Below are 72,089 nucleotides of genomic sequence, written 5' to 3' on the forward strand. Positions count from 1 at the left end.
TCATTTTTGTGAATATTACTCTTTTGTGTCCTCTATTGAGCCATATAGGGTGGAGGATGCACTAAGAGATTCGGACTGGGTGCTGACAATGCAAGAGGAACTCAACAACTTCACGAGGAATGATGTATGGCATTTAGTTCCACGTCCTAACCAAAATGTTGTAGGTACCAAATGGGTATTCCGCAACAAGCAAGATGAGCATGATGTGGTGACAAGGAACAAAGCTCAACTTGTGGCCAAAGGATATTCACAAGTCAAAGGTTTGGATTTCGGTGAAACCTATGCACCCATAGGTAGGCTTGAGTCAATTCGTATATTACTTGCCTATGCTACTTAGTACTTACCATGGCTTTAAGCTTTATCAAATGGACATGAAAAGTGCCTTCCTCAATGGACCAATCAAGGAAGAGGTCTATGTTGAGCAACCTCCCAGCTTTGAAGATAGTGAGTACCCTAACCATGTGTATAAACTCTCAAAGGCGCTTTATGGGCTCAAGCAAGCCCCAAGAGCATGGTATGAATGCCTAAGAGATTTTCTTATCACTAATGGCTTCAAAGTCGGTAAAGTCGACCCTACTCTCTTTACTAAAACTATTGCAAAAGATTTGTTTGTATGCCAAATTTATGTTGATGATATCATATTTGGGTCTACTAACAAATCTACTTGTGAAGAGTTTAGTAGGATCATGATACAAAAATTTGAGATGTCTATGGTGGGGAAGTTGAAGTATTTCCTAGGATTTCAAGTCAAGCAACTCCAAGACGGCACCTTCACCAGCCAAACAAGGTACATTCAAGACATACTTAACAAGTTTGGAATGAAGGATGCCAAACCCATCAAGACACCCATGGGAACCAATGGGCATCTCGACCTCGACACGAGAGGTAAATCTGTAGATCAAAAGGTATATCAGTCGATAATAGGATCTTTGCTCTATTTATGTGCATCTCAACCGGATATTATGCTTTCCGTATGCATGTGTGCAAGGTTCCAAGCCGATCCTAAGGAAGTTCACCTTAGGGTCGTGAAAAGAATCATGAGATATTTAGTTTATACACCTAAGTTTGGTCTTTGGTACCCCAAGGGATCCACCTTTGATTTAATAGGATATTCCGATGCTGATTGGGTAGGGTGTAAAATTGGTAGGAAGAGCACATCAAGGACTTGTCAGTTTCTGGGGAGATCCCTGGTGTCTTGGGCTTCAAAGAAACAAAACTCAGTAGCTCTTTCTACCGCCGAAGCCGAGTATATTGCCGCAGGCCATTGTTGTGTGCAATTACTTTGGATGAGGCGAACTCTCAGGGACTATGGCTACAAATTGAGCAAAGTCCCTCTCCTATGTGATAATGAGAGTGCTATCCGCATGGCGGATAATCCCGTTGAACACAGCCGCACTAATCACATAGACATTCGATATCACTTTTTGAGGGATCACCAACAAAGGGGAGATATCGAGATTGCTTATGTTAGGACCAAAGAACAATTAGCCGATATCTTTACCAAGCCTTTAGATGAGAAAACCTTTAGCAAACTTAAGAATGAGCTAAATATTCTTAATTCTCGGAATTTTGGTTGAAACATTGCACACATAGCTCATTTATATACTTTTGATCATATCTCTTTCATGACTACGACTAATGTGTTTTCAAGTGTATTTCTATGCTAAGTTGTAGATTGAAAGGGAAATGGAGTTCTTCAGCGAAGACAAGGCTTCCACTCCACTCTATCGGTATCATTTACCCTTCGCTGTCACTCCACACCACTCTTCGATTGGTATAATCTTCACTCATATTTCATTTACCAATGGAGGAGAAAGTAATAAGGGCTCTCAAAAGTCTCTGTTTTTGGCGATTAATGCCAAAGGGGGAGAAATATTAAGCCCAAAGCAAAAGGACCGCACCACCAACTTAAATTTTTCTCGAAATGATGAGTTATGTTTGTCTTTTCAATTCGTATCTTATGATAGAAATTTCTTCAATTGATATGATATTTTCAATTGGTATATTTAAAGATAGAAGTTCAAAACTAGTATCTAAGTATAAGTTCCAATTGGTATCTATTAAAACCCTCTTGAAAACTAAGAGGAGAATTTTATTCAGGGGGAGTTTTGTTTAGTCAAAGGAAAAGCATTTGAAACAGGGGGAGAAATTTCAAATCTTGAAAATGCTTCTTACAATCTTATTCATATACCTTTGACTATTTGCAAAGGACTTTGAAAAAGAATTTCCAAAAAGATTTGCAAAAACAAAACAAGTGGTGCAAATGTGGTCCAAATTGTTAAAAGAAAGAAAGCAATCCATGCATATCTAGTGAAAGTATAAATTGGTTTAATTCCAAGCAACATATATACTTACCTTATGCAAACTAGTTCAATTCTGCACTTATATATTTGCTCTGGTTTGTGTTGGCATCAATCACCAAAAAGGGGGAGATTGAAAGGGAAATAGGGTTTAACCTTTTCCTATAAATATTTTTGGTGGTTGAATGCCCAACACAAATATTGGACTAACTAGTTTGCTCCAGATTATATATTCCACAGGTGCATAAAGGTTCAACACAAACCAATAAAAGATCAAAGTTAGGGTTCAAAAGCATAGGAGCAAAGGAACCAAGTGTGCCCTGGTCTGGCGCACCGGACTGTCCGGTGTGCTACCGGACAGTGTCCGGTGCACCAGAACCGTACAACTCCAAACTCGCCACCCTCGGGTTTCTCTGGGTGTGCTCCGCTAAAATTCACCGGACAGTCCGGTGTGCCACCGGACTGTCCGGTGCACCAGCGGAGCAACGACTCCTTCGCGCAACGGTCGACTGCAAAAGCTGAAGAATCAGATGAATAGTGCGCAATAGTGCGCGGCAGAGCAGAGCAGCCGTCAGAGGCGCACCGGACAATGAACAGTACCTGTCCGGTGCGGCACCGGACTATCCGGTGCCACTAGAAGACAAAGCTCCAACAGTCGACTGCGCCCGAATTCTAATGGTTGGGTGACGTGGCTGGCGCACCGGACTGTCCGGTGCGCCCATCGATAGCAGCCCAACCCCAACGGTTGTTTGGTGGTTGAGGGCTATAAATACCCCCAACCACCTCCACTCCAACCATCCAAGCATTCATCACTCTTCATTCAATATAAGAGCAAAGTGCAACACTCCAAGACACAAATCAAAGCCACCGATCCAATCAAAGTCCCCAATTCAATTCTAGTGCTTTAGGACTTGTGAGAGGATCGTTCTTGTGTTTCTTTGTTGCTCTTGTTGCTTGGTTGGTTGTCTTCTTTCTCTCATTCTTATTCTCAAAGCCTTGTAAGCGAAGCAAGAGACACCAATCGTGTGGTGGTCCTTGCGGGGTCTAAGTGACTCGAGAAATCAAGGAAGAAAGCTCACTCGGTCTAAGTGACTGTTTGAGAGAGGGAAAGGGTTGAAAGAGACCCGGTCTTTGTGACCACCTCAACAGGGACTAGGTTCTTTAGAACCGAACCTCGATAAAACAAATCATCGTGTTCATATCGTTTTACTTCTCGGTTGATTTGTTTTTCCTCTTGCCCTGACCTAATATTCGTTCTAACGCTAACCCCGGCTTGTAGTGTGTGTTTAAGTTTATAATTTTTAGATTCCGCCTATCCACCCCCCTCTAGGCGACTTTCAAATATAATATGATGAACATAAAGCAACATGTTACCACGACATGTATTGTACTCATGTAATGGAATGTGTTGTGCTAAGAAATCTAAATCTTCTTGCTTGTTGTTGCCATACATGATACATGGACCAAGTGATTTCTCAACTATCCAAGGAAGCAAAACCATAATTAACATTAAACAGGAGAGTAACTGGAATGTACAATCGGTGCTATCTGCAAAAGCACTAGCTATTGACGGAATCTAACTTTATAACATTAGTCAACTAATTGAGCGACCTTAACCTTTAGAACATGAGAATTACTAAGTTAGGTTGAACCTACAGTTGCCATGCTATTCCTACTTACCAACTCTGAAGCTATAATAAAGGCGGAGGTCAGTCCTCATTGTCATAGTCCTCGTCCTCATCCAACGTATGGTTTGTTTACAAAGCAAACTAGACAGGGTCCATCTCCATCGTGTTTCATGTCATCAGGCAGCTCCCAAGCACCAAGAAAGTCCTTGAGTTTTGCTCCTTCCTTCGGTCGTGGAACAGATGGTCTAGGTCCTGCAATGGCTACGGTGGAACTAGTTGCTGGAGCTGACAGTTGGGCTTGGGGTAGAACTATAACCTCATCATCTTCATCAGTTGGATCTAAATTCAAGTCAATGTTCCTTAAGGAATCCCTGGCATTGCTCACTGCTGTAGTAACCTATTTTGCTTCAGCTGCATTCCATGCCACCTCCACCTTTAGGCTGGCTAGCTTGCTAGACTGGTTCTTCTTGAATTGTTCACAAGCTGTGACAACCTCCTGCCAAGCTCCACATCCACCACGGTGACCTCTCCCACGACCCCTACCATGGCCTCTACCATTGCTTGAATGGCTTTCTATCGCCTGCACAAAATCAACTCATTCAGCAAAATGAGCTCAACAAGTTTTAAGGCTCAATAGGAAATGAGATTATCATATCTGATATTATGATGTAAAATCTGGAAGACACATAAACAATAGGAAATTAAGTTCTGGGTTGACATATACTTTAAATTAACATTGGTCAAAATAGACCAATTTCCCCATCCTTCGGATGTTCAAACCACCAATCTAGTCACTAGGCTCTCATTTTTTGCTCCAATGTATCCTTACTCCGACATGGCATGCCTAGTCAGTGCTAGTCATCTCTTTTACGTTTTGCGACATTACTAAAGGAATGTATGGTATAATCTCCAACCATTGACTAATCCACTCCCATGGCAAGTATAAAAGGTTGAATACGGATATATTATGTGACAAGTGAGAGTACGATTAACAGTAATCAACCAAGGAAAGAATGGCAATTAAGGAGACAGTCAAATAACATATTGGTAAAGAAACAAAAAGCCTTGGTAAAAAATAGTTAAGGATGCTCATAGTCGACTGGACTGGGATATTGTTGCATCCATTCCCTTGGTAAGTGATCATAACAAGAGAAAAATAGACATTTCATGTGTGATGGAACAACAACAGATGTCCATGGATGAAAAGGCATGCAATGCAATGTGGCATGCAATATGGGAGCAAGGACAGGCTTGAGGCCCCAAAAGAGAGAGATATGGAATTGAAATAGCCAATTTGCAAGTTCAGGGACAAAATTGAGCCTCTCATGTAGATTGAGGGGTGAAATTGGTTATTTCACCAAAGTTTCTGAAAGATGTATGAGATCTGTGAAAAATATGCAAATTCTAGAGTTATGAATAATTGTGACTTACATTTCTTGTCCTCTTCAATTCCCCCTCACTTCCATCTTTTTCAGCTTACCTGATGAAAATTCAACATTTATTAACACTTTCCAGAAGTGATCGGGACATGTAAGTGTTGGGGGCTTTCCTCTTTCGAAGGTCCTAAAAAACATGACTAATATGTTTTTAGTGTAACATAGACTGTTACAGGAGGCTTCGGCTTTGGGATGAAGGTATGTGTAATATGGAGATACAACCCGAAGGCAGAATGAACGGACGCCGAGGCTGTGACAGAAGGAGCTTCGGCTTAGTATAATGACGAAGGTGGAAGATGAAACCGACCTAAAGGGGAAATGACTACTTAGCCCTTGATAGTTTGCTTTATGATTAAGAGTAAATGTCAGGACATGGATGTAATTTTGTCCAGGCTGCGTCCCGTGCCTATAAATAGATGAACAGTAACATCGTACTATTCACACTGGATTATAATCACTCTCGCATTCTCACCTTTTGGCAAGCCGAAGGTATCAATGTAATATAAATATTATGGATATTTATTCATGTGTATGAAATAAGAATATAAATAATCTAATGATTCGTAATGATTATTCATACTCTTTTGTGTTTCATGTATCTTTACCTATTCATTCATTGAGATGATGAAGGTATGCCCTTCATGACCTTCATCTAAAGATCATTATATCCCAAAAGAGATAATGCTTCGAAGGACGAAGGTCTTTAATTGTTAACAATTGTGTTGCTTTGTTCTTGATGTATAGCATTCGAGAACAAGGACAAACATTAGCGCCCACCTCTGGTGAACTCATTGGACCACCTTCGGCAAGCATCGACTTTCGCAATGCCGCCGAAGAAGACAATGGTGCCAGGGGCTGCCCTGCAGCCACTGGACATTAATCAGGAGACGCTCTGATAAGCTAGGAGCCAGAAGAGGAAGGCTACTAGCCCGACACCTCAGGAGGAGGAGCTGGATCAAGAAATAAGGGATTTGGAGGCTATCCACCAACAAGTGCAAAGGGAGAGGGAAAAGATGCTTCGGTTCGCCGACCTTCAGAAGAAGATCGACGAAGCTGCTGAAGAAATGTGTCACCTCACTCAGGATGACCAAGACCGAAGGCCCCAACACAGGGAGCTTCGCCAAGAAAGCCTATTTAATGATGATGAATGGTACAGTGACTTTCATCAGGGCAATTTTGCTTTTGACGAAGCTTCTTCCTTGGCAGCAGAATTGCAGGCTACCCCGTGGCCACCGTCATACAAGCCACCTCAGCTCCCCATGTATGACAGGCACTCAGACCCGAAGCAATTCCTGATGAGCTACGAAGCAGCCATATCCTCATATGGGGGCAATACTGCAGTCATGGCGAAGTCCTTCGTCATGGCAGTCAAAAGCGTAGCTCAAACTTGGTACTCCTCTCTTCGGCCAGGGACAATTACGTCATGGCAAAAGCAAAAGGATATGTTAGTGACCAGCTTTCAGGGTTTTCAAACGAAGCCGGTCACTGCCCAGGCTCTCTTTCAGTGTACGCAGGACCAGGAGGAGTATTTGCAGGCGTATGTCCGAAGGTTCTTATGGCTGTGAGCTCAAGCACCTACAGTGCCTAATGAGATCATCATTGGGGCCATGATGAAGGGGCTCCGGCCAGGACCTACGGTGCAATACTTTACAAGGAAGCCACCGCAAACTTTGGAGAAGATTCTCCAGAAAATGGATGAGTACATCAGAGCCGACAATGATTTTCGGCAAAGAAGGGAAGAAGCCTACAGATACTCTGAAATGGTCAGGGGCTTCTAATAGTCGTCTAGAGGGGGGGGTGAATAGGGCGAAACTGAAATTCTCAAGAATAATCACAACTACAAGCCGGGTTAGCGTTAGAAATACAATCAAGTCTGCGAGAGAGGGTGCAAAACAAATCTCAAGCAAATAAGGAGTGTGACACAAGGATTTGTTTTACCGAGGTTCGGTTCTCGTAAACCTACTCCCCGTTGAGGTGGTCACAAAGACCGGGTCTCTTTCAACCCTTTCCCTCTCTCAAACGGTCCCTCCGACCGAGTGAGCTTCTCTTCTCAAATCAAAACCGGGGAACAAAACTTCCCCGCAAGGGCCACCACACAATTGGTCCCTCTTGCCTTGATTGCAATGGAGTTTTGATCACAAGAACAAGTGAGAAAGAAAAGAAGCAATCCAAGCGCAAGAGCTCAAAAGAACACGGCAAATCTCTCTCGCTAATCACTAAAGCCTTGTGTGAAATTGGAGAGGATTTGATCACTTGGGTGTGTCTAGAATTGAATGCCTAGCTCTTGTAAGTGGTTGAGAAGTGGAAAACTTGGGTGCCATGTATGGTGGGTGGTTGGGGGTATTTATAGCCCCAACCACCAAACTAGCCGTTTGGTGGGGCTCCGTCTGGTGGGGCTGACTGTCGTATGGTGCACCGGACAGTCCGGTGCACACCGGACATGTCCGGTGCGCCAGCCACGTCACCAAAGCCGTTGGGATTCGACCGTTGGAGCACTGTCTTCTGGGCCCGCCTGGATGTCCGGTGGCGCACCGGACATGTACTGTAGAGTGTCCGGTGCGCCAGTATGGGCGTGCCTGACGTCTGCGCGCACTGGCGCGCATTAATTGCTGTTGCAGGCGACCGTTGGCGCGAAGTAGCTGTTGCTTCGATGTCACATCGGACAGTCCGGTGTACACCGGACATGTCCGGTGAATTATAGCGGAGCAGCCGTCGCGAATTCCCGAGGCTGCCAAGTTCCAGAGCCGCGTCCTCTTGGAGCACCGGACAGTCCGGTGAATTATAGCGCGCCGGCTCTGAAAATTCCCGAGGCTGAGGAGTTCAGCGCGAAGTCCCCTGGTGCACCGGACACTGTCCGGTGGCACACCGGACAGTCCGGTGCGCCAGACCAGGGAGCCTTTCGGGATGCCTTTAGCTCTCTATTTTGAACCCAACATTGGTCTTTTTAATTGGCTTGTTGTCAACCTTTGGCACCTGTATAACTTATACACTAGAGCAAACTAGTTAGTCCAATTATTTGTGTTGGGCAATTCAACCACCAAAATTATTTAGGAACTAGGTGTAAGCCTAATTCCCATCCAATCTCCCCCTTTTTGGTGATTGATGCCAACACAAACCAAAGCAAATATAGAAGTGCATAATTGAACTAGTTTGCATAATGTAAGTGCAAAGGTTGCTTGGAATTGAGCCACTATAAATACTTACAAGATATGCATGGATTGTTTCTTCATTTTTAACATTTTGGACCACGCTTGCACCACAGATTTTGTTTTTGCAAATTCTTTTGTAAATCCTTTTCAAAGTTCTTTTGCAAATAGTCAAAGGTAAATGAATAAGATTTTACGAAGCATTTTCAAGATTTAAAATTTTCTCCCCATGTTTCAAAAGCTCTTCCTTTGACTAAACAAAACTCTCCCTAAATGAGATCCTCTTCTTAGTGTTCAAGAGGGTTTTGATATATCATTTTTGAAATACTACTTTCTCCCCCTTTTGAACACAATAAGATACCAATTTGAAATTTACCAATTGAAAATCTCCAATTTTTAAAATTAGGTGGTGGTGCGGTCCTTTTGCTTTGGGCAAATATTTTCTCCCCCTTTGGCATGAATCGCCAAAAACGGAGTCATTAGAGCCCTTGAAGTACTTTCTTCCCCTTTGGTCATGAATAAATGAGTGAAGATTGTACCAAAGACGAAGTCTTTTTGCTTTGAACTCTCCCCAAAAAGATGGAGAGATACGCGGAGCGACGACGAAGTATGAGTTACGGAGTGGAAGCCTTTGTCTTCGCCGAAGACTCCAATTTCCTTTCAATACACTTATGACTTGGTTTGAAATAGACTTGAAAAACACATTAGTCATAGCATATGAAAGAGACATGATCAAAAGTATACAAATGAGCTATGTGTGCAATTTAGCAAAAGAAATTGCGTGAATCAAGAAATTGAGCTCATGCCTAAGTTTGTTAAAAGTTTGTTCATCAAGAGGCTTGGTAAAGATATCGGCTAATTGATCTTTAGTGTTAATGTAAGAAATCTCGATATCTCCCTTTTGTTGGTGATCCCTAAGAAAATGATACCGAATGGCTATGTGTTTAGTGTGGCTATGCTCGACGGGATTATCCGCCATCTTGATGGCACTCTCATTATCACATAGCAAAGGGACTTTGGTTAATTTGTAACCGTAGTCCCGCAGGGTTTGCCTCATCCAAAGCAATTGCGCGCAACAATGGCCTGCGGCAATGTACTCGGCTTCGGCGGTGGAAAGAGCAACCGAATTTTGCTTCTTTGAAGCCCAAGACACCAAGGATCTTCCCAAGAACTGGCAAGTCCCCGATGTGCTCTTCCTATTGATTTTACACCCCGCCCAATCGGCATCCGAATAACCAATCAAATCAAATGTGGATCCCCTAGGATACCAAAGCCCAAACTTAGGAGTGTAAGCCAAATATCTCAAGATTCGTTTTACGGCCGTAAGGTGAGCTTCCTTAGGGTCGGCTTGGAATCTTGCACACATGCATACGGAAAGCATAATATCCGGTCGAGATGCACATAAATAGAGTAAAGAACCTATCATCGACCGATATACCTTTTGATCCACGGACTTACCTCCCTTGTCGAGGTCGAGATGCACATTGGTTCCCATGGGTGTCTTGATAGGTTTGTCATCCTTTATTCCAAACTTGCTTAGAATGTCTTGAGTATACTTCGTTTGGCTAAGGAAGGTGCCCTCTTGGAGTTGCTTCACTTGAAGTCCTAAGAAATACTTCAACTCCCCCATCATAGACATCTCGAACTTTTGTGTCATGATCCTACTAAATTCTTCACATGTAGACTCGTTAGTAGACCCAAATATAATATCATCAACATAAATTTGGCATACAAACAAGTCATTTTCAAGAGTTTTAGTGAATAAAGTAGGATCGGCCTTTCCGACTTTGAAGCCATTAGCGATAAGGAAATCTCTAAGGCATTCATACCATGCTCTTGGGGCTTGCTTGAGCCCATAAAGCGCCTTAGAGAGTTTATAGACATGGTGAGGATACTCACTATCTTCAAAGCCGGGAGGTTGCTCAACATAGACCTCTTCCTTGATTGGTCCATTGAGGAAGGCACTTTTCACGTCCATTTGATAAAGCTTAAAGCCATGGTAAGTAGCATAGGCCAATAATATACGAATTGACTCAAGCCTAGCTACGGGTGCATAGGTTTCACCGAAATCCAAACCTTCGACTTGGGAGTATCCCTTGGCCACAAGTCGAGCTTTGTTCCTTGTCACCACACCATGTTCATCTTGCTTGTTGCGGAAGACCCATTTGGTTCCTACAACATTTTGATTAGGACGTGGAACTAAATGCCATACCTCATTCCTAGTGAAGTTGTTGAGCTCCTCTTGCATTGCCACCACCCAATCCGAATCTTGGAGTGCTTCCTCTACCCTGTGTGGCTCAATAGAGGAAACAAAAGAGTAATGCTCACAAAAATGTGCAACACGAGATCTAGTAGTTACCCCCTTATGAATGTCGCCGAGGATGGTGTCGACAGGGTGATCTCGTTGGATTGCTTGGTGGACTCTTGGGTGTGGCGGTCTTTGCTCTTCATCCTCCTTGTCTTGATCATTTGTATCTCCCCCTTGATCATTGCCATCATCTTGAGGTGGCTCTTTTGCTTGATCTTCTACTTCATCAACTTGAGCTTCATCCTCATTTTGAGTTGGTGGAGATGCTTGCGTGGAGGTGGACGGTTGATCTTGTGCATTTGGAGGTTCTTCGGATTCCTTTGGACACACATCCCCAATGGACATGTTCCTTAGCGCGATGCATGGAGCCTCTTCATTACCTATCTCATCAAGATCAACTTGCTCTACTTGAGAGCCGTTAGTCTCATCAAACACAACGTCACAAGAAACTTCAACTTGTCCAGTGGACTTGTTAAAGACTCTATATGCCCTTGTGTTTGAATCATATCCTAGTAAAAAGCCTTCTACAGTCTTAGGAGCAAATTTAGATTTTCTACCTCTTTTAACAAGAATAAAACATTTGCTACCAAAGACTCTAAAATATGAAATATTGGGCTTTTTACCGGTTAGGAGTTCATAAGATGTCTTCTTGAGGATTCGGTGTAGATATAACCGGTTGATGGCGTAGCAGGCGGTGTTGACCGCCTCGGCCCAAAACTGATCCGAAGTCTTGTACTCATCAAGCATGGTCCTTGCCATGTCCAATAGAGTTCGATTCTTCCTCTCCACTACACCATTTTGTTGTGGCGTGTAGGGAGAAGAGAACTCATGCTTGATGCCCTCCTCCTCAAGGAAGCCTTCGATTTGAGAGTTCTTGAACTCCGTTCCGTTGTCGCTTCTAATTTTCTTGATCCTTAAGCCGAACTCGTTTTGAGCTCGTCTCAAGAATCCCTTTAAGGTTTCTTGGGTTTGAGATTTTTCCTGCAAAAAGAACACCCAAGTGAAGCGAGAATAATCATCCACTATTACAAGACAATACTTACTCCCGCTGATGCTTATGTAAGCAATCGGGCCGAATAGATGCATGTGGAGTAGCTCAAGCGGTCTGTCGGTCGTCATGATGTTCTTGTGTGGATGATGGGCTCCAACTTGCTTTCCTGCCTGGCATGCGCTACAAATCCTGTCTTTCTCAAAATGAACATTTGTTAGTCCTAAAATGTGTTCTCCCTTTAGAAGCTTATGAAGATTCTTCATCCCAACATGGGCTAGTCGGCGGTGCCAGAGCCAACCCATGTTAGTCTTAGCAATTAAGCATGTGTCGAGTTCACTTTATCAAAATCTACTAAGTATAGCTGACCTTCTAACACACCCTTAAATGCTATTGAATCATCACTTCTTCTAAAGACAGTGACACCTACATCAGTAAAGAGACAGTTGTAGCCCATTTTGCATAATTGAGATACAGAAAGCAAATTGTAATCTAATGAATCTACGAGAAAAACATTGGAAATAGAATGGTCAGGAGTTATAGCAATTTTACCCAATCCTTTGACCAAACCTTGATTTCCATCCCCGAATGTGATCGCTCGTTGGGGATCTTGATTTTTCTCATAGGAGGAGAACATCTTCTTCTCCCCTGTCATGTGGTTTGTGCACCTGCTATCGATGATCCAACTTGAGCCCCCGGATGCATAAACCTACAAAACAAGTTTAGTTCTTGACTTTAGGTACCCAAACGGTTTTGGGTCCTTTGGCATTAGAAACAAGAACTTTGGGAACCCAAACACAAGTTTTCGAGCTCTTGTGTTTGCCCCCAACATACTTGGCAACGACCTTGCCGGATTTGTTAGTCAAAACATATGATGCATCAAAAGTTTTGAATGAAATGTCATGATCATTTGATGCATTAGGAGTTCTCTTTTTAGGCAACTTAGCACGGGTTGGTTGCCTAGAACTAGATGTCTCACCCTTATACATAAAAGCATGATTTGGGCCAGAGTGAGACTTCCTAGAGTGAATTCTCCTAATCTTGCTCTCGGGATAACCGACAGGGTACAAAATGTAACCCTCGTTATCCTGAGGCATGGGAGCCTTGCCCTTAACAAAATTAGACAATTTTTTAGGAGGGGCATTAAGTTTGACATTGTCTCCCCTTTGGAAGCCAATGCCATCCTTGATGCCTAGGCGTCTCCCATTATAAAGCATACTACGAGCAAATTTAAATTTTTCATTCTCTAAGTTATGCTCGGCAATTTTAGCATCTAATTTTGCTATATGATCATTTTGTTGTTTAATTAAGGCCATGTGATCATGAATAGCATTAACATCAACATCTCTACATCTAGTACAAATAGAAGTGTGCTCAACGGTAGATGTAGAGGTTTTGCAAGATTTTAATTCTACAACCTTAGCATGCAATATATCATTCTTAGTTCTAAGGTCGGAAATAGTAGCATTGCAAACATCAAAATCTTTAGCCTTAGCAAGCAATTTTTCATTCTCAATTCTAAGGCTAGCAAGAGAAACATTCAACTCATCAATCCTAGCAAGTAAATCAACATTATCATCTCTAGGATTGGAAGTTGAAACATTACAAATATGAGAATCAACCTTAGCAATTAATTTGGCATTTTCATTTCTAAGGTTGGTAATAGTGAAATGGCATGTGCTTAGCTCACTAGATAATTTCTCACATTTTTCTATTTCTAGAGCATAAGCATTTTTAACCTTAACATGTTTCTTATTTTCCTTAATTAGGAAGTCCTCTTGGGAATCCAAAAGGTCATCCTTTTCATGAATAGCACTAATTAATTCATTTAATTTTTCCTTTTGTTCCATGTTAAGGTTGGCAAAAAGGGTACGCAAGTTATCCTCCTCATCACTAGCATTATCATCACTAGAAGACTCATATTTAGTGGATGATTTGGATTTAACCTTCTTCCTCTTGCCGTCCTTTGCCATGAGACACTTGTGGCCGACGTTGGGGAAGAGGAGTCCCTTGGTGACGGCGATGTTTGCGGCGTCCTCGTCGTCGGAGGAGTCGGTGGAGCTCTCGTCAGAGTCCCACTCGCGGCACACGTGGGCATCGCCGCCCCTCTTCTTGTGGTACCTCTTCTTTTCTCTCCTCTTGCCCTTCTTGTCGTTATCCCTGTCACTGTCACTTGATAATGGACATTTAGCAATAAAGTGACCGGGCTTACCACACTTGTAGCAAACCTTCTTGGAACGGGATTTGTAATCCTTCCCCTTTCGTTGCTTGAGGATTTGGCGAAAGCTTTTGATGATTAAAGCCATCTCCTCGTTGTCGAGCTTTGAAGCATCGATTGGTTGTCTACCTGGTGTAGACTCCTCCTTCTTCTCCTCCGTCGCCTTGAACGCCACCGGTTGTGCTTCGGATGTGGAGGGATCATCAAGCTCGTTGATCTTCTTTGAGCCCTTGATCATACATTCAAAGCTCACAAAATTTCCGATAACTTCCTCGGGAGTCATTAGTGTGTATCTAGGATTACCACGAATTAATTGAACTTGAGTGGGGTTAAGGAAGATGAGTGATCTAAGAATAACCTTAACCACCTCGTGGTCATCCCATTTCTTGCTCCCGAGGTTGCGCACTTGGTTCACCAAGGTTTTGAGCCGGTTGTACATATCTTGTGGCTCCTCCCCTTGGCGAAGACGGAAGCGACCGAGCTCCCCCTCGATCGTTTCCCGCTTGGTGATCTTGGTGAGTTCATCACCCTCGTGCGCGGTCTTGAGTAGATCCCAAATCTCCTTCGCATTCTTCAACCCTTGCACCTTGTTATATTCCTCTCTACTTAGAGAGGCGAGGAGTATGGTTGTGGCTTGGGAGTTGAAGTGCTCGATTTGGGCTACTTCATCCTCATCATAGTTTTCATCCCCTACGGATGGTACTTGTGCACCAAACTCAACAACATCCCATATACTTTTGTGGAGCGAGGTTAGATGAAATCGCATTAAATCACTCCACCTAGCGTAATCTTCACCATCAAAAGTTGGTGGTTTGCCTAATGGGACGGAAAGTAAAGGTGTATGTTTAGAAATGCGAGGGTAGCGTAGGGGAATCTTACTATACTTCTTACGCTCTTGGCGCTTAGAAGTGACGGATGTCGCGTCGGAGCCGGAGGTGGATGCCGATGAAGAATCTGTCTCGTAGTAGACCACCTTCCTCATCCTCTTTTTCTTGTCCCCACTCCGATGCGGCTTGTGGGAAGAGGATTTCTCCTTCTTCTCTTTGTGGTGTGAAGAAGATCTCTTCTCCTTCCCTTTGGAGGAGTCCTTCTTCTCCTTCCTCTTGGTGCGGGACTCTTCCGATGAAGTGCTCCCGTGGCTTGTAGTGGGCTTTTCGCCGGTCTCCATCTCCTTCTTGGCGTGATCTCCCGACATCACTTCGAGCGGTTAGGCTCTAATGAAGCACCAGGCTCTGATACCAATTGATAGTCGCCTAGAAGGGGGGTGAATAGGGCGAAACTAAAATTCTCAAGAATAATCACAACTACAAGCCGGGTTAGCGTTAGAAATACAATCAAGTCTGCGAGAGAGGGTGCAAAACAAATCTCAAGCAAATAAGGAGTGTGACACGAGGATTTGTTTTACCGAGGTTCGGTTCTCGTAAACCTACTCCCCGTTGAGGTGGTCACAAAGACCGGATCTCTTTCAACCCTTTCCCTCTCTCAAACGGTCCTTCCGACCGAGTGAGCTTCTCTTCTCAAATCAAAACCGGGAACAAAACTTCCCCGCAAGGGCCACCACACAATTGGTCCCTCTTGCCTTGATTACAATGGAGTTTTGATCACAAGAACAAGTGAGAAAGAAAAGAAGCAATCCAAGCGCAAGAGCTCAAAAGAACACGACAAATCTCTCTCGCTAATCACTAAAGCCTTGTGTGGAATTGGAGAGGATTTGATCACTTGGGTGTGTCTAGAATTGAATGCCTAGCTCTTGTAAGTGGTTGAGAAGTGGAAAACTTGGGTGCCATGAATGGTGGGTGGTTGGGGTATTTATAGCCCCAACCACCAAACTAGCCGTTTGGTGGGGCTGACTGTCGTATGGTGCACCGGACAGTCCGGTGCACACCGGACATGTCCGGTGCGCCAGCCACGTCACCAAAGCCGTTGGGATTCAACCGTTGGAGCACTGTCTTCTGGGCCCGCCTGGATGTCCGGTGGCGCACCGGACATGTACTGTAGAGTGTCTGGTGCGCCAGCATGGGCGTGCCTGACGTCTGCGCGCACTGGCGCGCATTAATTGCTGTTGCAGGCGACCGTTGGCGCGAAGTAGCCGTTGCTTCGATGTCACACCGGACAGTCCGGTGTACACCGGACATGTCCGGTGAATTATAGCGGAGCAGCCGTCGCGAATTCCCGAGGCTGCCAAGTTCCAGAGCCGTGTCCTCTTGGAGCACCGGACACTGTCCGGTGTACACCGGACAGTCCGGTGAATTATAGCGCGCCGGCTCTGAAAATTCCCGAGGCTGAGGAGTTCAGCGCGAAGTCCCCTGGTGCACCGGACACTGTCTGGTGGCACACCGGACAGTCCGGTGCGCCAGACCAGGGAGCCTTTCGGGATGCCTTTAGCTCTCTATTTTGAACCCAACATTGGTCTTTTTAATTGGCTTGTTGTCAACCTTTGGCACCTGTATAACTTATACACTAGAGCAAACTAGTTAGTCCAATTATTTGTGTTGGGCAATTCAACCACCAAAATTATTTAGGAACTAGGTGTAAGCCTAATTCCCTTTCAGCTTCGGAGGGAGATTCCACCCCAGGCATGTCAGGTCAATCCATAATGCTAGCTCAAGTGATGATAGGGGAAACCAAACCCAAGGCAGCAGCACAACTCCCAATCATCAGGGGCATAACAAAGTTCTTTCAGGCCACCAGCTCCAAGAGGCAGAGGGGGAAGAAGCTTCGGAGGAAGATATGGAGATCAGCCCAGGAAGCTGTTTTGTTTGTTCTGAGGTGAAGACAAAGGGCATACCACAAGGACGTGCCAAGTTATGATTCAGAAATAGAAAGAAATTGCTGAAGCTGAAGCACAGCAGAACCAGCCAAAGAAGGTCCTGCATACCGCTTCGTGCTATTCTCCTTATATCCCAGAATATGTAGGCAATCAACAGCCTACGGACTCTGTCGCTTCGCCAAACCATTCTCAAGCTTCCTGGGCCTAGTTTCCACCACCACCACCACCGCTATCACCTTCCATGCTTCACGGTCAACAGCCAGAAGGGCATCACCACGCTCAGCAACAGCGCGACCTTCGGGAGGAGTCCGAAGCTCGCACAGTCAGCAGCACTATGCCTGAGTCGAAGCACATTTATTAAAGGTGCCACGGTGATTCGATTAAAGATTATCCTACCCTGGTGTATCTTAGTTCTTTCCACCATTTTATTTTCTTGTATGAAAAATAATTCACGAAGGATTAAATTCCAATTCGATGTAATAATATCGTGGTCACACCATCGAGTGTGGGGCGCATCCCCTTAACAAAACTTCCGAAGCTCCAAAAAGTCGTTCTTAAGGGAGAGCAGAGTAAGTTCCAAAGCTACAAAAGTCGTTCCTAAGGGAGCGCAGAGTAAGTTTCGAAGCTACAAAGTCGTTCCTAAGAGAGCGCAGAGTAAGTTCTGAAGCTCAAAAGTCGTTCCTAAGGGAATGCAAAGCTAAGATGACACCGAAATAAAAGGTGAAGAAGCTCAAAAGTTGTTCCTAAGGGGATGCAGAGCTTAAATGCCACTGAAATAGAAGGTGAAGAAGCTCAAAAGTCGTTCCTAAGGGGATACAGAGCTTAAATGCCACCGAAATAGAAGGTGAAGAGACTCAAAAATCGTTCCTAAGGGGATGCAGAGTCTGGGTGTGTTTTCGTGTGGGCGTGTGTCTTCTGCATAAACATCATGTTGCATCATATCATCACATCATTTTTCATATCATTACATCATACATCAATCGCATCAGCAACAAAGCTGTGAAGGTGGAACAAATGCTCTTACCAAAGTGTGCTCAAGCACAAAGCATGCCTTCGGCGGATATAATTTTTCACACTAAGAAAATCTTCATCGGCAACAATATTATACAACAACTTTGGTATAGAAGGGGACTCTTTCTTTACGAAGCATGAAAAGAAGGGAAGGTGTTTTTTTGCCGAAGGCTCAAAAATGGTATGTACGCAAATTTCATGTATCGCAAAGAAATATATTACATTAATATACACACAGATATTCAATATTTAACTCATATACGAATATTACATTTCTCAAATACTACATTTCTTAAGTACACAAGAATTCAGTCTTCTTTTAATATCTTCTCGTCAGCTTCATTCAGGAGTTTGTTCACAGCTTCGTCAACGGCTTCTTCGGCAATCCTTATTGTTTCTAATGCTGCTTTCATGGCTGGATTGGCCTCGGGGTCATATGGCTCAGTGGGTGGTGAAAGTTCAGCTGTAGAAAAGAACAAGTTGTTAATCCGAAGCCAAACATAAACACCGAAGCTAAAATTCAATGATAATACCTATACGTCTTGCACGCTCAGCAGCCTCTTCGGCTCACTTAGCTTCTTCTCGGGCGTCATGAGATTCTTTTTCATTTTTCTTTATAGCTTCTGAAGCGTCCCAGATCCTCTGGGACTCAAATGTGATACAATTACTAGTCCCAGGAGGCTATTAAACACATTTATACATCAGATGATTACAGATCTGCTTAAACGAGACAAACCTATAAAGGTGGCGATCAACTTTAAGAGTTGGTCCACAACTCGAGACAAATCATCAGAGTGGGGCTGAAGCAGCCTGATATACGCAGCGAAGCAAATCAGCGGTCCAACAGCCACAGGCAAGGTTGGGAACAAGCGTAACTCTTACCCGATCAGCGATCACCTTCTCTGAAAAACAACAAATAAGCAAGGGTGAGTACAAACGTACTCAGCAGCCCACCTTCACCCGCGGAATGGGGAAATCAGATATAATACATGGAATATGTGGAGCTCAGAATATTTTGCAGAAACAACAATATTTTATGCAGGGTTGTTTTGTAAAACATTTTGTATTTTTTAAAGCGCATCCTCTCCCAAAGGAGCAGGAAGTTTTTCAGTATAGAACAAAATCCCCTGGACTAAACCATCCAGGTATCTCAGTAGTTTCCCACTAGTTTTCATTTTCAAAAACAGCTACTGGACTTCTCGTCCACCATAGCTCACGGCTCAACCGCCAGACCTTTTAAAAACCACTTTTCAAAAGCACTTTTTTTGGAAAACAAAACACTAATTGTCATACCACACCAGACTCATCCATATCTATGGACGCGGACTATTCGAATAGGTTTGAACTCTATGCAGAGGGGTACACTTTACCCACTAGTCCGGTTCTGCGATCTCATGGCCAATGAGACCCGAATCTGAATCTCTTTCTTTCCTCGCACGTCCTTACCTCAACGGTTATACCGAAAGGAGTCAGGCCACAGCCATGTCCAAACCGGACAAAACATTCCCCCTCTTGGTGCTCCCCAGCCATCATAACCCTGGGGTTCGGACCGTACAAGTTCAGATTGAGTGACTGCCCATACAGTCTCGAGTGGTTGTACTTGTCATGAGTACATGTAGTGAAGGATGACAAACCGGTCCTTATATGAGAGGACAATCCTTCTACTCACACCTAACCCGGCTGAGCCATCACCTTAGGCCCTCCCCTAAACCAGGGAGTCCCTGATCATCCCTACTCAAAGGTGATAAGGGTGAAAACCCTTCATCATACACATTTTGAAAAACATTTTCTTTTCAAAACTCAAACCTTTTCTCAAATCATTTGTAACAAATATATCAAGGATTGATTGCGGTAAGCGGCTGGGTGGCCATAACTTGTCTCAAAATCATATCATGCATAAAATAACAGGCTGAGGGTTGTGGTTGAAAAATCATAGGTAATTTATGCATCAAAGGGATCCAGTGAGCTTGTCGTGCTTATCCGGCGAAGGGGGAAGAGCTCGCGGAACTGGCTTCTAGCTCCACTGCCTGGCGTAGACTTGCAGATCTGGCCTCCACGAGATGGCACAAACGCTCCGATAACTATGCAACATGAACAAGCAAGGATACAAACTAGCAAGCATATCAACAAATATTTAGTATAGTGGTCAGAATGGTGATATATGGATGGGTAGAGTCTTGAACAGAATCTGTGTCATGTGGTGTTGTGATATTACTGGTGGTGGAGCGGAGGTGCTTACCAGGAGGGTGGATTGGAGGCGAAGCGACACTATGCGCGTAGCCGGCAGAGCAGAGTAACTGAGTGGGTGGGGTGTTTGCCTTGGCTGAGGGTGTTGAGTATGTGTGGAGAGGGAGAGGGTAGCTGGGTGTATTTATAGCTAGGTGTATGTGGTGTAGCATAGTGAAGTTCACTGTTGGTGACAATAGTGACGAATGAATCGTCTGACTTACTATGAACAGGAGAGTTATAGGTAGAATATGGGACAAGAGTATTTTGGGAATTTTCTGGAACATGAACCATGCTTAAGGGATGACATGGTCGGATAGGGAATAGTTTGATAAGAATTTAGAAACAATAATTATTGGAATCGGAGTTTGGAAGCCTGGTTCGAAGGAATCTCAAAGTTAAGTGTGCTCAACTTGGAGAAACCTAGGATGGGTGACCAGATGGGAAGTTCCTTACTGGAAGGAAAATCACAGTCACCAGAGTTCGTATGACTGGAATATTGGTCTAGCAGGTCTTAGGTGGACTGGACAGCATGATGGATGAGTAGTTGAAATTTGAGGTGATCGGATGATCGATGAATAGTAATGATGAATAGTGATGGTGAATAGTCGTATGAACGAACGATGAACGATAAATAGTGACAATGAACGAACGATGAACGATGAATATGAACTATGAACGAACGAACGAACGATCGAATGATCGGACGAACGAACGATCGGAATTTCGGCAGCATAACGGCAGGACAAAGATTATATGGACGAACGATGACTAGGGACTATGAACAAACGACGAACGATGAATAGGAACTATGAACGAGCGATGAACGATTGAATGATCGAATGAACGAACGATCGGAATTTCGGTAGCATAACGGCAGGAAAAAGATTACTTGGACGAACGAACAGATGAACGATCGAACAAACGGACAAACGAACGAACAAACTAAGAACAGGTGGACGAACGATCGGACGAACGATCGAACGATCGGACGAACGATCGAACGATCGGACGAACGAACGAACAAACTAAGAACATGTGGACGAACGATCGAACGATCCTTGTGCTTGTGTGGGAGGTGGAGTGGGCGCGTGTGTGGGGGGGGGGAGGGAGAGTTGCCATGAAATGGCTTGGGGTGGCTTGAGAGGAGGCCCTTGCCCCTCTATTTATAGCCATGGTGGGGGGATTAGGGGGAGGGATGAGAGGATTAGTGGGAGGATGAGAGGATTTGTGGGAGATTAGCATGTATTTGTCTTGTATAAGTGAGATTAGCTTGTAGAGCTCACCATATGACACTGGAGGCGTACGTATACGTATGAGCATGAGGAAAGTTATGGAGAAAATATTGGTAGAGAATTGAAAAATGATTCTGAAGGTATTTCTGAGGAGGAAAATATTTGGAGAATTATCGGTGGAATATTTGGACAGTATTTCTGGAAAGAACTTGAAGGGGATCACTGGGGAAATATTTGTAGGATATTTTGAGGAGGATTTTGGAGCAAATATAGACCACTATATTTTATTTGTTAATATCAACTCGCAAACAAACATTTTGAAATAAAATATGAAATTCATTTTGAATTTAGAGCAAGTTTGAGAAAATTCCAAGATTTGAATTTTTGGGATGCTACAGCTTTGTCGGCTATCTCACGACCGCCCTTCGTCCAAACATCGGAATATAATTTTCCGCCTATCAAAGTAGCTTCGGCCGAAGGCTCCTTAGCGTTGTCTATGGAGAAGACATTTTCTGCCTGGGCTGCAGCTTTAACGTGTTCACAACCATTTTTCTCCAGAACCGCCGCAACCCCTCAAGCACCGGCAAAGGCGCAAAAATCTCCACGGTCGCTAAGAATTTCTTCAAAAGCTTCACCTTCTTCGCCGATCCATTCAATGACTCCTTCAAGATCGCCTCGAATAAACTTTTGCTCCGATGAGTATGCAACCACCTTTGCAAAGCTGTCTTTCAGTTTCCTGGCGCAATTCAACAATTTCTCATAACATCTTTCCTTGGATTCACGAAGCTCCTCCACATTCTTTTCTAGCCTCGCGCTTGTCCATTCACTTATCTCTTGCTTAGCTTTCGCAAGTTCAAAATTTTTATTCGCTTTTGCAAGCTTTTTCCGAAGGTCTTCAACTTTTGATTTATGAGCTTTGGATTGTCCATTAAGCTTTGCTTCATTGCTCTTCATCCTATCTACTAAGGAAAGCAATATTTTATCTTTTTCAAGCGCCTCGTTCCTTAGCGTGATAACTTCTGACCGAAGGTTCCTAAGGGCTATTTGGCAACTTTCGTCTTTAGCATTCTTTTGCACCCATAAAGCCTTGCTTAGGATTAAGCCCTACAAAAAATAAAGGATCAACACACAATAATAAGAAAAGACACAAAAAGTAATATGCTAAAACATCCTCACCTTCAGAGTGTTATATGCAAGGCTGTCTGCAAGGTCATCATTCATCATTGCAGACAGGCCAAGTTCTAGCTTCGGGAATCCTATATTTTTGCCATCTCCTGGCAAACAGATATCTCCTTATTGTCCGGAAGGTAGTACAGGAAGTCGTCTTTATCAGTGCCATTATACACCAAGGATCCTTTTGGATACTTCAAATCCCTGGCATAGTGCTTAGCTTCGGCAATTTGCTCTTCCGACAACTATTTACCCGAAGCATGTCGCATGATAAAATCTACCTCTTCAGTAGACGTTTCGGGGGTAGGAGATTTAACCTTCTTGGGTGCGCCTTCTTTTTCCAAGATCAGAGCGGCATCCGAAGGTCCTTGTTCAGTATCCTTTTCAACAGTTTCAACATGCCTTGTTTCTATGGGAACTGAGGGGCCAACTTCAGCTCCAACACGAGTTGTAACAGCTTTGCCGGTCTCCTTTATATTTTTCTCACTCATGCTGGACACTTCTGTAGAGGCAGGAGTTGGTACCTTTGTCGACTCCATGACAACGTCTAGTACGCTGGCCATTCTCCTCCTTTTTGGAGTTACTGCAGGAATTTTTGATACCTCTGCCGATTTCCTCAATTCTGGCTCTTCGGTCATTTTTGCCCTAGCTTCGGCAGGACACTTTGGCACATCGGCTATTTTGGCTTTTTGCTGCTCGGCTGCAGTCTTCGGAATTAGCACTTCGGCTGATCCCGATGTGGCTTCGTCTCCTGTATCATTCCTTTAGCTTGCGGAGGCCAGGTTGTAAAAACCAATTAATTGCTTTAGCAAAGAGTCTGGCTCGACTTCTTACCTTGAAATCTGGAAACTTCCATCTAGATCGTCGTGGCAACTCCACTTCCCCACTCTTTCCGCTTTGAAGCGTTTCTCTTAAAGACAAATGGGTTCTCTTTTTGTCTTCATATCCAGAAGCTAGAGATAGGTTCGGTAGTAGGGCATGGTTAAGTCCGTGTCAGAATGAAGTCAGGGTTTCCGGGTGCCTTGTGAGCGGGGAACTCTGGCTCAACAACGGAAGAAGGCCCCCAGCAAGCTTCGGCACCCTGGTCGTTTCAATATACCTGGGCCGGTGTGTCAAAACTTTATTCTTTTCCCCCTTCGATGTAGCAGAAATGGCCGAAGTAGCAGCTTTTCTTTTCTTTCCCTGCTTTCGCGAGGGATAACGATAGTCTGGGTATACAAAACCAATTACATCAAAAACTCTGTTTAATCTTCTCTTGCCTCGTCCTCCGAAGGCTAATGTCATGGCATCATCTTCGGACCTTGTATAGGCCCCAAGCAATTCGTCACTTGTTGCCTCAACACAATTCAACCAGTCATCGTTTGGCTCATCAAATTGATCTGTGTATCTGAAGGTGTATTTCAAATAAACCAAGCCGCCTTGACTGGACCCGACAGCAGCTTCCTTCGGCATCTCCCAGTCACTTACAAGAGGCCACACTCTATAAGCAATATGCTCTTGGACTAAGTCTCTTGTGCCATTAAAAGTGCATACAGTGTTAAAAGCCTTCTGGCATTCTTCAATTTCATTTCCAAGAGCAGCGGCTGGCCTTCTGTTGCCGAAGCGAGACCAAATAGGGCGTTGAATGATCCCCTTTGTATCTTCTCTTTCAACTAAGTTGTTCTTTACATAAAACCACTCTTCCATCCAGGCTCCTGGCCACCTCTTCCGAATCGTCGGGACTGGATAGCTCACATCAGAGCGAGGCACGAAGCCGTAACAACCAAAATTATTATGATATTGCTCTTTGACAGTAGCCTTCGTGTCATAGGACAGCTCATGCATGTTACAGAAGCATTTTGCACTCGACTCTAGTCCCTGGCTCCTCATGGCCCAAACGAAAATTCCCATTCTAATGACAGCTTCAGAGGTAATTTGATGAAGGTAAATCTCAAAAGTCTTCAGAACTTCAACTAAAAATTTACTCAAGGGAAACCGTAGCCCTGCCTTCATGAAGCTCCTATAGACAACAACTTCGTCTACTTCGGGCGCAGGGGCAGTGCTATCTCCTCCAGCCCTCACAATAGAAATATCGCGGAAGTATCTTCCTTTCATAGTTGATTTTCCGAAGATGGTATGACTCGGCCGCCAGGGCCGATCTTCAGCATCTTCATTTCCACTTTCCAAGTCGAAACTTTCACTGTCGCCAGAATCCTCAGATAACCCAGCCAACATTTCATTGGTGATTTTCTCGGTATTCGTCTTCTCCAAAGCTTCATAAAACCCAGCCAGTGCAGGGTCAACAATCTTCTTCTCTTCAGCCAGTTAGTCAACGGTTGCGCAAATGCCTAATCTTGCAGTTTAATCAAAACTCGGCAGAGCAAGAAAATTCAGAATAACAAAAATAGCGCAAGCAGCTGAAATGGCACAACAAATGCTATCAATGTGAATCCCTATATATATGCCCCGCGCCTCACAACTTGGTGGGCCCTACATGTTAGGGTCTTTCGCTATTCTAGCGAAGGGAAGATGTTTTTTCGGACCTTTTGCTAAAGGCCTTCGTTTACGTCGCAGTCTAAATTGTTACAAAGAAACAAATTTTTTTACTGCAAGGGGCTACTGTTGGAGGCCTTCCTCTTTCGAAGGTCCTCAAAAACGTGACTAATAGACTGTTACAGGAGGCTTCGGCTTTGGGATGAAGGTATGCGTAATATGGAGATACAACCCGAAGGCAGAATGAACAGACGCCGAGGCTGTGACTGAAGGAACTTCGGCTTAGTATAATGACAAAGGTGGAAGATGAAACCGACCTAATGGGGAAATGACTACTTAGCCCTTGATAGTTTGCTTTATGATTAAGAGTAAATGTCAGGGACATGGATGTAATTTTGTTCGGGCTGCGTCCCGTGTCTATAAAATACTAAAATAGATGAACAGTAACATCGTACTATTCACGCTGGATTGTAATCACTCGCGTCACTCTCGCATTCTCACCTTCTGGCAAGCCCAAGGTATCAATGTAATATAAATATTGTGGATATTTATTCATGTGTATGAAATAAGAATATAAATAATATAATGATTCGTAATGATTATTCATACTATTTTGTGTTTCATGTATCTTTACTTATATTCATTCATTAAGATTATGAAGGTATGCCCTTCATGACCTTCGTCTGAAGATCATTATATGCCAAAGGAGATAATGCTTCGAAGGATGAAGGTTTTTAATCGTTAACAATTGTGTTGCTTTGTTCTTGATGTATAGCATTCGAGAACAAGGACCAACAGTAAGAATCTTGCTTAACTACAAAATAGATAAATTACCTCCTTTTGCCAAGCTTATCATCTGCAATAACATCAGAAGAACCCATGTCTGGAACGTTGCTGACTACTTCCCTCAAGAAGTCATAGACATTGTATGTTTGTATGCACTGTTTCCTGAGCACATTAAGTAAAAAAACTTAATGAGTTAAAGAAATGATGAATTAATAAGATGCAAAAAATGATACTACAATTCAAAAAATAATTTCATTTTCTCTCCATACAATGACATAACACAACCTATACCCCAACCCCATGCCTTGCCAGCATCTGTCTACATTTTCTCCATCAATCAACAAGGCCATGCGACACACACTTATTTTTCTTTCTCAAGACTAGGATCATTATAAATATCTGCAAAGAAAGAATTTACAAGATTCGAACAAAACTAATGTCAATCCTAAACAACAGTAAGTACACTGGATCACCAGATAATAACTTAGAACAGATTAGCTTGAAAAGGAATGCCTGACAGAACCCATGCTCCTACCAAGACAAAGCAAGGCCTTCCTTGCCAATAACAATACATACTAAAGCTTGTTGGTTGCTTGTACAATAGCCTACATAAGACATGCAAAATCAACGCGCAACAAAGGAAAGACTAAAATGTAAAGCAGATAAACACTACTAAGATTTTTTATGATAATCAAGTAGGGCTATGCATCCAGATATTTTCTATAACTTGCTCCTCCCACTTACATCGATCAAATGAAAAACTATGCCCAAACTTCGTACGACAAGATGGGTCAAGTAAACTTACAAATGGGAAGAACCCACAGTCTTGACCCCATTTTGAATTGTAATATCATAAGTCCTATCACATAAATCTTGCAGAAATAGCTCCAATGCTTTGGCTATAAAACTAAGGACATTGATCATATATAACTTAAACAAAATGTGGACAATGCTCACAAAAACTAAATTGATATAGGAAACAGATTACAAAATATAATAAGCAAATGAAAATGGCCACGAAATATAATAAGCAAATGAAAATAGATTAAAAAAACTAAGGAAGTAGAACTTTTCATCTACAAATTGGGTGTCTATCTTTACCACACTATGAGGGGATTTTATCAAAACTTCTTCCTTCCACCTATACAACATACTGAAACCATCATCCCAATTGCCATAAATCTCTTTTAGAGCTTCTTCACATCATAACTGACTCTACAGTTGTAAGTGTTTTGCAACCTCTTTTGCAAAGCCTTAGCACCAAGTGAAGACTCATTTTTTAGTAAAGGCAAGGCATTATGTGCTACCCATGCTTGATTGGCATTCCCATGACTTATCTGGCTGCTTGAAGCACAATTATGCTCATTCACTAGGACGGTAACCTACAAAACAAAATAAAGAGGTAAGTAATACCAACTTTTATGAACACAACTATACAATTGGAGAGGAACAAAAGAAAGGTTAGTACCATAACACTAGAATCCGGTCTTCTAGAACCATTCAGTTTCCAAGGGCATGTGCATCATTCCCTTTGTTGTACGCACTATACCTACTTCTATCCGATTTTGTTATGCCAAGCTCAAACTCATCATTTATAGCATACTGCCTCACAGCTAGACTAAACTCTTTCATCGACGGATAGAGAGTACCCAACTTCAGATCAGGGTGATCAACATCATGTAATATATTCAACATTTCTGCATTTTCATCATCAACTGGCATGGCAGCATCTAGATCACTTGGATCAAAACTATTACTTTTCGATGAAAAATGAGATGTCTTAGTTACTTGGTTTCGAGTGGGTTCGATTCATCTCATCATCCTCATCTCCAAGTCCCAAGAACACATACATATCATCCTCGTCACAGATTCTAAACATATCATCAGTCTCCCCATTTTCCTTATTTTCAGCATTCTCAGTTATAAAGCTACTCCAATCAATAGACATGGTGTCATCATCATTACCATCCATGATGTCACCACCTATTTCTAGTGTTAGCACAAATAAATAGACATAATTATCAAACACAAGATAAGTAAGCATCGTACCACATAAAAAATATGAGTTTACACTTATGGATACCTGCAGATTATGTTTGGAATCTAAGCTAGGTCACAATCTAATCAATACCTGCATGGTAACATTGTCTAAGCGAGATGTAAGGACATGCTATGCTGACCAAAATACAGATCAAACAAAACTCATATCGTTCCACTGTTAACGGGTACCTGAATAGGGTTGAAAACGGACGGGTAAAATCCCGTCCCGACCCGTACCGGTTTCTACATTTGAGCCGACTGTTTCCGTATTTACGGAAAAATATGGAAATGGGACGAAAACAGGAGATGGTTTATTCCGTCCGTTTTTGCGGTCCCGTTTTTATCCGGATTGAACACGTATTTATTCCGCATTTGATAAATATGGGACAAGACTAATATGCATTAGTATATAAACTAAAGCCTCGTGTCTTTAGGTGACAAATCATAGCACAAGTGGCCATTACAACCATCAGCTCTTTTCAATGACAAGTGTTCTAAAGTGTTAAACAACATCAGATGTAGCTAAATGTACGCTATTAGCAACCAAACAACAATATAATGTTGTCTCTATATATCTATTTGTTTTATGTTATTGTTCTGCCAATCAATCACTAGTAAAACATCAATACCATTTCTATTTGCATTAAATTATGAGTTTTCGTTCGATTTTGCAATTCCGTTTATCCCGCTACCATTTCTGTTCCTGACTATTATGGACCCGATACCGTTTTCGATGATAAAATGCGAATACGGAAATGGGAGAGTAGTTTTTCCGTCCATTTTCGTCCATTTTCATCCCTATACCTGAAGCTGTCGCCAATGGTTCCGGTATTCTTGCCGAAGAAACGTACGCGCGACGAGTTCCTAGAGCTAAAGAATGGGACACTGGTGGTGCCGCAACGTCAACACTTTCAAATCAACCGGAGGCGGCAATAGATCTTGGGAGCCGCCATGATTGAGACAGACGAGAGGCACCGCGATGCTGCGACAGGGGAAGGGGAAAGGTGACTTATTCTGACGGGAGATGGAGGAGAGACGGCGTCGGTGAGACCGTAAGGGCATAAATGGTACAACGGGGCTATGGGCCCACCTGTCAGGTCTACCACAACATCTGTGACCTATTTTGATGAACGACACAGCTTGAGCGATTCCAACCAAGACGTCATTTGCCAAACTGCATCTCTATCACTTACTCATATGTCAAAAGCACGCATGGGCAAGCCAATCCAGCGCCTTGTTGTGCCGGCATCTCATTCCCATCCCACGGACCCATTTTTTAGGCAAAAAGGCGCACAGGTAGTGACATCCTCACGATCAGTGATGTCTGAGTAGAGAGACCTGAATAAGTAGCAACTTGCCGCCGTACGTACGTCGGCGTCGAGCAATGGTGATCAGTGCCTTGAGCGAAAGCTTTTCCTCCGGGACATAATTGCTCAGTAATGGAGTTCATTATTCGCGTATACGAAAGCGACGTTCGTTCTTGTTCTTCACATGCACGCTTACACCTCTCCCATCAGATTTGAGCTCCATCCATCGATTCCTTCGCTGGTTGTTGTTCGGATAATACCTAGAGAGAGAGACCGGTGGTTGAGCTGCCAACGCAAAGCGCTATTGTATGTTGCTGCAAGCGTCGTGCGAGAGTGGACTCGACGTGTAAAGGAGTTCAGCAGCCCTGCCAATGAAAAGTTGATCCGGCAGACGGGGGATGTGGGATCTGCATGCACTTGGACAGCTTATGCGGAGAAATGCTCGTGCACGCCGCCCGCACGGATCTAGCGGGTGCAGGGTTCTGCCTCTTGATGCAGCGTCCAATAATGGCAATGGTGAGTGGACGAGTGGATTTCTTTTCCACGCGAGGACATTCCTGATTGGGTTTTGTTTATCAGCAGCAGACCATTGTAGTTTTAGCTAGATAGGCATAGGCCTAGCGCTTATGATCTATTCTCCACAAGATCGTGCTGGATGGTGGTCGACTTGCTGATGATCCTCTCCTCATCATCCATGGAGTAGCACATTGCCTATTCTGTTACTCCATTTGAAAGCTTAAACGAACATGAGTAATAACAGGTTTTTCTCGAAAATTGCAGTGGACTCGTTATCAGGGGTGTTTGTTTAGGATTATAATTTAGTCAGATTATATAATCCAACAACTTTTGAACTGCATTAGTTCAAATGTTGTTGGATTATATAATTTGGCAGATTATAATGCCAAGCAAACACCATCTGAGTCGTCTTAAATTCTCACATGGATCTAAAGGATTTCCTCCACCTAAAATGAAGTGGATCCCTAGAAAAGCGAAACTTGGTGATGCATCATGTGACAAATAAAGAAGGTCTGAAGCGTGTTGTTAGAGAAGGAGCCAAGGAATAATGTCATAAAAAAGTTCATGTTCTAAAGGTATAGGTGAAGACTATATCTTGATTTCTTTTACCCTTTTTGTTGCTCGAAAAAAACTAAGCTTCTATGTTCTCTTACAAAAAATTAATTGTCCAGGCTCATCAATAGCCATTGACATTGGATATAAAATTCTGCATAGTTTGCGGTTACATCGGGCCTTAAACAATGCTGGTCTGATGCACCACTGAACCCTACCACGTTGACTGCCACATCATCTAGCCATTGGAACCGAAGCTGACCGTTGAATCCTGATAGGTGCAGTGCGCCAGTCGACCAAGTCCATTTAACACCCTCTCTGCAAACTCGGTCCGGTTCACTACCGAGAAGGTTCGGTGCGCCAGCTGGACGAAACCAAGTTTGCATCCTCTCTGCGTAGTAGGTCCGGAGCACCTCTGTACAGCTGAAATGTGGCAAACTTTGGCAAATACCTCCAACTTGATTTGGTTGTACTTTAGGGTGTTCCTATGACTGAGACAAATATATCTACATACTAGACAACTAGTCTAAATCATGGAATCTGGCCATTTTGATTTCTCTAATTCATATTCCAAATATAGCTCAACTTAGCCTAAAAAATGTCGAACTTTAATCATGAGTTTTTTAACCTCTCTAGTTAGTTCAAATAGGTTCATAGGGGTGTTTAGAACTTATCCAAAGTGTTAAACTACTGTTCTCCAAGTTTTACCCCTTTTAGCTAGAGTCAAGTTGTTTTCTAACTTAGAAACACAACTAGGTCCTAGTAGCACAATCTTCAATTTTAAATCCATGGCGACAACAGAAACATGTGCCTCAAATCATGTCTTAGGCCTAAAGGTAATAAGTGTTTTGGTCCCAAATCTAAACTATATCTAAGTATCGTTTTGTTGATACCCTTTAATTTTTTATTTAAAATAGGCCAATCACATTCTATATTCTCCTATTGGGCAAACCTAAGAGTTCTTAGTTCAGGACCCTAGTCGCTAGAGAATCCTTCTGACCTCATTTCTACTGAAACCAATCGAATCCCTTTCGTGGCCCAAAATCCTGACTTGGGCCAATGAGCCGACCAACCCAGGGCCTGACCTAGTCCTATAGACGAATGGATTACTTGGTACAATAGAGTATTCCAATCTGAAACCTCATCTTGGCAAACTATAGGGATAGTCGGCACCCTTTCTCTATCTTTATTCCCAATTGAAAAGCACAAGAACATTCTGAAAACCATCGGCTGTTTTTAGTCTGATGCATCGAACAGTTTCTTTTTTTTAACAATAGTGGTGTGAGCCGGTCAAATAGTAGCTTCGTTATCACAATGTTTTGAGTTGGCGTTGCATAGACATTTGTGAAGTGACTCTCATAATTACCTGCTTATTGCTTAAGCTTTATAGTTCGTAAAATGATACGTCTACTTTCCAAAATATAATACAAAAGGCAACGAAGTGGGATTTCTATTTGTTAGTGGCCGGAGTATATGTTCACCAAGAGGGGAGATTAAAAAAAGAGTTTAGGCCATGCATGCATGCATTTAACCTATACACTGTATAACAATGCTAGCAACATTGACTTTTTTTTGGGCGAGGTAGTAGTAGTGATATTTGGTTCTCGTCACTACCGAACACAACTCCTTTGCCGAGTGTCGCAGACACTCGGCAAAGGCTATTTTACACTCGGCAAAGGCTTTGCCGAGTGTAACACTCGGCAAAGAACGCTCGACGAACTGTACATCGGCAACAGCCTCTTTGTCGAGTACTTTTTATCGGGCACTCGACAAAGAATTTGCCGAGTGTCATTTGACACTCGGCAAAGAAAAGTCACCGTCACAGCGCCAAGTGACGGTGACGGATCCTTTGCCGAGTGTCTGTTGCCAAGGCACTTGGCAAAGACGGGTCCAGTGGGCCCCACCGCCAGTCTCTGTGCCGAGAGCTCTCATAGGCACTCGGCAAAGAAAGCTTCTTTGCCGAATGTCTAGTGGACTGGCACTCGGCAAAGAGTCCTCCAGTGGGCCCCTTTGCCAGTCACTTTGCCGAGTGCCTTGGCAACAACACTCGGCAAAGACGTCTTTGCCGAGTGCTAGCTGTAGAGCACTCGGCAAATATGTGCTCTACAAACTTTGCCAGTGCCAACGGACAGGCACTCGGCAAAGCCGTCTTTGTCGAGTGCTAACTGGACAGCACTCGACAAAGTATATTTTATTTTTTTTATTTTTGGCAACCAAACTTTTTGTGGTGTGTTCCTACACTATGTAGACCTACAAGTACCATTTTGGTACAATTATAAAAGTGTTTTTTATAACTATTAGATTTAGTTCGTTTATTTGAATTTCTTCGGAAAATTCAGATTTGAACTGCATGTCACTCGAAACTTGGAAAACCGTGCATGCAAAAATGATATTCATGTTACTTAGCATAAGTTACGACCGATTACAGGAGCGGACCGGAAACTTCGAGCAACATGCTCACTAAACATGGTCGTGAACTTGCCATCCACATGTTTAAAAATTGTATAAAACACAAATAAAGTCAGAAAATCATGAAACTTGTCCACGTGTCATGATATCATATGTACATGTTGTGATAAAAAATTGAGAATGTTTGGACAAAGTTGTGAGACACTATGTATAGAAAAATAAGAGAACTACACATGAAATCATAGAGTTTCAATGTGAATCTCTTAGGTTTGTACACATAGCGCGTCATAATTTTCTCGAAATTTTTTCAATTTTTTATCACAGCCTGTACATATGATATTATGACACGTGGACAAGTTTCATAATTTTCTGACTTTGTTTGTGTTTTATACAATTTTTAAACATGTGGATGGCAAGTTCACGACCATGTTTAGTGAGCATGTTGCTCGAAGTTTCCGGTCCGCTCCTATAATCGGTCGTAACTTATGCTAAGTAACATGAATATCATTTTTGCATGCACGGTTTTCCAAGTTTTGAGTGACCTGCAGTTCAAATCTGAATTTTCCGAAGAAATTCAAATAAACGAACTAAATCTACTAACGATAGAAAACTCTGTTATAATTATCCACAAATGATAAATATAGGTCTACATAGTGTAGGAACGTACCACAAAAAGTTTGGGAGACGAAATAAAAAAAAATAAAAATATACTTTGCCGAGTGTCTAAAGATGACACTCGGCAAAGCCTCCTTTGCCGAGTGCCCAATATGTGGCACTCGGCAAAGACTGACGGCCGTCAGCTGTAGACGGCCGTTAACGGCCGTTTGCCGAGAGCCGTATTTGCCGAGTGTTTGACTCTCGGCAAAGCCGTCTTTGCCGAGTGCTTGGCTGTGCCGAGTGTCCCGCAATAAGACCTTTACCGAGCGTAGGTTTTTGCCGAGTGCGGCGCTCGGCAAAGTCGGCTTTGCCGAGTGTCCGATAAAAAGCACTCGGCAAAGCCGCCGGCACTCGGCAAAGAGCCGAATTCCGGTAGTGCGTGAGAGAAACTTTCTATACATGATATATGATGAATGAATCTTTCGCCAATGTACTAACAGCACTCAAGTTGCATTGGCCACACCATGCCATTGCCATGGATCCAGTTGGTTGCAGCGAGGATTCCACCAACACCAAGGCACCAAATGATGCGTGCACGCATTTCAGACGCCATTAAATTAAAGCTTGGGCCAGTGAAACAATTGGAAAAAAAAGTTACTACTGATTAAACATTTTATAATTATTGGATAGTGTGATACACACAACCACGATTACAAGTTGGGATGTATAGGATAGGTAGAAATACTGGTACAATTCAGTGTAGTTACGTTTCCAAAATATTAAATCAGAGCTGATTATATAAAAAGCAAAAATGCCACGCTAGCTTTCATTTTTTCAGTTGCAGCAGGGTTCGTTTTGCGTGCGCCTTTGGTGATGAAACCGGCGTGTTTGGGAACGCATAATGCAGGAGCCTTTTGTAGCCATCGAACTGTAGAATTCTTCCCAAATTAAGTTCGTGCTAAAACCTCCATTCCACCATTTTCCAAACCAAACAGCTGCTCTGCACTATCTCTCTAGTAGGTATAGTGTACTGTGCTTGGAGGCAAATAATTATTGGGAGTACGTCGATCTGAGGCCAATCAAACTGTACTAGCAGCTGCTCCGCGTACACCGGAGGATGACCTCACGCCGTCATTCCCGACGTTGTGCACCCCGCGGCGCCATCTCCAACGACGCCGGCGGCGGCGATCCCTGCTGCTCCATCGTCGTCGTCGTCGGAAGACGACGACGACGCCACCACTGCCATCGGCAGCGCCGTCTTGGCGTCCGCCTCCTTCTCCCGCGTCTCCTTCTCCTTGCCCCAGAGGACGGAGTAGAGCCCAGCCACGATGATCACGGCGCCGAGGACGGCCCCGAGGTAGATCTTCTCGGAGAGGATGAACGAGCCCATGACAGCGACGATGATCATCATGAGGGGGCTGAACGCCGACGCGAACACCGGCCCGGTCTTCTGGATCACCAGGCCCTGCACGTAGTACGCGATGCTCGACGTCACGATGCCCTGGAACGGAACGGAGTCACAATCATCAGCAAGAGCAATAAGGGTGGCCAGGCCAGACCACGCCACCGTCAGCATCGAACATCGATCATATGTATATCGGATCGGATCCCTTACGGCGTAGGCGGCGGCGAGCAGGTTCATGTCGAATCCGATGGTCCAGACGGAGGCGCGGCGCTCCATGGCGAAGGTGACCACGACGGCCTGCAGCGTGCCGACGAAGCAGACGAGCGTGGTGAGCGACAGCTGCGCCGAGTACTGCTTGATGGTGTGCGTCTGCAGGACGAAGAGGGAGGCCCAGGCGAGGGTGGCGACGATGACGAACACCGAGCCGAGGAACCAGTCCCTGCCGCTGATCTCCGCGGCGGCGGCGGCGGGGGCCTCGGCGGCCGCGCGCGACGATGATGCGTGCCTGTTGGTCGTCCACGCCAGCTGCATCAGCGGGCCCTTGTAGAGCGTCATCAGCATCGCGCCGGCCACGGTCAGCACCGTCCCGAGGACCTTGGCCTGGCACGTCACCTTCCTCATCTGCAGCTTCTCCATCCTGCAGGTACGTACGCGCGCGATGGATGAAAGAAACACCGTTCAGTCAACGCGTTTAGTTCGTGTGGGGGGGTCGGAACTGAAGCGCATGGCATGCATGGCGCACCTGAAGATGACTGCCAGGACGAAGGTCATGGCCGGCAGGATGTTGCTCATGGCGCAGGCGAACGTGGGGCCGGTGAACTTGAGCCCGGCGTAGTAGAAGTTCTGGTCGATCACCGGCCTGCAGGTGAAACTGTTGTCATTCTCATCTCACCGCACCGGTAATGGAGATCAAGCAGCAGCTAGAGCGTACTACTAACCCGAGCATCGCGAGGACGAAGATCTGCCAGAAGATTGGCCACGTCATCTTGGGCCTGACCTTCCTGCATCCATTAATTTCCCACAGTCGCATGCATCGTGATCAGTCATTATCAGTGCGCTAGCTTTAGCTCGATAGATCGCCAGAAATCAGAAATCAGCGACGAGGACCTCTCGAGGACGAGGGCGAAGGGGGCGATGGAGAGCGTGGCGAAGGCGTGGCGGTAGACGACGAGCACGTAGTGGCTCATGCCCTGGTTCAGCGACACCTTGGTGAGCACGTTCATCCCGGCGTAGCCGAACTGGAGCGAGATCATGGCCACGTAGGGCTTCGCCTTCTCCACGAACCCGGTGCACCGCGCCATGGAGATCCTTGCTTCTCACTCGTCAACAGAGTCCGGCCGGCCGGGCTCACACAACACGCTCACAGCAGGAGGATGGGGATGGCAATGGGACAGAGTGATAGGTAGGGAGCTCAGAGACCAGCAGGTGACTTGTTGGAGCTGGAAGTGGGCAGAGGTGATGGCTGGATTTTATAGGGTGCTGTGCTGCTGGATTGATTGGTAGGAGCCTAGGAGGAGGAATGGAAGGGTGTCGTCTCTGAGTGACGATTGAGTACAGGTGGAGCCCGCGCGCCCGGGAAGTGGCTTTGCCGGATTCTTGTAGGCGTATATTCCGAAAACGTAGGCGTGGCCGGGTAGTGGCTCGTGAGTAGAATTCCGGCAGGGCCGGGTTTTTAGCCGAAGGCACGGTCGGTTACGCGCCATATGCTTCTTATAAAGCTGCTAAATAATGGGTTTCTGCGTGGAGGAGCGATGGAAAGGAATGGAATGGGATCGGAAACGTCATGGGCGCTGGTGTGGCAGTGGCAAACCTGCCTGTGCCACCTACCGACTCGCTGGAGCAAAACTTGAGCATAGGGATGGCAACGGGGATTTCCCCGTCGGGGAATGCCTCCCCATCCCCGTCCCCGCGGGGAGAAAAAATCCCCGTCTCCATCCCCGCGAACGCTCACGGGGAAGGTTTTTCTCCTATCCCCGTCTCCGTCGGGAAATTTATCCCCGTGGGGAACCCCGCAGGGAATCTGTCCCCGCTAAAAGTACAATATTTAAAGATAAATTTAAATTGATTGTATCAAATTAATGCAAATTTAACAAATAAGATTGAAAATTACAAGAGACATCTATTTTAGAATTTAGTTTTCTATTTTATAACATGTCATGCACTGAGCTTTTATTATAATTTTAACAAGTAAATTGACTAACTTGAATAAAATAGTTTCGTGGGGCGGGTACACGGGGAACGGGGACGGAGGAGGATGGTTCCTCGTCCCCGTCCCCGTCCCCGTGAACCCGACGGGGATTAAACTTCCCCCATTTAGATCCCCGCGGGGACTAAATTAGTCTCATACTCGTCCCCTAATAGGGGAATTCCTCGCGGGGAATCGGGGATCGGGTCCCCATTGCCATCTCTACTTGAGCAGAATCGCGCTGCCATGCTAATGTCACTGGTGAAGCTCTGTAGTGACGGTTATGAATTTAATTTTACTGTCGTTTCTTAGAACCCGTCGGAACTAAGGGTTAGTAGAAATCGTCATTTTTTACAGGCGGACTAGCGAAAGAAATCGATTTCGACTGGCGGTTGAGTTAAGAAAACCGCGGTTTCCACTGGAGCGCGGACGACGTAACAAAATCGCTAGTGATTTTTCATCCGAGGTTCGTTTGCAAAATTTGAATTTTAAATTCGACACACTTAGATTATATTTTTAATAACCGAAATGAGTTTAAATAAAAAAAGTTGTCAACTATAAAGTTTCACAACTTTTAAAGATCTACAACATTTATTTTGTTGGTTTTATCATACGAGGTCGTTTGAAAAACTCGAAAAATTAAGGATAAAAATGATTTATATTGGCGGTTCCTTAAGAAAACCGCCGCTAAAAATCATAAATTTTTACATGTGGTTTTCTTAAGTAACCACGTGTAAAAATACGATTCCTAGTGCGCCACTAAAAATAACACAAGCAGTTCATAACTAAATCTATCTGTAAAAATATATCGCTTCATAGGCTTTGAGACTTTTTTAGCCTATCTGCTGTGTGTTTTTTTCTGACGACGATCCCCCACTCCCCCCTGATGACAAAAATTGACGCAGAATCGCCTGGCCTGTTTCAATCGGTATCTACTACGGTGTGTGTTTTTCTGATGGCAACATTTTTTAGTAAAAAAGTTAAATTTGTCAAAAACAACTTATTCAATAATGCCAAGTCAAGTATAAAATATCCAAAGATCAAAATAAAATGAATTCAAATTATTCAATAAAAAGAAAAAAGAGGACTCTCACTTGATTTTGTTGCATAAACGAATCCCATTCGATTTTTTTTTTTATAGAACGTTCAATCATTTTTTTTTTTGCTTCAGACTGATGGCCCGATCAACGTTGGACTGTGCACATATCGTCCTTTACATGCCGCAGACATGTCAGGAACAGGGTACTGAATTTACAGACATTCGGATTGCTTGAGCTTAATACCCTACATTCTCTACAACTACAAGTGTGGACAAGCTTACAAACTGTAACAGTACTAAACATGTGAGTGTGAAAAGATGACAAGCCGCGCGTAGACAAGGCTTTCGGTTCAGAATCGCAAGAACATCTTCCAGGGGCCGCCTCTGCTCTCTGCGTCGGTCAGGCACGCACTCACGCCCGCATCTTTCCCTGCCTTCTCCCAAGCGAGCGAAAACTACGCCTGGCCTGATCGTCCGTGAATAGAATAGTACGTTCCCAGATCGTTCTGCCTCTTTCTCACGATCTCCTCTAACTAACACGGGCACGTATCTCCAAGTCAAGTCACGCTATGCTATGCTATATTGCTATGTGCCTCTGAAGGTAAGCTACTGCAAAGGCTAGCAAAGAAGGTCGGAGGAGAGCATTTCGCGTGCGTCACGCGAGCCGTCTAGCAAATTAGGGTGCGTTTGCTTGTAATTATAAGACGGAACGGGATGAGACGATTTCTCAAATAAAGTTATTTGGTTCAGGTTCAAGGATTATGACACGACTATCTCAGTGTTATTTTGTCCCTCAAAATTAGAGAGGATATCAGAGGACGTCCCTGAAAACAACACGACCAGGCTACTAATAATAATTTCTTTTTTTTTAAAAAAAAGGCTGCGCTGCGTTCCGTTGCTGCAGCAGATAGGCACGCACACGACGGGAGTGCCCGGTGACTGGCTCTCTGTCTGATTCGTTCGGATTTTAGGTGGCGGAGAATGATGCGCAACACGGCGGGCGAACTAGTTTAGTTTGCCCAGCTTTTCTCCCGCGCCGCTTTTTTTACAAGTGGTGCATGCCGTGAGAAGTTAGATCTCAAATTGCCATCCATGCATGATGGTACAGACTCAAGTCTCCTTTTAAAACATGGGAAGTTTTCTTAGATCTTGTGACTTTTCTTGCAAAACTAAATTGGTTTTTTAAATAAAATTTTACATGGTTTTTATGGAAATCCGACGAGGCCTACGGTTTTAACCACACGAGATATTTACCACTCAGCAAAGCCCGCCACCAACCAGGCAGCACCACAGCGATCATCCACCACGCAAAGGTTTGCGAAGCGGCTCCACGTGTCAGCTCGTTTTCGCTTGACTGATTGGCAAGCCGCTGTTTTTTTTTCTCTCCCCTTTGTTGCCATGCCCCTCTATTTCGGATCAGGAGCTAGCGTTTAGTTTGCTATATGCCCCTCGTCTAATGTGCCGCCTTCTCTCTCAGAACACCACTCCATTTTGGGTATGGTTTCTCTCCCTGAATCAGGGAAAACATGTTTTTCTTATCTTTTTCAAACCTCCTTGACAACAGTTTTAGCTAACCAGGCTATATATATATATATATATATTGTTTTAGTAATGTATAAAATATATGTTTTATACATAATTTCAGCTTATTTTTTACTTAAACTCTCTTATTGGAGTAGAGAATATAGAAGTACGGTTTGATTCTAAAGAAACGTGGGGTTTTTTTTTTGAAAAGTATTAACGCGGGATGATCGGTGCTTTAATATAGAGCTTATTGAGATAGGGACATGGGCTTCCACAAGCCCTTTTTCTCTTCTTGCGCCGATCCTTTTTCTCTGGCAGTCTTACACAACTGAAAATTTTCCAAGGAGAAGGCAAAATTCCAGGAGGGAGTCAGTGTGATCCCCTGAATGTTAGCAGAATCTTCTTCAGTTAGGCGCAACAATAAAAACATGCTTCTTCATGCAGTTGACAGCAGCTCTTTTTAATCAAGAACCGTTTCATTCTGACAGTCTTACAAAAACTGTGGATAAACCTCACAGTCTTTCGAAAGAAGTTCAGCCAATCATAAATTTTCATTGTGGTTATTCATATAGTTATGAATAGTTGTTACTACTAGTGTCTAATACACTCGCGAGAATAGAGTATACGAAAACAACTCTCGAACTTGTCAATCAAAGCGAACTCAACCAAATCCCTCAGCTTGTCAAGTAAAAACTCTAGACAAGGTCGGGAAGAGCAGCCGGTGCCGGTGGGTGCAGAGCCACACGCCCAAACTGCTCCGTCGCGTACTTCTGGTAGACGGCCTTCAGCCTCGCATCAGGGCTAGCACTAGCAGCATGAGATCCGACCAGTGTCTTGGCGCCTTCCCTGACGATCATTGTACAGAAGAAAGCCTTATATACATGCCACCACTCGAAGCTCACTCAGACGGACAACATCCATGGAGAGGAGAGCAACTTACATGATCTGCTGCTCGTTGAGGCCAGTGTGGTGCTTCAAGGTCTCTGTCCAGAGAGGACTCCTCCCCAACGTGAGGCGAGCAGCGTACACAGCGCAAGCAGCCGCCGTCGAAGGATTGGTCATCACCATACCGTAGTCCATCAGCGCGAGCTCTCCAAAGAAGTTTATCGTATGCTGAAGCTGCATCCGCCGTAACACAGGTAGGTGTTCAGAATGATGACAGAACAGGGACAGAAGACGTGTATGAACAGAACAGCAGCTCAATCTTTACCTGTTCATCGGCACTACCGGCAGCCTTCGCGAACCGCAGCAGGAAGTGGTACGGGGTGGGGACCGTAAGGTTCCACTCCATGCTGTTCAGAATAGCCTTCTCGGCGGCAAGAATCTGGCTCCGGTTAAACGCGCCATCGGCTATATGGATTAAGTCATTTACCTGCGCGACAGACGCCTTTTTTTTCAGGGTTCGAGCAACAAGATATGAACGGAGCGCTTTAATTTGGGCTTTGGCCTTACCTCCGGTGCCCAGATCTCCTCGTATTTGCAGGCGATCAGCAACGCTGCCACGCCGACGAGCTGGAGCTCCCTCCTCGGCGTGGGCTGCAGCGACAGGTACCGGTCCACGATGTATATTGTGAGGTAGAGCGTTTCCGGCATGAGCTGGAATCTTCGGTGAGACTCGATGAGCCAGTCCGCGAGGATGGAGCGCATTCTGGGGCTGAGCTCGGGCTGGTTGCCCATGTAGTCAATGGGGCGGCTCTCATGCTGCACAAGACGCAAACATGGTGTATGGTGATGATCAGGCTTGCTTCAGAACATGGCTTGCTGAAGATGAACCCGCAGTTACCTGGGCGGTCTTGTAGAATGTGTAGATGTCCTCAACGTAGTCCACCAAAGCAAGCTGGTTGTCGCCGTCGAACTTGTCAATGTCCTCGATGGGCTCCTTTGGCTTCTCGGTAAGGCCACAGGCAGCCTGACGTCGACGGGAACAAAGCAACACAGGTTTATACGATGCTGATGAACCGATCAGCAATGATGCAGGAGGAGAACGAGTGCTGAACCTTAGAACGCGCAGAAAGGACGGTCGAAAGCGTGCACGCGGGCTTCTTCCTCCTGTTCTTCTGCACAGAGCGGCCGCTGCCGGCGGCGGCACCCTCTGCTGATGGCTTCTTGTTCTCCTTGGGAGCCTGCCCAGCGCCAGGACGAGGGACGTTCTTCGTAGTCACTTTCCTAGCTGGTTTCGTAACGGCGCGCGCCGCTACAGGCTGAGCAGGAGCTACGGCGGCGTCGGCGTTCTGTAGAACCAACCATTGTGGGGATCAGAAAGACCAAATCAGACGCTTAGGATGCGAGAAATCGCAGAACTGAACGCGATTCGTCCTCTTTACCTTGTTCGCCAAAGCGGCCTTCATGAGCTGGGCGCCGAAGCTCCTGGTGATGGGGCGATGGATCCCCTCCGGCAGCTTGATCGCCCTGTAATGGCGACGCAGACAAGTTTCAGATGACGATATTAAAGAAAGAGAACGGCCACGACAATTTCTACCGTCTTACCTGTCGAGGGCATCGGAGACGACGTTGCCAATGTCACCGAGGGCTCGGCGTGTCCCGGCGGCGGCGGCGGCGGCATTCTGTTTCCCGGCGACCCTCGCGGCACCTGACCATCGCCGAAGTGGGACGGCAATTCGATCAGCAATTGCACGGGATGAAATTCGTGTGAAATCGGAGCAAAGATGGCCGTAATGAAATGACAAAGATCGGACTGTTTGGAACAGAAACTTTGCTTGGCGTGAGTTTCAGGAGCAGATAGTTCAAGAAATCGAATCGAACAAGCTTGGACTACTACATGTCTACATAGCAATGAAAACTTGGCACACGGATCTAATAACGGAGCCTGGAAAGATCAAGAATCGGTATCCAGAGAAACGGGGATACATAGAAATCAAATCTTGACATGTGAATGGAAACCAGACGTCCCCTGGCAGCACATAGTATGAAAAGAAACCCGTTCTTGGTGCTGGTGGAGGGTCCAAACAAGCAGGCGAACAACAGATCAAGAACTGGAACTACGCGCAGCGAAAGACCCAAGATTCCGACCGCTCACCTCTGTTCGCCGGCTGCGGAGCGGCAGCGGCGCGGTGGTTCCTCGTCGCCATTGCTTAGTCGCCAACCCGCGGACACCGACGCCAAGAAATGCTGCGGCTGCGCCCGGGCTATCCTTGAAAAGACACGGGACAAGGAGAAGCTCGTAACTTCTCTCGTCTACGGTTTATTGGTTCTGAGGATTGGAAAGGGAGGGAGGGAGGGGCGAGGCTTGTGCCTTTTGGTGTTGGTGAGGAAGAAGACGGCGGTGGGGCTGCAGCTTTATCCGGGGCGGGGCCGGACGGGGCGGCTCCAACGGTCGGAACTCGGGAGATGGCGGACGGTGAGGAAGGCCGCAACGTCTAGACAGGCTTGATCGGACGGCTGGGATTGACGGGACTCGAGGGTTTCTGGGGAACTAGCCGTTGAGGGTCTAAGCTTTGGGCTGCCGTTGCGGCCACCACCGTCTCGTCTTTAAGACATGTTCAACTGTATGTGATACGGACAGATAGATAGTGGTGTATTTTACTATTTTTCCCTTTTTGTTTTCTTCTGTATTTACTTTTTTTTAGAAAAAATAGAGAATTCATTATTTCTTAAAACAAGTATATGCTCGATACAAACTAGTATTCTGTGACGTCAAATGGCTAAATGATTCGTTCTTAAAGCTAGTCGTGTGGTTTCATGGGTAACATAATTACCCTCTCTTGTGTGGATAACTTATCTCACCTGCATAACCTCCTCCACTATGAGACGCAAGACCTCTCGCTCTCGAATTAAAATCAGTTGTTCGGACTGCTGTAATTTATAGAGACAAAACACTATATAAACAATAAAAGCCGTTTCAAATTAAAGCCAAATTAAAGCCAAACAAGCAGTTTGCTTATCATAAAAGAACAAACTGAGCTACTATACGTTTGAATCACCGATGGCACATCACGTTCTTCATCAACAAGACAAAAAAACCCTTTGACGGTCATGGACTCCACTTCTTCAGCATCTCTAACCTACAACACAACATAGTAGGCACTAAGTAGCCCAAGGCCACTGTGATCCCTCTACCTCTATCAACTTATTTATTCTCATCTCTCATTTTAAATTCCACTATATAAACAGTTCAGTCTACAGTGTAAAACAATGTTTTGCTCTATTATGATATAGATGGCACCATTTATGTTCACCTTCCACCTATTGACACTCAAATTCGTCCAAGTACCTATAGTCGCTCGCACAGGTTGGTCAAATGGTCGAGTTCACTCAGTTTGGATGATCAAGTACATATGGTCACTTGGTTTGATTGACTATATGCACTTATTACTCAATATCTTTTATCGATTGACAATGATGAAGTCAGAGATGAAAGATAAAGAATTGAAGTTTATTTGGTCGTATCAAGTTGGGAATCTATTTTATGGAGGACTAAGTCAAAGACGACATCAAAGGATAAGGTAGGTGTATCTTGCCTATGTGGGTTTGGCCGTACGACTTCACATGCTTAAGTATTGGTCACAAGTTCTTGGATGTCTGCAACAAAGATGATATAAGTCTAGGTACAACATGTTAAGTTAAAAGGGATGCTTGTGCATGATATTTGGGAGATAAAGAATGTAAGAAAAAATGAAATAGTATCCATTAATAGCTAAGAATTGGTGTTTGCTGGTCAACAAAACTATTTGGACCAACAATATTTGCTAGTTTTTTTGTTATAGTTTAAATAATGTAGAGTGAACCTGAGAGAAGGCAACGAGGTGATCCAGATGATCAACATCTCCAGAAATCTCTACTACTTATTAAGTAAGCAATAGTAGTCTGCCGTTCTGCCTCTGACATGTTCTGCCAACAGCCGTTCTGCCTCTGAACCGCACGCCTCCTACATGTGGGCCCCCACAGGCAGGCCGTACACACCTGCCAAAATCATCCAAGCAGCCGCGCAAAAAGACATACCTCAGTGTGGCACTAGAGCTTGAGGAGTTAGAATGAGCAACAGATGATCCACAACAACGCTTATAAGCCACGTTCTATCTCTTTCAGTGGCCGGTATGGTACTAATCAAACAAATCCCATACCAGCGCCTATGTCTAGCATTCGTGCAGCCCAGCAATTCGACATGCGGCCCAGCAGCCCAGCGCCCCTCCTCTTCAACGTGCGGCCCAGTATCTATTGCCAGCGCCTCTCCTTGGCCGCGCAACCTCCACCACGGCGCACGGTTCTGCTCTTCACGCCCACCCCTGCCTCCCTGATCCCCTTTCCTCGCCCCCCGACCGTGATCCCCGCCGGCGACCGCCATCCTCCCCCGCGACGCACCGCAATCCTCGCCCCCACGTCCGTGCTCGAATAATGGAAGGCGTGCCCGCCTCGTTGAGCTTCGAAGGCCGCGCCCCGCCATCCTCGCCCCCGAGCCCGCAATCCCCTTCCATCGATGGTATCACCCACACGTTGTGTCCCGCCATTGTTCTCACCCCATTACGAGTGGAAGGAGGACATCCGCATGACCACACCAGTCAAGGCCATGCCCTTGCCCAATGCCACCCCCAGATCCGCGCTCGCCGAGACAACCCCCCATCCCCCTCAAGAAGCCCAGCGATGGCGCCGTCATCGAGGTCAAGGAGATCAGAAGATCGCCTACGCCAAGATCTGTCTCCAGCGCCATCGGCCTCTCATCCAACCCCGGCCCAATCGCTGCTCCAATGCTCCTTCGACCAGGTTCTCCTGTAGAAGGTACGAGCCCACCATCCTTTCGACCTATCCGTGCGAGATCTCCGTGCTTGAGGTATCTCTGTGTCGAGGGAAAGCGAGTGCGAGATCTCCATGTTTGAGATCTCCGTGCTTGAGGGAAGCCCCGCCATTCATGCCTCCGAGCGCCACCATTCTCGCCACCGAGCTCGCGCCCTGCACGCCCGCGCCTTCCCCTCCCCCTGAGACAGCCACCCCACTCGCGGGCACAACCACCACCGCGACAGCCACCGCCCCCTGCTCGCGTTCTTCTCCTCCAAGTTAGCCGCCGTGAGTTCTCTGTGTTTGTTGATCTCTGTGTTTGTTGATCTCCGTCCCCCTGCTCGCGTGTTTGTTGATCTCCATCCCCCTGCTCGCGAGTGCGAGATCTCCGTGTACAGTCCTTTTAGTATTTTCTATTACTAACTGAGATCAAATCATCTTGCTGTTTTTTGGTTTAGGTAGTAGCAGTAATCACAGCTAACCCATTGGTTGTTTCTCCAAATACGATAGTTGGCTACATTGTAGCAATGTTCTTTTAATTCAGAGATGCCTACTGATTTTTGTCATGCTTTGGTGTGCGCAAACTGTTATTTGTCTACTGATCATATTGTTGCCATGGCTTTGCTTTCATGTGCGCAAACTGATTTTTGTCATGCCTACTGATCATATTGTTGCCATGGCTTTGCTTTGATGTGCGCAAACTGATTTTTGTCATGCCTTTGATTACACTGTGGGATATGATGCCAAGCAATATGATATTTCTAGACAGGCAAGGAACCATATCTTGATACCTGATATATGAAGATTAATGACCACAAATCTATGGCTCCCTTTGTTGAGTACCAAATGGGTGTTTTATCCTCTCTGTCAAGTGAATGCAGTCCGAGGCCAGGGTGAGATCTGTAGCGGAGCTGGGGCCAATATTTATATTTGTATATAATTTTCAAACTGGTACCCTTATCTCTGAGATTTTACTAATAGCTATTTCCTGTTTTCCTCTTTGGTTTGCAGATGTCGTTGGCATTGAGAAGCACATACATAGTGGCTTACGCTGCATGTACTCGTGCAAATCTGGTGGCAATAGTCGGGCAGAAGGTAGTGAAGGGGAGAGGATGTGGTTCATCCTCTGAAGGTTTCCCTAGAGGACTTGTACAATGGCACATCGAAGAAGCTTTCTCTGTCCCTGCGGTGTCCTCTACTTCAAGTGCAATGGGTGGGTCATCTGTATCCATAGGGATGCCCTATGTGGTATATATTAGATTTCAATATCTCATAATCTTGTTCTGTAATCCTGCAGTATGGGTTCAAAATCTGGAGATTTATTGAGGTGTGCTGGTTGCCAGAGTTTTGGCTTTAAGGTCCAAATATGGCAGTTGGGACCTGGAATGATTCAATAAATACAACATCCTTGCAATGAGTGCAAGGGTTCTAGAGAGACAATCATTCAACTTTGAACTGAACTTTCATCTCTTTTCACTTGGAATACAAAACAGGTATTGTGTATTTCTGGCACTCATCTTTGCAACTGAATTTCTATATAGCACCAAATCTAGGTAGCATGTGTTCTTTTTGGCTTTACTTTCAGAAAAATCCTCAATTTTGAACTGTAGGTTCCTGATGAAACCTTTCTATTTCTAGATTGCCTGCTCCCCACGATGCCCTCCCCCCACCCACTACCCCACCCCGAGAGCGCTGCTCGGGAACCACTCCACCACCGAGACCGTCGTGGCGATCGGCTCCGTTGTCGGCCCGCCCGCGACTATGTATCCGCTCGCGCTTAGCTAGGTTTTAGATCTGAAAATGGATGGTGACGGGCAAGGAGGGGAATCCCTCGGCGCACAAGGGCGTCGCCTCGACGCTGAAGGTTGAAGTTGTCCCCATGGCTACAGCAGGTGCCATCGCTCGCCACATCGAACATCCACTGTCCCCCAGACCGTGCTCCAGTGCCCTACAGTGATAGAAGGCCAGTGAGGAGGGCCCGGTGCGGTACGCGCTGGAGCTCCGCAACCGCGAGTGCTGCGAGGCCACGGCGGCGTGGGAGGCCGAGGTCCAGCGGCTCAACACAGAGAACCGCCGCCTCGCGGACCAAGCGATGATGGCGAGGAGGAAGCGCAAGGACGGTGGTGGTGGGTGGTGGGCGAAGGTCAGGATGGCAGCGACCAGGTGGACGCCGTGTGCGCCCGCGGTCTCGGTCGCCGAGCAGACCAAGGGGAAGGAGGACGACAAGTACCACCACTACAGCGGCAGATGCTTCTGTGTCTAGACTAGGAGACGAGACGGCGGCGACGATCTAGCCCTCCTTTTGTTAGTAGTAATTACTATTATAATTCAGGACTTGGCAGGTGAATGTGAATGCTGCTGGGTTGGATGCATAATTCTGGAGAAGATGATGATTGTGCTGCGCAGGCAGTAGTAAAACAACATGCAATTCATATGATCTGTTCAATACATTATACATAGAAAGAATGCATGGTGTTCCTGTATTCTGTAGTACAAGGAATTCCAGGATCTCAATATATTGCTCTTGGGAATTTAGCACACGGTTCAAAACTTGTGAATTTGGCCGCGTGAGGATGTGATGAATGGCACTTGCTTCAGGTTGTAATCAATTTTCCCCATTCAGTCAATCTTTGCTCTGGAGGTTTTACAAGTAAGTTTTGTTTAGTATGAAAAGTATTCAGATTTGCTACTTATTATTGACAAAATTAGAAGTTAAATACTATACACATGGTGTGTATGTGTAATGCTTTAGGCAACAGGGGGGAAATATATAAAAGTATCAGGTATAGTATAGGAATCATCAGGGGATTGATCTCTTGGAGTTTGAGAAGAGAAGGATTATTGGGAAATGCAAACGTCTGTTATCTCTTCTACTGATGATGCGAAAGGTTCTGTTGTCTGTTCTTGTAATGAAGGTCATGCTGCTTTATTTGCATCTTATAATGTTCATCTACTGACAGCATTGGTGTTGCAGCGTGGTTCTCTCTCTCTCTCTGCTGTAATAGGTGAGATGCAGTCTGGTAGCAAAAATATTTTGGTGATCTCAGATTCTTCTGGTAGTAAAATGGTGAGTTCATTATCTAGCTAGGATGTTACTGTTTCATTATCTAAAAAACTCGCTACAGAGCTCATTTCAACTTGTGTTTTCCCCTTTGGTTTAATTTGTTTCTAATTTCCTCCTAGCTCTATCTGATATGATAATCACTATTGTGTCATTGCCTTGATGCCTTTTAGCTCTATTTAATATGATAATCACTATTGTATTCAATCATCACTTGTTTTCAGGGCAAAGAAAGAGCATTTTGTGCTGAAGGCGATCTTGCTGCACTTGTCCGGTCGTCAGTACCCTATTTTAAATTATGAGACGTTTTTTGTTTTACTTGACTACTTGATACATTGTTTTTATTACATGTCTTGAAATAACATATATCTAAGTGTGTATCTAAGTATGTTCAATTTAAAACAGAGGGAGTATTATATTTATAGATCTTTGGTGTCTGTAAATTACTGAACTTTTACGGAGATTATCGTTCTGTAAATGGTACGTGCTTCGTACTCAACTAACAATCAGTGTACAGTCCTCCAACCTAGGCATGTAAGTCCAAACCAGTCAATACGCATTTGGTTTACAACCCTTCAGCGCACACAAATGCTATGTGAAATGCCTTTATAACTGTTATATATTATACAAAATTACAACTTCTCTGATTACTTCCCTATACTCTTGCACTTTTCTTTTTAAATTGTTCTTTGCTGAAAAAATGTTTTTCTCTTCACTGTCAACAGAGGATTCACCAATGCGAGCACCGGCAGAACAGTTTCTTACAATGAGGGCACTTGGTGCTCCACCGATCATAGTAGCACTTATAGCCCAGATTGCATTCTGTGGATTCCTGGATACAAGAACATCACTGCATACTTTGGGTATGTCTTTGCTATATTATTTTCACAAAATATGGTCGAGGCCATTAAGGATGTAGTTTGCTGTTGTAGCCCCTCTGATCGCCATATTCTCTATAAAACGATTTTCATCTTCATAGCTACTCACAAACTTTTTAAGTTCCTTTGACGGAATATTCAGAAAAGTGGGCGCATGTATCTTCATATTTACTCACAAACCTATCAATTTATGCTTGATGTTTCAAGAAAAATGGGTGCATGTATCTTTTGTAAGCAGAGCTATGAAGTTTTTTTGTGTCATAGGTAAATTCCTACCCCACAGATTGGCACTGGAGGTGATGATTTTGTCCATACATTGGTAGTTGTTGTTGAATCCATTCTTCAAGAATCCGTTCTTTCTCTTTATCTTTTTGGTGACTTCTTGTTGGGTTTCAACTCTAGCCTACCCAAACTTGCTTGCGACTAAAGATTATGTTGATGTTGATGATACTTTCAGGTGCTATACTTTAGCCCATGCTGCGAGTGAGAGAGGTGCTAAGCAGACGTCACTGTTTCGAGCAAGAACCTTAAAGGAATACCAACCGGTAGGATATCTGCTTTTAGCTGATGTAATATATTCATTTTCAATGTAGTTATGTTCTGCCATAGGAGATCTTACTATTCATTTTTGTTGGTTATGCAGGTGGTTTTTTTCTAGAACATTCATTTTTTGTTGATGATGTTATCAATGTGAGGTAATTCAGCTACTTATTTGATTCATTCTTCTGCTTAATTTTAATTCATGAGAGATGGTTTAAAGGGGCTGCCATAATGTGAGCATTTTATCTTCCTTTTAAAATTCTAGCGGACACCAGAAGTTGAGTTTGTTCTGGTTTAACATACATAATGTGTTCAAGCTGTCGTTTCAAATACATCGGTTTCAGTCCCCTGCCTGCACATAATACTCTCTTAAACCGCTTCGAACAGGTACTACCGCAACATCACTGCAAACACTCTAGCAGTGCTAGAAGCCATGGCTGCACACAATGTGAGGACTCTCATCTACTCCAGCACATGTGCGACCTATGGAGAGCCTGACAAGATGCCCATCGCTGAAGGAACTCCCATGGTCAGTAGTTCAGTTCTGATTTCTGAAACCTTTAGTTCCTTTCTAAAATCAAGTTGAACGCCTCTCTAGCTAGCATTAACAAAAGATGAGGTTAAAGTTTACAAACTTCTCCTTCTCGAGTTCTGAGCATAAACTATATATGTCGTGCAGTTCCCGATCAACCCATATGGTAAGGCCAAGAAAATGGCGGAGGACGTCATTCTGGACTTCTCAAAGTCGAAGAAATTAGACATGATGGCCGTCATGATTCTCAGGTTGGATTGGATTGAACACACACCACGAAACCAGAACTACCCCTTTTCCAGACCATCGTTACATTAGTCGTGCTGAGGGGGTAGCAATGTGATGTGTAACATTGCACTGCTAGATACTTCAATGTCATCGGTTCTGACCTAAAAGGCAGGCTGGGTGAAGCTCCCAGACATGAACTGCGCAAGCATGGCTGTATCTCGGGGGCATGCTTCGACGCGACGCTAGGAATAATTCCAGGCTTAAAGGTACGTTGGTTTTACTTTTACCATTTCAGAAATTGCGGTCAGTTCTTCTATTGTCATATCCTTGAATCCTCCGTGAGAGCCTCAGGGTGGCATGGGTGTGGCAGAAGGCGCACAGGCTATGATTCTGTGAAGAGGTCTGGTTGCGTTTAAGCAAGCAGTCTGGATGGATAAAGCTTAGGTGAACATAGTATTACTTCTAGAGACCTCTCCTCAAGGGCTCTTAGTCACTCACATAGTGCTCATGGTCATTCGTTCGATTCTTGGATTCATATTTATCGCAGGCTTTAACTGGTCAATGTAATATCATTTATTTTGTTGTAATTTGTTTTATCACTTAAGGTAATTTGTGCTTGATTTAAAATTTTACATTTTTGAATAAGTATTTTGAATAAGTTTCGATACCTCCAACTAGAGTTTAGTTCTATTCTGATTTCAGTTTTTTTTTCAGTTGTGGAGCGTGTTTTGTACTGCTTCAGCCATGTTAGATTTCAGTATTACGTTGACTTCAGCCATGATAGATCACTAGCCATTTCGATACCTCCAACTAGAGTTTAGTTATGTTCTGTAATAGAGTTTAGTTCACTATTGAAGTTTGTATGGTATTGATGGTTGCAATGTAGTGGTGAAACAACTAGATTCAAATAACAAAATTTATGTGTGGATAGGATCACAAATGTATTAAGAAACCTTTTCTCATAGCAGTACTGTGGTATTATGTGTTTCCGTTGCAACGCACGGACACTCACCTAGTACACTAGAAGACTCATTGAAGACCTATAAGAATACACAAGAGTCCAATACACAAGACAAGATAAAGATAAGCTGGATGCAAAGATCACTGAGAAACAAAGTTAGAGAATGCCAGGTTCATCAGTCATCGGACCAAAGGTGTCATGCCATCCTTAGGGGAGCGAAACTTAAATATAATTTCCATTTTATCATTTCACACCCACTACTATGCATAAGGTTTCATTTTTACTTGGTATCCACAAAGTATTGTTTTTACCATAAGTACGCATAAATATGGGGAAAGATTCATATTAAAGGGGAGAAGTGTTTATAGGATCACAAAAGTTAACTCTCCCTTGTGCTTTATTGTCATCCTTTCTGATGTTTAATTATAAAGGAGGAGAATTTATAGGACCAAAATAAGGCCAACTCATATCAAATACAAAAATCACAAATTCAAACTTTTCATAAATGCTTTTATTTGGTATCAAGCCTTAGTAGTATCAAGCATACAAAAACAAACTATTGTGGTTATAGTAGTATTTGGATAAGGGTAGTTTAAAAAAGGGAGAGACAAATAGAAAGAAGTTTTAAATGAGGAAATATCATCCTATATTCGGGAGAATAGTCCAAGAAAAAGTGGAAGTGAATTACAGAGTTAGAGGAGGCTTATGTCCATAATACCACAATACGGGGACATTTATCAAGAGCAAGAAAGTTTTCATTTAAATGTCTACAAGTTGTATCATCTTATATCATATGAATCTTGCCTTTGAATTTGCATCCTATCAAGTAGTTTGCAATTTACATTTTGGTATTTATTATTTTCTTGCCTTTGTTGTGTTGTCATCAATCAACAAAAGAGGTAGATTGTAAGGGAAATGGATTGAAGTCCATTTGATAATAGAGTTGTGGTGTTTGATAATCAATACAACCATATAGACTAATATTATTGTTAGTGTTTTTCATAGTCCAAATGATGCAACATGGACTTGGACAAAAACAAATTGGTGATGGAGATGGGCAAACACCTCAAGAAAGACATTAGAAGACTCATTCAAGAACCATAACAACATTTAAGAGTTTAAGACACACGATGGTACAAATGTAAACGTGAAGATCATGAAGAAACAAATCAAGAGAAGAGATTATAGGGTGTCAAACCATGTTGAGAGAGTATCAAATTATACTCTAGAAGTGAACCCTAATAGACTGAAGAATAGGAGTCATCGGACCCCAGCATCATACTCAATGAGGGAAGGACATTAGACCAAATGGTACTATTGTTCACACTCATAGAAGGCGTCAGACCCTATTTGATGAGGACATCCTCCACTATTACCCGTTGGCAAAGACGCAATTGGCCCAATTGGCCAATTGTAGTCGGACGGCGACCGTGTGAGCCTCAGAATTATCCCACCTCGCTTAAATTGGGAGGAGGAAGCCACTTTAAAAGGGATAGCCACCCTTCTCCCATTGGACTAGTCTTTTAGGGCGATTTGGCCTTTCCCTGAGTTGGATGTGCTTAATGAATTTTTGGGCTCCGGGCAACCCTAATTTGTTGGGCCTCGGCCAACCCCACCTAGGCTGGGTGTATCATCTGGTATCAGAGCTAGGGCCCATTTTAAGAAGGTGGGAATGATGAGGACATCCTCCACTATTACCCGTTGGCAAAGACCCAATTGGCCCAATTGGCCCAATTGGCCCAATTGTAGTTGGACGACGACCGTGTGAGCCTCAGAATTATCCCACCTCGCTTAACTTGGGAGGAGGAAGCCACTTTAAAAGGGAGAGCCACCCTTCCCCCATTAGACTAGTCTTTTGGGGCGATTGGGCCTTTCCGTGAGTTAGGTGTGCTTAATGAACTGTTGGGCTCCGGGCAACCCTAATTTGTTGGGTCTCGGCCAACCCCACCTGGGCTGGGTGTATCACTATTATTCAGCGAGCATCGGAGTTTATTAACTAGAATCCAATTATTACGTAGAGAGGTTCTAGGGAGGAAATGGGGCGTTGGGCTAGTCCAATGGTAGATGTCGTACGATACAGGCATACTCCACGATTGGCAATGGTTAGTGCTGATACAGTACTGATATAGTCCGATGATCACAAAGTTGGATGTTCAGGGTGCAAAGACTATATCTCTTTGTGGGGTTATAAATATGATCTCAAACTAGCTATTTGAGATGTGTGGCAGTTAGGAAACATATCGAGTAAGTTGAGACTCATACACAATAGCTCTAGACACCTAAGTGCTTAAGGAATCACTCGCTGATTTAGTTTAGGTGCTTTACAAAGCACCTAGATTAGTTAGACGTCTATCATTAACGCTGGTTCTAGGTTTTTTATAGTGACTAGAAGTGAGGAATAAATACCTCTACTACCCTGTGGTGCTTGTGTGCACCATTGTATTGATTTGTAGTGAGTGAAGATTGTAAGTCTTACTAGATCACACCAACTATGTTTATGGTACAACGCCACCATGCATAGGAGGGAATGAAGCCCATGATGTTTTGGTCAAAAACTCGATACTAGATATGACAAGGAGCGTCGAAGTGGCCACAACCGGACCATCACTTGTGTGTGTAGAAGGTGCAAGACTATCAATGGAGTTACCTAGCCGAGAGACTGTCTCTTGTGTGGGTCAAAGTCGCCTAGAGGGGGGTGTGAATAGGCGAAACCTAAAAATTAAAACTTTATCCCCCAACTAGATCCCTTGATTAGTGGTTAGAACAAGATATACAATTATCCGAGTATAAAAACTAAGTTCTTGCTTGTAAAGAGTATTGCTTTCAAATAATGCGGAATTGATAAAACAATACAACTAATAGGTCTATGAGAATAAAGCAAGGGGGCTTAGATAAGAAGAGCAATAACCCAAGTTCTTTCTTGCAAGGTGTTGCTTTACTAAATGAGAATTTAACTTGAAGTAACACCAAATAATATTAGCAAAGAATAGTGCAAGGAAACTTAGAGTGAGGGAAAACAAACAAATCACAAGTAAGGAACACAAGAGATACGGGTGATTTGTTTTATCGAGGTTCGGCCCTCGAAGGCCTAGTCCCCGTTGAGGAGTCCACTAAGGACGGGTCTCTTTCAACCCTTTCCCTCTCTCCATCGATCACACAAGACCGGCGAGCTCTTCTTCTTCTCAAGGATCACTTAAGACCCCACAAGGATCACCACACTCTTTGGTGTCTCTTGCTAGCTTTACAAGCCTCCAAAACTTTGGAGGAAGTTCGATGGGAGTCAAAACTCCACGCGCAAATGAACACAAAGATGTAGCACACACTATCTCTCAATGAATCTCACAAGGCACTAGTGCTAAACTCAAATGAGTAGCTCTCTCTTGCTTGCCCTCTCTTTTGTGGCACTTGTGTTGGTTGTAGTGGTCTAAATCTCGTGTATAGGATGGATCAATGAATAGATGTGGTTAGGAGGGCTTGAATATGTCAACTAGATGACTTGGAATGTTGCTTGGGCTCCCACACCTTGAAGTGGCCGGTTAGGGTGGTATTTATAGCCACCATCCAAAATGTAGCCGTTGGAGAAGTCTGCTGGCGATGGGCGCACCGGATAGTCCGGTGCGCCACCGGATAGTCCGGTGCGCCACCGGATAGTCCGGTGCGCCACCGAACAAATGTCCGGTGTGCCGCCACGTCATCCTCCCATTAGGGCTTGGAGCTGGTCGACCGTTGGAGGCTTTGTCCTCATATGGCACCGGACAGTCCGGTGCCCTTCTGACCAACTGCTCTAACTTCTGTTGTGATCACTGTGCTGCACTGTTCCCTGTCAGAGTCGACCGTTGCGCGCAGATAGTCGTTGCTCCGCTGGTGCACCGGACAGTCCGGTGGCCCACTGGACAGTCCGGTGAATTATAGCGGAGCTGCGCTTGAGAAACCCTAAGCTGAAGAATTTGATGTCAATCCTCCCTAGTGTACCGGACACTGTCCGGTGGTGCACCGGACACTGTCCGGTGGTGCACCGGACACGGTCCGGTGGCACACCGGATAGTCCGGTGCGCCAGACCAGGGAGCACTTCGTTTTCTTTTGCTCCTATCTTTTGAGCCCTTTCTTTTATCTTTGTATTGGTTTGATGTGAACCTTTGGCACCTGTAGAACATTTATTCTAGAGCAAACTAGTTAGTCCAATTATTTGTGTTGGGCAATTCAACCACCAAAATCATTTAGGAAAAGGTTTGACCCTATTTCCCTTTCAATCTCCCCCTTTTTGGTGATTGATGCCAACACAAACCAAAGCAAATATAGAGGTGCAGAATTAAACTAGTTTGCATAAGTTAAGTGCAAAGGTTGCTTGGAATTAAACCAATATATTATTTTTACTAGATATGCATGGATGTTTTTCTTCTTGTTATTTAAAAATTTGGACCACGCTTGCACCACTAGTTTTGTTTTTGCAAATTTTTTGTAAAATTCTTTACAAAAACCTTTTGCAAATAGTCAAAGGTACATGAATAAGATTGAAAGAAGCATTTTCAAGATTTAAAATTTTCTCCCCCTGTCTCAAATGCTTTTCCTTTGACTTAAACAAAACTCCCCCTCAATAAAATTCTCCTCTTAGTGTTCAAGAGGGTTTTACAGACTTTTGAAGATACTTTCTCCCCTTTTTGAACACAATAAGATACTAATTTGAAAACTTGATTTTTAAAATTCGGTGGTGGTGCGATCCTTTTGCTTTGGGCTCATACTTTCTCCCCCTTTGGCATGAATCGCCAAAAACGGATACTTGTGAGTGAAATATAAGCCCTTGTACTTTCTCCCAATGGCAAACAAATAAATATGAGTGAAGATTATACCAAAGTGGAGAACTATGTGGAATACCGGCAAAGAGTGGATAACACCGATGGAGTTGAGTGGAAGCGTCGTCTTTGCCGAATACTCCATTTCCCTTTCAATTCTATGACTAAGCATGAGAATATACTTGAAAACACATTAGTCATAGACATAAAAGAGATATGATCAAGAGATATATCAATTAAGCATAATCATAGTTCTATATAACATAGATTGCTCCCCCTAAATATGTGTATGGTGAGGAATACATATTTTGGCCTTAAATGCCAATTGCACATAATTAGGTTAATGAGAACATAGCTATATCATACAGAATGTGAAGTGCATTGTGTCATAGTATAAGTGTGATGCTCATGACAGTTTATGCACTTATGAAAGCATGTTATAAACATCTTAAGCATTTTCCCTTAAGGATTTCAAAGAGACTTAAGGACCATCCACCTTTGGAACAAAGGTAGCTTATCCTCGTTACAAGGTTAAGCTTTAAGCTCTTTGACAATAAAATTACTTCACTTAGTTTCAACAAAGATGCATTAATGCAGGAATGAAATTTTAAGAGGTTAAACTAGGTATGAAGCAGGGATAATGCATGGACATGCTTTCTCTTCCTTTTATACAAGATATTCTAAGAATGTATATACAAGGAAGATTTAGGTACATGTATAAATGAGATGAAGTAGTTTTACCCTTTTGTAGCTTCACATAGAGACGCTCTCTTCATTGTGCTTTGTCCTTAGTCTTAGATGCTTAAGACCTATACTCAAGATAATATATGGAAATATTTTGCACAAGAGAGAGTTCTACAACAAGTGATCCTTCTCCAAGTCATTATTAGCATATATCAAATGGATCACAAATTGCATAAATGTATCATGAATTTTCCTTTTGACTTAGTGCATATCAAGAGAGATATCAATTGACGGAACTAAGAAACATAAGTGTTGATTGAAGTTATTCAATGATCAAACAAATAACAGATGTGATCAAAAGAACAACATATGCATTAGGTAAATATAGGAGAATTCAATAAATATGCTACTTTAGTAATGAAGGCAACAATCCTTGATAAAAGTTACATTATTTTAACATGTTGGATTGATATGTAGTAGCATACTTCATGAGAAAGTTATTCTCAAACATGAGACTATATGAGATTACTAAGATAAAGTGTTGGTCTCAACATGATCAAGATATAGAAATAGACTCCCCCTAGAGATATGCATCAAGAATTTGAATGAGATGAATAGATGCATTTATTTTAGAGACGTGTAGGGGAAGCATTGTACATCTTGATCAAGGCTTATAAGATTTGCAATAAACAACCTATGCATGATATTCTCACAATGAAAAGGATTTAGAATACTCACAACCACACCACTAATTGTTTTGTAGAAGTAGGTGGTGTTGTTCTTGATGTCCTCCTCTTTCATTTGAGAGTCCTCCCTTTGCAGTGGCTTCTTTTTCCTTCCAAACTTATTGAAAATACTCAAGAAAGATGTTAATAGCACAAGGGAGTATATAATGAAAGATGATTTCTTTAGATAGGAAATAAACATAATTCATCATCCATAATTCACATATACATGAAGTAAATTCCTTAACGATAGTGCACATCATTAGAAAAGAGGAATATGCACCTTTTAAACATTTTGATCAATCATAGGAAATTTACTTCTTCATACTGATTTTATTAATCATTACTTAGAAGCAGATCAATATGAGAACATGTATAGCAAAGGCATGAAATAGATTCTAATGGACAAGCGCATTAAGCTAGTTAATTTAAGTCCAATAAAGAATCTATTCTTCACATGGATAGAATATGATAATTTAGAGCAAATAACCAATGATGGGAAAGAGAGTTCCCATACACTTGCTTTTACCTTTCTTACTTTGGGTGAAGAGCAACCCTAGAGGCTTGTGAACTTTTTCTTTTGTTGATTTTCATAGATAAGCTCAAGAGATACGTCGTTAGTAACACAAGCACTAGTTTCCATTTTTGTAATTATTTTTGATAAGGAATGAAAAGATAAATTACTAAACATGGAAACTTCATAGCATGAACTAGATTATCCTATAGATGATGTTATGCTCAATTTTAACTCATAAAACAAGCATAAATGTTTTCTTAAGATTATGGAACAACTCTAGTTCAAAACATGGAGAGCGATAAATGTAGAAGAATCATATCCAATTTAAGCAAGTAGAAATACACCATAAATCATTGGATTGATTTTTCCTTTTATATTAGATTACGCACTTCCAAAGAGAAACTTATTCTCTACAAGTGAGACCACTGGAGTTAAAAAGCATTAGTCTCACTATCCTAGTTATAGAGAGAATTTTCCTTTTATAAGTGTCCTAAGGATTTGAATTCCTTACATGACACCTTATTCCTTTAAGAACTTGGAATATCTCTCTATATCTAGAATCATGACAATAATAAGATAATTAGTGTAAAACATGCCATGAGGTAGTTACAATAATTTAAAGCATGTAGATTGCCATAGAATAGAAATGATGAATATGCAATCTACCATATGAGAGGAATTTTTCAAAGAATGGTGACATAATTTTAAGGACATTTAAAGTGCTTCTTTTTCTATGTGACTACACAAGACACATGAGAAATCATAATTTAAAATACGTGCACTTAAAACATAAGTGTTACCATCCTTTGGCTTTCCTCCATGTTGTAGGTCTTGATCTTTCCGCACAGAATAATTCTTGATTTCCTACAACATCAATATCTTCCCCGAGATGATATGAGTTTTAGACATAATAATTTGAAATGACTTTGGGTCAATCTTGAATATGTAGATCATTGAAGATTGATAGCTTGAGTTAATAAGAATTGAATTGACTCTCTCAAGCACCCCAAAGCTTCATATCATCTCCTTCTCCTACAAAGCTTGTCAAGTATATTTTGGTACCCATCTCTTGATGGGTCCATCAAGGTTAGTCAACAAAGATCTAGGAACCCAAACGTCCTTTGTGTTAGCACTAGGTAAACTCATTACCTTTCTAGCACAAGTTGCAATTTTGGGTTGCCTAGTTACATGAGAATTAATTGACAAGCTAGGAGTGGGAGTGTTATCAATGGGTTAATCTTTGCATTGATGTCCCTTCTTTCGACATATGTAGCATAGGCAATCTTCAAGCCTTGAAGATTTCTTCCTTCCTTGTTTCTTACTTGCTACATGTTTAGTGAATATTTTCTTTTCTAACATTATGCCTATTTGTTTTAAATGGGGACAAGTTCTAAATAAGTGTCCCTTCTTGGAGCATTTAAAACAAACTTTATCATCCTTGTTAATAATCAAGTCATTTTTAATATAGGGACATGACCTAATCGAGTGCCCCTTTTCAAAGCATTCACTACACTTCTTACTTCTCTTAGTGTGAAGTGTGGCTTGATTATTACCTTGGATGTTACCTTTTATGGAGGCGTGGTTGAGGCTTTTGGATGAGGCATTGATTTTCATCTTTTGTTCCTTCCTCTTGGCAATCCTCAAGTCCTTGACATTTTCTTCAAGGGATTTAGTGCATGCCACGGTTGTTCCAGTCTCAAGCTTCTTCACCATATGATCACGGTTATCTTGGGAAGGTTGAGCAATGCACTTCCCTTTTAGTTGTGTCAAGCTCATTTTTAGCCTCTCATTTTCTTCTTTGAGCTTTTTGATATGTATCATCATTTGTTCCTGTAAATTCTAGCTCAAAGGAAGGTTTGCTTGTCGACGGACAACAAGTATTAGCACATGGTAATGTAGTTTCAATTTGAATACATGTGCATGAGTGAGGTTGTTGGAATTTTAAGTTTTCTATCACAACCTCATGAGCAATATTTAATATGATATGATCATCCATAAGATTTTCCTGAGAACATAGAAGCATATCATGTTTTTCTTGAAAAGCTAGATTTTCAAATTTTAGTTTTTCTACTTGGTCCTTAAGTAAGGCATTCCTATTTACTAATTGAGCGATACAATGTAAAGAATTATCTTGCTCAATTGAAATAGTTTCATACCTTTGGACCAAATCAACATGAGAGCACTTTAGCTCCTCATGTTCTTTAGTCAACTCGTCAAAGCTTAGCATTTTTATGGAGAGAATATCTTCTAGCCTTTGACGAGCTTCGCTTTGCTCTCTCGCTCTTTTTAGAAGTTTGAGCATGACTGCCTTATCTTCTTGGCTTAGACGAACGTAGAGTTGCAAGAAGCTTCTTTCCTCCTCCTCATCCTCATTTGTGCTTCCGCTATTATTTTCATTATCCGCACAACATATGTGGGAATCAAAATGGGAAGACAAACCTTTTGGAGAGGTGGATTCATCGTTTGGTCTCCATCGTTCATTTTCTTCTTCTTCCTTCAAAGAGTTAGTTTCACAAATACCAAAGTAAGTAGAGGCACAAAATGAACTATCATGTTTGGACTCATCAAATTTGCTTTTAATTCTAGTCCAAATATCATGCGCATCATGAATGGATTCATTATAATTTGATATGAAGGCATGATAATCTTCATTGCTAAGAGAATTACTCAATATGTCATAAGCTAGGTAGTTTAAGCGAAAACATCTTTGATCCTCCTCGGAAATATTTTTTCTATTATAACTAGAGGGGAAGATACTCTTGTCTATAATTTGTTCTAATTGTGGATCTACGGTTCTAAAAGCATTTATCACCCTAGTAGACCAAGAATCATAATTAGAACAATCGGAAAGTAATATCTCAAGAGTTACCTCCTTGTTCTCCTTCGGAGTTGTCTTCTTCTTCTTTTGGGATCTTCTACGAGCCATCACTTCGAGTTGTTAGACTCAATATGAAGTGCCTAGCTCTGATACCAATTGAAAGTCGCCTAGAGGGGGGTGAATAGGCGAAACCTAAAAATTAAAACTTTATCCCCCAACTAGATCCCTTGATTAGTGGTTAGAACAAGATATACAATTATCCGAGTATAAAAACTAAGTTCTCGCTTGTAAAGAGTATTGCTTTCAAATAATGCGGAATTGATAAAACAATACAGCTAATAGGTCTATGAGAATTAAGCAAGGGGGCTTAGATAAGAAGAGCAATAACCAAAGTTCTTTCTTGCAAGGTGTTGCTTTACTAAATGAGAATTTAACTTGAAGTAACACCAAATAATATTAGCAAAGAATAGTGCAAGGAAACTTAGAGTGAGGGAAAACAAACAAATCACAAGTAATGAACACAAGAGACACGAGTGATTTGTTTTACCGAGGTTCAGCCCTCAAAGGCCTAGTCCCCGTTGAGGAGTCCACTAAGGACGAGTCTCTTTAAACCCTTTCCCTCTCTCCACCGATCACACAAGACCGGTGAGCTCTTCTTCTTCTCAAGGATCACTTAAGACCCCGCAAGGATCACCACACTCTTTGGTGTCTCTTGCTAGCTTTACAAGCCTCCAAAACTTTGGAGGAAGTTCAATGGGAGTCAAAACTCCACGCGCAAATGAACACAAAGATGTAGCACACACTATCTCTCAATGAATCTCACAAGGCACTAGTGCTAAACTCAGATGAGTAGCTCTCTCTTGCTTGCTCTCTCTTTTGTGGCACTTGTGTTGGTTGTAGTGGTCTAAATCTCGTGTATAGGATGGATCAATGAATAGATGTGGTTGGGAGGGCTTGAATATGTCAACTAGATGACTTGGAATGTTGCTTGGGCTCCCACACCTTGAAGTGGCCGGTTAGGGTGGTATTTATAGCCACCATCCAAAATGTAGCCGTTGGAGAAGTCTGCTGGCGATGGGCGCACCGGACAGTCCGGTGCGCCACCGGACAGTGTCCGGTGTGCCGCCACGTCATCCTCCTGTTAGGGCTTGGAGCTGGTCGACTGTTGGAGGCTTTGTCCTCATGTGGCACCGGACAGTCCGGTGCGACACCGGACAGTCCGATGCCCTTCTGATCAACTGCTCTGACTTCTGTTGCGATCACTGTGCTGCACTGTTCCCTGTCAGAGTCGACCGTTGCGCGCAGATAGTCGTTGCTCCGCTGGTGCACCGAACAGTCCGGTGGCCCACCGGACAGTCTGGTGAATTATAGCGGAGCTGCGCCTGAGAAACCCGAAGCTGAAGAATCTGAGGTCGATCCTCCCTGGTGCACCGGACACGGTCCGGTGCGCCAGACCAGGGAGCACTTCATTTTCTTTTGCTCCTATCTTTTGAGCCCTTTCTTTTATCTTTGTATTGGTTTGATGTGAACCTTTGTGATAGTCGCCTAGAGGGGGGGTGAATAGGGCGAAACTGAAATTTACAAATATAAACACAACTACAAGCCGGGGTTAGCGTTAGTAATAATAAATGAGTCCGCAAGAGAGGGCGCAAAACAAATCCCAAGCGAATAAGCAAATGAGACACGGAGATTTGTTTTACCGAGGTTCGGTTCTTGCAAACCTACTCCCCGTTGAGGAGGCCACAAAGGCCGGGTCTCTTTCAACCCTTCCCTCTCTCAAACGGTCCCTCGGACCGAGTGAGCTTTCCTTTTTCTCAATCAACCGGGAACAAAACTTCCCCGCAAGGGCCACCACACAATCGGTGCCTCTTGCCTCGGTTACAATTGAGTGTTGATCACAAGAGCAAAAGAGAAAGAAAGAATGCGATCCAAGCGCAAGAGCTCAAATGAACACGGCAAATCACTCTCACTAGTCACTTAGGGTTTGTGTGGAATTGGAGAGGATTTGATCTCTTTGGGTGTGTCTAGAATTGAATGCCTAGCTCTTGTAAGTGGTTGAGAAGTGGAAAACTTGGATGCCATGAATGTGGGGTGGTTGGGGTATTTATAGCCCCAACCACCAAACTTGACCGTTGGCTGGAGGCTTCTGTTCGATGGCGCACCGGACAGTCCGGTGCACACCGGACAGTCCGGTGCCCCTGCCACGTCATCACTGCCGTTGGATTCTAGCCGTTGGAGCTTCTGACTTGTGGGCCCGCCTGGGTGTCCGGTGCACACCGGACATGCACTGTTTGATGTCCGGTGCACCGGTATGGGCGCGCCTGCCGACTGCGCGCGCAGAGCGCGCATTAAATGCGCTTGCAGGTGACCGTTGGCGCGGAAGTAGCCGTTGCTCCGTGGTTCACCGGACAGTCCGGTGCACACCGGACAGTCCGGTGAATTTTAGCGGAGCGGCTGCCGCGCGAACCCGAGGCTGGCGAGTTCCGGAGGCCGAGCTTCCTTGGAGCACCGGACATGTCCGGTGCACACCGGACAGTCCGGTGAATTATAGCGCGCCGGCTTCCGAGAATTCCCGAGAGTGAAGAGTTGGAGTCTGAGTCCCCTGGTGCACCGGACAGGTACTGTTTACTGTCCGGTGGCGCACCGGACAGTCCGGTGCGCCAGACCAGGGGTGCCCTCGGTTGCCCCTTTGCTCCTTTATTGAATCCAACACTTGGTCTTTTTATTGGCTAGATGTGAACCTTTTGCACCTGTATAACTTATACACTAGAGCAAACTAGTCAGTCCAATATTTGTGTTGGGCAATTCAACCACCAAAATTATTTAGGAACTAGGTGTAAGCCTAATTCCCTTTCAATCTCCCCCTTTTTGGTGATTGATGCCAACACAAACCAAAGCAAATATAGAAGTGCATAATTGAACTAGTTTACATAATGTAAGTGCAAAGGTTACTTGGAAATGACCCAATATAACTTCTTACAAGATATGCAAGGAATGTTTCTTTCTTATATAACATTTTGGACCACGTTTGCACCACATGTTTTTGTTTTTGCAAATTCTTTTTGTAAATCCATTTCAAAGATCTTTAGCAAATAGTCAAAGGTACATGAATAAGAGTTTGCAAAGCATTTTCAAGATTTGAAATTGTCTCCCCCTATTTCAAATGCTTTTCCTTTGACTAAACAAAACTCCCCCTAAAAGAGATCCACCTCTTAGTATTCAAGAGGGTTTTGATATACCATTTTTGAAATACTACTTTCTCCCCCTTTTGAACACAATAGGATACCAATTGATAAATACTTCTTTGAAAACACTAAGTTTTTGAAATTGGTGGTGGTGCGGTCCTTTTGCTTTGGGCTCATTTCTCCCCCTTTTTGGCATGAATCGCCAAAAAAACGGAATCATTAGAGCCCTCGGAGTGCTATCTTCCCCTTTGGTCATAAAATAAATGAGTTAAGATTATACCAAAAATGAGGTCCGGTCCTTTTGCTTTTGAGCTTTTACTCTCTCCCCCAGGGATGAAGTTCTTTTCTTTGATGCTCATTTCTCCCCCAAAGAATAGAGAGTTGCTCGGAGTGATGGCGAAGTATGAGTTACGGAGTGGAAGCCTTTGTCTTCGCCGAAGACTCCAATTCCCTTTCAATATACCTATGACTTGGTTTGAAATAGACTTGAAAACACATTAGTCATAGCATATAGAAGAGATATGATCAAAGGTATTTAAATGAGCTATGTGTGCAAGCTTAGCAAAAGAAATTTCTAGAATCAAGAATATTGAGCTCATGCCTAAGTCTGGTAAAAGATTGTTCATCAAGTGGCTTGGTAAAGATATCGGCTAATTGATCTTTAGTGTTAATGTAAGAAATCTCGATATCCCCCTTTTGTTGGTGATCCCTAAGAAAATGATACCGAATGGCTATGTGCTTAGTGCGGCTATGCTCGACGGGATTGTCGGCCATTTTAATTGCACTTTCATTATCACATAGCAAAGGGACTTTGGTTAATTTGTAACCGTAGTCCCGCAGGGTTTGCCTCATCCAAAGCAATTGCGCGCAACAATGTCCTGCGGCAATGTACTCGGCTTCGGCGGTGGAAAGAGCGACCGAATTTTGCTTCTTTGAAGCCCATGACACCAAGGATCTTCCCAAGAACTGGCAAGTCCCCGATGTGCTCTTCCTATTGATCTTACACCCCGCCCAATCGGCATCCGAATAACCAATCAAATCAAAAGTGGATCCCCGAGGGTACCAAAGCCCAAACTTAGGAGTATAAGCCAAATATCTCAAGATTCGTTTTACGGCCGTAAGGTGGGATTCCTTAGGGTCGGATTGGAATCTTGCACACATGCAAACGGAAAGCATAATGTCCGGTCGAGATGCACATAAATAAAGCAATGAACCAATCATCGACCGGTATACCTTTTGATCCACGGACTTACCTCCCGTGTCGAGGTCGAGATGCCCATTAGTTCCCATGGGTGTCTTGATGGGTTTGGCATCCTTCATCCCAAACTTAGCAAGAATGTCTTGAGTGTACTTCGTTTGGCTAATGAAGGTGCCCTCTTGGAGTTGCTTGACTTGGAATCCTAGAAAATATTTCAACTCCCCCATCATCGACATCTCGAATTTCTGTGTCATGATCCTACTAAACTCTTCACATGTAGACTCGTTAGTAGACCCAAATATAATATCATCAACATAAATTTGGCATACAAACAAGTCATTTTCAAGAGTTTTAGTAAAGAGTGTAGGATCGGCCTTGCCGACTTTGAAGCCATTAGCAATAAGGAAATCTCTAAGGCATTCATACCATGCTCTTGGGGCTTGCTTGAGCCCATAAAGCGCCTTAGAGAGCCTATAGACATGGTTAGGATACTCACTGTCTTCAAAGCCGGGAGGTTGCTCAACATAGACCTCTTCCTTGATCGGTCCATTGAGGAAGGCACTTTTCACGTCCATTTGATAGAGCTTAAAGCCATGGTAAGTAGCATAGGCCAATAATATGCGAATTGACTCAAGCCTAGCTACGGGTGCATAGGTTTCACCGAAATCCAAACCTTCGACTTGTGAATACCCTTTGGCTACGAGTCGAGCTTTGTTCCTTGTCACCACACCATGCTCATCTTGCTTGTTGCGGAAGACCCATTTGGTTCCTACAACATTTTGGTTAGGACGTGGAACTAAATGCCATACCTCGTTTCTAGTGAAGTTGTTGAGCTCCTCTTGCATCGCCATCACCCAATCCGAATCTTGAAGAGCTTCCTCTACCCTGTGTGGCTCAATAGAGGAAACAAAAGAGTAATGTTCACAAAAATGAGCAACTCGAGATCGAGTAGTTACCCCCTTATGAATGTCGCCGAGGATGGTGTCGACGGGGTGATCTCGTTGGATTGCTTGGTGGACTCTTGGGTGTGGCGGTCTTGGTTCTTCCTCATCCTCCTTTTCTTGATCATTTGTATCTCCCCCTTGATCATTGCTATCATCTTGAGATGGCTCGTCTTCTTGATTTTGCTCTTCATCATTTTGAGCCTCGTCCTCATTTTGAGTTGGTGGAGATGCTTGCATGGAGGAGGATGGTTGATCTTGTGTACTTGGAGGCTCTTCGGATTCCTTAGGACACACATCCCCAATGGACATGTTCCTAAGCGCTATGCATGGAGCCTGTTCTTCACCTATCTCATCAAGATCAATTTGCTCTACTTGAGAGCCGTTAGTTTCATCAAACACAACGTCACAAGAGACTTCAACTAGTCCAGTGGACTTGTTAAAGACCCTATATGCCCTTGTGTTTGAGTCATAACCAAGTAAAAAGCCTTCTACAGTTTTAGGAGCAAATTTAGATTTTCTACCTCTTTTAATAAGAATGAAGCATTTGCTACCAAAAACTCTAAAATATGAAATGTTGGGCTTTTTACCGGTTAGGAGTTCATATGATGTCTTCTTGAGGATTCGGTGAAGATATAACCGGTTGATGGCGTAGCAGGCGGTGTTGACCGCTTCGGCCCAAAACCGGTCCGGTGTCTTGTACTCATCAAGCATGGTTCTTGCCATGTCCAATAGAGTTCGATTCTTCCTCTCCACTACACCATTTTGTTGTGGCGTGTAGGGAGAGGAGAACTCATGCTTGATGCCCTCCTCCTCAAGGAAGCCTTCAATTTGAGAGTTCTTGAACTCCGTCCCGTTGTCGCTTCTTATTTTCTTGATCCTTAAGCCGAACTCGTTTTGAGCTCGTCTCAAGAATCCCTTTAAGGTTTCTTGGGTTTGAGATTTTTCCTGTAAAAAGAATACCCAAGTGAAGCGAGAATAATCATCCACAATAACAAGACAATACTTACTCCCGCCGATGCTTATGTAAGCAATCGGGCCGAATAGATCCATGTGGAGTAGCTCAAGCGGCCTGTCGGTCGTCATGATGTTCTTGTGTGGGTGATGGACTCCAACTTGCTTCCCCGCCTGGCATGCGCTACAAATCCTGTCTTTCTCAAAATGAACATTTGTTAATCCTAAAATGTGCTCTCCCTTTAGAAGCTTGTGAAGATTCTTCATCCCAACATGGGCTAGTCGGCGATGCCAGAGCCAACCCATGTTAGTCTTAGCAATTAAGCATGTGTCGAGTTCAGCTCTATTAAAATCCACTAAGTATAGCTGACCCTCTAACACACCCTTAAATGCTATTGAATCATCACTTCTTCTAAAGACAGTGACACCTATATCAGTAAAAAGACAGTTGTAGCCCATTTGACATAATTGGGAAACAGAAAGCAAGTTGTAATCTAATGAATCAACAAGAAAAACATTGGAAATGGAATGGTCAGGTGAAATAGCAATTTTACCCAAACCTTTGACCAACCCTTGATTTCCATCCCCGAATGTGATAGCTCGTTGGGGATCTTGGTTTTTCTCATATGAGGAGAACATCTTTTTCTCCCCGGTCATGTGGTTTGTGCACCCGCTGTCGAGTATCCAACTTGAGCCCCCGGATGCATAAACCTACAAAACAATTTTAGTTCTTGACTTTAGGTACCCAAACGGTTTTGGGTCCTTTGGCATTAGAAACAAGAACTTTGGGTACCCAAACACAAGTCTTGGAACCCTTGTGCTTGCCCCCAACAAACTTGGCAACGACCTTGCCGGATTTGTTAGTCAAAACATAAGAAGCATCAAAAGTTTTAAATGAAATGGCATGATCATTTGATGCATTAGGAATTTTCTTCTTAGGCAACTTAGCATGGGTTGGTTGCCTAGAACTAGATGTCTCACCCTTATACATAAAAGCATGATTAGGGCCAGAGTGAGACTTCCTAGAATGAATCTTCCTAATTTTGCTCTCAGGATAGCCGGCAGGGTATAAAATGTAACCCTCGTTATCCTGAGGCATGGGAGCTTTGCCCTTAACAAAGTTAGACAAGTTCTTAGGAGGGGCATTAAGTTTGACATTGTCTCCCCTTTGGAAGCTAATGCCATCCTTGATGCCAGGGCGTCTCCCATTATAAAGCATGCTACGAGCAAATTTAAATTTCTCATTTTCTAAGTTGTGCTCGGCAATTTTAGCATCTAGTTTAGCTATATGATCATTTTGTTGCTTAATTAAAATCATGTGATCATGAATAGCATCAATATCAACATTTCTACATCTAGTACAAATAGATACATGCTCAACAATAGATGTAGAGGGTTTGCAAGATTCTAATTCTACAACCTTAGCATGCAGCATATCATTTTTAGTTCTAAGGTCAGAAATTGTAACATTGCAAACATCTAGTTCTTTAGCCTTAGTAATCAACTTTTCATTTTCTACTCTAAGGCTAGCAAGAGAAATGTTCAATTCTTCAATCCTAGCAAGCAAATCATCATTATTATCTCTAGGAGTGGAAATTGAAACATCACAAACATGAGAATCAACCTTAGCATTTAAAATAGCATTTTCATTCCTAAGGTTGTCGATTATTTCACGGCAAGTGCTTAGCTCACTAGATAATTTTTCACATTTTTCTACTTCTAGAGCATAAGCCTTTTTAACCTTAACATGCTTCTTGTTTTCTTTAATTAGATAATCCTCTTGGGAATCCAAAAGGTCATCCTTTTCATGAATAGCACTAACTAATTCATTTAATTTTTCTTTTTGAGCTATGTTAAGGTTGGCAAAAAGGGAACGCAAATTATCTTCCTCATCACTAGCATTGTCATCACTAGAGGATTCATATTTAGTGGAGGATTTAGATTTAACCTTCTTTTTGCCGTCCTTTGCCATGAGGCACTTGTGGCCGACGTTGGGGAAGAGGAGTCCCTTGGTGACGGCGATGTTGGCGGCGTCCTCGTCGTCGGAGGAGTCGCTTGAGCTCTCGTCGGAGTCCCACTCGCGACAAATATGGGCATCGCCGCCCTTCTTCTTGTAATACCTCTTCTTTTCCTTTCGTCTCCCCTTCTTGTCGTCACCTCGGTCACTGTCACTAGATATAGGACATTTAGCAATAAAATGACCGGGCTTACCACACTTGTAGCAAACCTTCTTGGAGCGGGACTTGTAGTCTTTCCCCCTCCTTTGTTTGAGGATTTGGCGGAAGCTCTTGATGACGAGCGCCATCTCCTCATTGTCAAGCTTGGAGGCGTCTATTGGTTGTCGGCTTGGTGTAGACTCCTTCTTTTCTTCCGTCGCCTTGAATGCAACGGGTTGAGCTTCGGATGGCTCACCAAGCTCGTTGATTTTCCTCGAGCCTTCTATCATGCACTCAAAACTTACAAAATGCCCGATAACTTCCTCGGGGGTCATTTTAGTATATCTAGGATTACCACGAATCAATTGAACTTGAGTGGGATTTAGAAAAATGAGAGATCTTAAAATAACATTTACCACTTCGTGGTCGTCCCACTTCTTGCTCCCGAGGTTGCGCACTTGGTTTACCAAAGTCTTGAGCCGGTTGTACATGTGTTGTGGCTCCTCCCCTTTGTTGAGCCGGAACCGACCGAGCTCCCCCTCGATCGTTTCCCGCTTGGTGATCTTGGTGAGCTCATCTCCCTCGTGCGCGGTTTTGAGTACATCCCAAATCTCCTTGGCGTTCTTCAACCCTTGTACTTTGTTATACTCCTCTTTACTTAGAGAGGCGAGGAGTATGGTTGTTGCTTGAGAGTTGAAGTGCTCGATTTGGGCCACCTCATCCTCATCATAGTCCTCATCCCCTACGGATGGTACCTGCGCGCCAAACTCAACAACATCCCATATGCTTTTGTGGAGCGAGGTTAGATGAAATCGCATTAAATCGCTCCACCTAGCGTAATCTTCACCATCAAAAGTTGGTGGTTTGCCTAATGGGACGGAAAGTAAAGGTGTATGTTTGGAAATGCGAGGGTAGCGTAGGGGGATCTTACTATACTTCTTGCGCTCTTGGCGCTTAGAAGTGACGGAGGGCGCATCGGAGTCGGAGGTCGATGTTGATGAAGTGTCGGTCTCGTAGTAGACCACCTTCCTCATCCTCTTGTGCTTGTCACCTTTCCGATGCGGCTTGTGGGAAGAAGATTTTTCCTTCTTCTCTTTGTGGTGAGAAGAAGATTTCTTCTCCTTTCCTTTGTTGGAGGAGCTCTTCTTCTTCTCCCTCCTTTTGGTGCGGGACTCTTCCGATGAAGTGCTCCCGTAGCTTGTAGTGGGCTTTTCGCCGGTCTCCATCTCCTTCTTGGCGTGATCTCCCGACATCACTTCGAGCGGTTAGGCTCTAATGAAGCACCGGGCTCTGATACCAATTGATAGTCGCCTAGAGGGGGGGTGAATAGGGCGAAACTGAAATTTACAAATATAAACACAACTACAAGCCGGGGTTAGCGTTAGTAATAATAAATGAGTCCGCAAGAGAGGGCGCAAAACAAATCCCAAGCGAATAAGCAAATGAGACACGGAGATTTGTTTTACCGAGGTTCGGTTCTTGCAAACCTACTCCCCGTTGAGGAGGCCACAAAGGCCGGGTCTCTTTCAACCCTTCCCTCTCTCAAACGGTCCCTCGGACCGAGTGAGCTTTCCTTTTTCTCAATCAACCGGGAACAAAACTTCCCCGCAAGGGCCACCACACAATCGGTGCCTCTTGCCTCGGTTACAATTGAGTGTTGATCACAAGAGCAAAAGAGAAAGAAAGAATGCGATCCAAGCGCAAGAGCTCAAATGAACACGGCAAATCACTCTCACTAGTCACTTAGGGTTTGTGTGGAATTGGAGAGGATTTGATCTCTTTGGGTGTGTCTAGAATTGAATGCCTAGCTCTTGTAAGTGGTTGAGAAGTGGAAAACTTGGATGCCATGAATGTGGGGTGGTTGGGGTATTTATAGCCCCAACCACCAAACTTGACCGTTGGCTGGAGGCTTCTGTTCGATGGCGCACCGGACAGTCCGGTGCACACCGGACAGTCCGGTGCCCCTGCCACGTCATCACTGCCGTTGGATTCTAGCCGTTGGAGCTTCTGACTTGTGGGCCCGCCTGGGTGTCCGGTGCACACCGGACATGCACTGTTTGATGTCCGGTGCACCGGTATGGGCGCGCCTGCCGACTGCGCGCGCAGAGCGCGCATTAAATGCGCTTGCAGGTGACCGTTGGCGCGGAAGTAGCCGTTGCTCCGTGGTTCACCGGACAGTCCGGTGCACACCGGACAGTCCGGTGAATTTTAGCGGAGCGGCTGCCGCGCGAACCCGAGGCTGGCGAGTTCCGGAGGCCGAGCTTCCTTGGAGCACCGGACATGTCCGGTGCACACCGGACAGTCCGGTGAATTATAGCGCGCCGGCTTCCGAGAATTCCCGAGAGTGAAGAGTTGGAGTCTGAGTCCCCTGGTGCACCGGACAGGTACTGTTTACTGTCCGGTGGCGCACCGGACAGTCCGGTGCGCCAGACCAGGGGTGCCCTCGGTTGCCCCTTTGCTCCTTTATTGAATCCAACACTTGGTCTTTTTATTGGCTAGATGTGAACCTTTTGCACCTGTATAACTTATACACTAGAGCAAACTAGTCAGTCCAATATTTGTGTTGGGCAATTCAACCACCAAAATTATTTAGGAACTAGGTGTAAGCCTAATTCCCTTTCACTTTGGCACCTGTAGAACATTTATTCTAGAGCAAACTAGTTAGTCCAATTATTTGTGTTGGGCAATTCAACCACCAAAATCATTTAGGAAAAGGTTTGACCCTATTTCCCTTTCAGTGGGGTTCCAACTAGAATTAGGGGGAAGCTAGCACGCTTCTCGATACATCGATAAAAATATCGACACATCAATAAAAGTAGAACTCTATTGTATTTTTTGAAAGGGAAATAGGCTTACACCTTTTCCTAATTGATTTTGATGGTTGAAATGCCCAACACAAATAATTGGACTAACTAGTTTGCT

General features: G+C 43.8%; 2 protein-coding genes and 1 pseudogene across 2 annotated transcripts; all 3 read right to left on the reverse strand.

The window, feature by feature from the left end:
- Positions 1–4,009: 4,009 nt before the first annotated feature.
- Positions 4,010–27,666, reverse strand: LOC103637232 (uncharacterized; annotated as a pseudogene).
- A 6,095-nt stretch (positions 27,667–33,761) lies between these two features.
- On the reverse strand, positions 33,762–35,996 carry LOC103635809 (WAT1-related protein At5g07050). The gene is made up of 5 exons (XM_020543313.2): positions 35,628–35,996; positions 35,459–35,521; positions 35,263–35,379; positions 34,731–35,157; positions 33,762–34,616 (listed from the first exon to the last, which is right to left on the reverse strand). The coding sequence occupies exons 1-5, from the start codon at positions 35,819–35,821 to the stop codon at positions 34,239–34,241; spliced, it is 1,179 nt and encodes a 392-aa protein (XP_020398902.1). The 5' UTR covers positions 35,822–35,996; the 3' UTR covers positions 33,762–34,238.
- Positions 35,997–39,691: 3,695 nt separating this feature from the next.
- On the reverse strand, positions 39,692–42,538 carry LOC542307 (cyclin 1). The gene is made up of 9 exons (NM_001111893.2): positions 42,306–42,538; positions 41,756–41,858; positions 41,593–41,677; positions 41,266–41,499; positions 41,052–41,177; positions 40,721–40,969; positions 40,479–40,640; positions 40,209–40,387; positions 39,692–40,114 (listed from the first exon to the last, which is right to left on the reverse strand). The coding sequence occupies exons 1-9, from the start codon at positions 42,355–42,357 to the stop codon at positions 39,964–39,966; spliced, it is 1,341 nt and encodes a 446-aa protein (NP_001105363.2). The 5' UTR covers positions 42,358–42,538; the 3' UTR covers positions 39,692–39,963.
- Between the last annotated feature and the right edge of the window lie 29,551 nt (positions 42,539–72,089).

This window comes from Zea mays, chromosome 8, assembly GCF_902167145.1.
Source record: "Zea mays cultivar B73 chromosome 8, Zm-B73-REFERENCE-NAM-5.0, whole genome shotgun sequence".
NCBI lineage: Eukaryota > Viridiplantae > Streptophyta > Magnoliopsida > Poales > Poaceae > Zea > Zea mays.

Coding starts and splice junctions, on each gene's coding strand:
- LOC103635809 (XM_020543313.2), bottom strand. CDS start 35,821: ATGGCGCGGTGCACCGGGTTCGTGGAGAAGGCGAAGCCCTACGTGGCC. Junction 35,522..35,627: donor TTCGCCCTCGTCCTCGAGAG/GTCCTCGTCGCT, acceptor TAATGGATGCAG/GAAGGTCAGGCCCAAGATGA. Junction 34,617..34,730: donor TGCTCGCCGCCGCCTACGCC/GTAAGGGATCCG, acceptor GTTCCGTTCCAG/GGCATCGTGACGTCGAGCAT.
- LOC542307 (NM_001111893.2), bottom strand. CDS start 42,357: ATGGCGACGAGGAACCACCGCGCCGCTGCCGCTCCGCAGCCGGCGAAC. Junction 41,178..41,265: donor TCCTTTCTGCGCGTTCTAAG/GTTCAGCACTCG, acceptor CGTCGACGTCAG/GCTGCCTGTGGCCTTACCGA. Junction 40,641..40,720: donor AGGAGATCTGGGCACCGGAG/GTAAGGCCAAAG, acceptor TCTGTCGCGCAG/GTAAATGACTTAATCCATAT.